Genomic DNA, 72,089 nt, shown 5'->3' with positions numbered 1-72,089 from the left:
AGGTGGGCTAGGATCAGGGTCAAGAAGAGAACGAGGCTGGACTAGATAGCGTGGAGATCCGGGCTTTGAAGCAACTTAGGATTCAGTACTGATGTGTAATTGAACCTAGTTGAATTATTGTAGATAACATCAGATTTGTATGTTTATGTTTAATATGTAATTTGAGTTAAATTACATTACGTTTCCGCTTTGTATTTTAAAAAAAAAATTAGACCCTGTTTATTATAATTGTTTGAATTATTCCTAAAGATGATTAAGGAATTAATTAGCGAGATGATTAAGGAATGAATTAGCGTCCGGGTCCCCACAATTGTGATCATTGATCGGTCTAGTGATTTTAAATGTAGCGATGACTGCTTTGGTTCAATATTGGTATAATTGATAGATCAGATTGTTAAGGAATATTTTGGTTTAGATAGCAAGATCTCAATCCAGTTTTTGCATGTACAATATCCAGATAACTTATGTGGCCCAAGTGGGAGATTGTTGGAATTATTTGTGGGCTCACATAATTTATTTAATTGTACTTGGACAAGATATCTAATAAATGACTTAATAAAGTGATCTAATTAATTATGGATTTCCAAAGTATTAAATAAATTGGTATGGTCCATCTTATGTGTAGAAACCCAGCTCAATTAGGGCTTCTATGATGGGTTGAAGATTGCTAAGGTTATATATGGTTATGGTTCCCGAGGCACAGAGAACATAACACAGAATATATACGGCACACGTATTCTAGATCTCTCTCCTTCTCCCATCAAAGGCAAAAATAAGGTGGTCGATTCTCTGTTGCCTTAGAAAATCCATAACTCTGATGCTAGATCAATCAATAGATTCTGGTACGTGTATACTCTTATTTATATTTTCTGATAATTCGACATGAATTCCTCGCGTGTTGTGATATATGGATTTAATCACATGATTTATAGACTTATTTTATTAAATCTCTAACATTTGAATCGACAACTGACTTTAACATAGAAAATTCAGAAAAAAATGTTATCTATGTCAGTTGGTTTGGATACAGTTTTGGTCTTTCAGTTAATCAGCGACTTGGCATTTGATTTTCGTATAATAATTGTCAGAGACTTGTAAGAGACGGTCTCACGGGTCGTATTTTGTGAGACGGGTCTCTTATTTGGGTTGTCTATGAAAAAACATTACTTTTTATGCTAATAGTATTACTTTTTATTGTGAACATATCTAATAGAGAAAGATTCGTGAGACCGTCTCACAAGAGACATATTCATAATAATTTTTTCCGTATATAGTATGATTTTCGTTAGAGCACTGACATGATATTATATATGATTGATATGAAATCTGACATTGATAATATGTTGGACTTCATTTCAACGGTTCAACAAAAATCATATTAAATTTATCTGAAGAACTAATTTATCAGTATTGTTGGAACATTTCATGTTCGCAATCTTGATTTTGATGTTAACAAAACTTGTTATTGTGTTTCTAACATATTTACTCAAGTGTGAAGTTGCAAACACAAGAAGCAAGCTGAAACTGAATTCTGCACAAACTGAATTTCTGGCGAGCTTCGGTGTTTTGATGATATCTCTCAGCTGGATGATTCAAATGATATTACGCTAATTGTATTGATCAGAAAACTCAATTTGGAACAAGTCGTATTTCACGTCAGTTGGGCAGAGTCGGAAGTTATCATGGTCTAACGGATCGCTCAATTACCAAACTGATCACACGAAAACAACAATCAGTTGTGTTTGAGCAGCTGCCGTATTTTGGTCATATCTCTCAGCTCGGTTATCGAAACGAAGCGATTCAGTATGCGTTGGAAAGATAAGACAAAGATCTACAAATCATTCTTATAAGTCAAAGTCTGAATCGAATCTTACGATGCTGATAAATGACGATGAAGCTACAGGTTCTGCACAAACTGTAATCAGCTAGACTGATTTCAGCACACCAGCTGAAACTGAACCAATTGCTGACCAGCTGAACTGAAACTGAACCAGCTGCTGACCAACTGAACTGAACCAGCTGTTGACCAGTTGAACTGAACGACCAGTTGAGTTGACCAAAGTTGACCAGTTGACCAGAGTTGACCAGTCGGGAAAATGCCCAGCAAGCTGAATTTGACCGTTGCAATCTCGGAAACAGTACAAAAACTTTTCTAACGGTCATATTCTTGTGTCTAAAGTATATATCAGTGTTGAAGCCTATAAATACAACATATTGAAGATCAAACAAGAGCTTTTGGAAGAGGATTAAAAGCATGGGCAGTTTAGCAAGAAAATATCAGCTAGTTGAGAGTACAAGCCCTTGTGTGAGGATACATTTGAGATGTACACTGTAAAGGATAAATTCCTCACACACAATCACTCACACATATACAGAGAGTTGAAGTTCAAAGATTAGTTGAGTGAGTCTTGCACAAAGACGTAAAACTTGTGTATGTAGTCTTTGCATATGAGACATTAAACAATATGCTGATTGTGAGGTGTTGCCTACAATCTTGAGTGCTAGGAGTTCAGTTTAGGCAGTGGTGTGAGTCCTAGCGGAATGGGTTTGTACAAGGTGTTGTATAAATCAAAGTCTTCTAGTGAATCCTTCCTAAGGGGAAGAAGGGGTGACGTAGGAGTGTTGAAATCTCCGAACATCCATAAACAAATTTGTGTCTATTTGTTTATTGCAATTATTTATCATTTTCACTGTTTTTATAGATGCATTGTTGAAGCATTTTATGTCTTCTTCAAATACCAAAATACTACATACCAAGTGTTTGATAAAATGCTTCAACCGAAAATCTTTTTACTCATTCAACTTGCATATATCTTAAATGGTTTACAAAATATTTATTCGGTTTCTACGAAGGATTATTTCGAGTGTTTTCCGCTTGGTTTCAAACTAAACTCGATTTAATTCATCGGTGTTCAATATTTCAAGAACCGAGCTATTATAGCTCAACGATGATCCCCCTAATCGATCCTAACAAGTATATATATATTTGTCGAACCGTTGAAATGAAGCCCGACATATTATCAATGTCAGATATCATATCAATCATATATAATATCATGTCAGTACTCTAACGAAAAGCATACTATATATGGAAAAAATTATTATGATATATATATATATATATATATATATATATATATATATATATATATAATCTCATATATATATGAGATTCTCAAACACCCTTTCAAAATTCCTTAAATCTTTTTAAAGCCCAATATGCCCCGACTGCAGAAGAAAAACGATTCCATCCTCTTCCCTTTTTGCATGAAATTTATCTTCCTTGGGTCCTTTCTGGACTGTTGAATTTTCAGACGAAAAATTTTTACAAATTAAGAGAAGATTTAAGGTCAAATGGTAGGACGAATTTAAAATTCCTCCAAGCCTTACAAGCCACCAATGTCCAAACTTGGATTACCAATAATAAAAATTCAAGAATCTCAACTCAAAAACCGCTTTATAGGATTCCACCACGACAACAGACATAATTCATGGCACAAAAATCCCAAATGACGGCAATGCTTGCAGCTGCCAAAACTCCTGAAGAAATGCAAGCTATACTAATGAAATTCTCACCAGGACCTTCAAGAAAGTCAGAATCCTCTGATGACTCGCTTAACCTGGAAGAAGATGACCTCCTTGGACCAGACGACCAATGACCAATATTTAGAAATAGTGGTGTATAAATGTTTGTATTAGATTGTATGGCATTGTATTCGTATTTGTATTGTTACGTACATTTTCATATGTTAAAAAAATTCCGAAAATACCCCCAAAAAAGTATATAAATGGGATAAAACCTCAGTATAGAGGCACCAAAAATTTTACCACCCTCTACCCATATCTCTCTCTCTCTCTCTCTCTCTATCTCTAACCACTCATTCCCAGATCCAAATCGCTTTAGCCATTACCCAGAAATCCGAAACCCTTTTTGATTTGTATATTCCATTTATATAAAGTTATTTGATTCCAAAGGTTAGTAATGAAATCTTGTTTTAAAATTATATAATTTTTAGATATACATATATATGTTTAATATATATGGCTGGTTAAACCGCCTACTTCTTTAAGATTTGTGGAGTTCTTTGCAAAAGTATTCTCTGTATATAGATCCCTTAAAACGCCTACTTCTGTAAGATATACATATATATATGTGTTTAATATCTATGGCTGTTTAATATCTATGCAGAATTTTGAATAATCATTATATATTTCATTAATAGTTCTTTGGAATTCAGAAGGGGCATTTTTAAGTCCAAAGGACAGTACATTTCATTCATATTGTCCAAAAGGGACTGTAAAAGCAGTTTTATATTGTATTGCCAAAATCCAGATTTCATATCAAATTTGGAAAATATATAAGCATTATGGAGTTTTTGTAATAAGTCTTTTTTATTTGGTATTGGATATCTGATCTATTTTAATGCTTTATTTCATGGTTTGTAATTAATTACTAATCTGAGTGTTCCTCTTTCAATTTATGAATATTTATTAACGTAAAAGGCATCACAACTCCAAGGGAATCTAGATTTAGAAATTGACCTTTTTTTTTCTAAATCTTGAATTTCTTTTTTACAATGTTCTTCTAATTCAAAATTCATTTGGATTGGTCTAGCTTTAGTTGATATTTGACTATCACTGAAATCTTCTTCATAGGGAATATCAACAATTTGTTGTTTTCTATTCCATAAAGCATTAGGAATTTCAGAACAGACTTCTGTTTCTAGTACTTTTTGGAATTTTTAATTTTATTTTGAATTTCTTTTGTTTCTATTTTGTTTTGTATTCTTTTTAAAAAAACATCTTTTTTAAGATTTTCTAATTGAAAAGTCTTTCCTTGAATTATGGTATTAATATTATTTTCATAAATTGAACATGTTTTTATTAAGTGAAGGTTTCTAGTTCGAGGTTTTTCCAAAAATTCAAATTTTAATTTTTTATGATTGAATTTAAAAAAAAAAAATAGAGTCATTGTTTACCTTATATGGGATAATTAAACTTATAAAAGGAGTTCCTAATATTACAGTGTGATGAATATCATTTACTAAAACAAAAGTGGTTTTTATGAAAATACCATTATTTATTATTGATGCGTCTGTTTTTGAATTAACATTTAGTCTTAAATTATTAGCAGCTGAAAGTTTTTCTTATGTTTTTTGTTGGAATTCAGTAGGTACTATTCCTAATTTGATACAGTTTAAGTCTACACCAGTCTCAAATAAGGCTATCGTATCCATTTTGAAATTTTCTGAAAATACTATATTTATTTTTAAGATGTATTTTCTAGAAGTTATTTCTCTTAAAACGAAAAGAAAATCTTCGGGAATTTTTTCAATATTTTCAACCTTTTGGGTTTCATCATTTTCTGTTTCTGAAGAACTCTCAATGTTTATATTTTGTATGATTAGTTTTATTGCTTCACAATTTTGAATCTTTTTTCTTTTAATTCTCTTATTTTCAATTTTATTTCTTTTATATCTTTTTGTAAGTCTTGGATTGTGATCCCCTATTCTTTTTTTGTTTTTTCTAATATTTCAGTTAAGTCATAAGTATTTTTTGAAGTACTTGGGAATTTTTTATTTTCTTCTTTTTTATTTAGAGATTTTAGAATTTTCTCTAGATATTCTTTTTGGATTGTTGGATCATTAATATTTTTCAATAAATCTAAAAGAAGTGATTGATCTTTGGTGAGCATATTAATTTGTTTTTCAGATTCACTACTAGTTATGATTTGTTCTTCTACTAATGATCGTCAGTCTTGGTAGAGTTTTCAGTTTCTGAATTTCTTTCAGAAGAATCAATCAAGAGATTAGAAATTTTATTTAATATTTCTTCTTCTAATTCTAATTCATTTAATTTCTTATTTAACCTACAATAATTTGCCGTATACCCTTTCTTATACCATCTATAACATTCAATATCTTTGAAAGATTTTTAAATTCTTGCTTGTTATTTTTAAATTTCCTAAATGGTTTTCTTCTTGGTTTTTTTGTAAAATTCTTTTTTCGGGTTAAAATGATCTTTTGATTTCTTCTAAAGTTTTTCTTATAGGGTTTTTATGTGTTTTTCGACAATTTTTTGAGCATTTTGATGAGGATGGTTTATTAGTATTTATATCAAATTTATTTCAAAAAGTTCTCGATTCTTGTTTTGTTTTTTCATTTTCCCTTTTAGGTGTTTTTGCAACTTTAAATCTTGGCATATTTTTAACACTTCTTATTGGGTTAGATTAATTAATTGACCATAAGTGCATTCATTATAGGCTATAATTTGTTTACCACTGTTTTCTCTAATTTTATTTCTTACCTTATCTCCTAAAAGAGTTGGTAATCCTGCAAGGAATTTTTCTTTCCAAAAAGGTTCATTTGAATCCTCTCTAATCATTATTCTAGTTAAAAAAAGTATTTTTATAGCATTGAAAATTACTTAATTTTTTTTACATTTTAGATTTGATAGGAGTTCTGCATTTTTATCTTTTAGATGTGAAGGATTTCCAATAAAATGTAAGGAAATTGTTCATATTAAGGTTGCTACCGCATCTTGTTGAGGATTACCATTTTCATCTAGAATTGGTATTCATTCTTCATCTGTTTTTATAGAGTTTAAAATATCTTCTTGTTGTTGATTTGTGAGATAGTAATCTCACCACCTTTTATTTGACCTGAGAATCCTGCTATGAGGAGTTCGGCAATAGTTTTATCATGAGTCCCAATTTGGGTTTTATACGCATTTGCAGCCATAGTCATTTGTTGTAATAAATTCAGGATATTATATTCTGTCATTCCGTCTATATTCCAATTGTAGATTGAAGATGCCTTAAAACTTGGTTGGGTCAATGGTTTTACTACTCCGGAATCAGGAGCAAGGATAATTTGTAGGGATTGGTCCCAAATTTTTTTGTTGATATTTGTAGAATTTTGGAATTGTTCTAAGGTTTCACTAATATTAGAATCTTGACTTAAAGTATTTATTCTAGGGATAGATGAAGGTGTATAAGGAGCAGTCTGATTCATTGTTTCATTAGAACTACTAGTTGTTTTCATTATTCTACTTAATTGATCTTGAATGTTTTTTATAATTTCAGATTTATTATCTTGAATATTTTTTATACTAGGTATAGATATTTGGTAAGGCTTAAAAACGGGATTTTTAAGCTTAATATCAATGTTTTCAAGGTTTATTATTGGTTGTTTTTGTAAATCTTTTTCTAATTTATCTAATTGTTTTCCTATGGTTTTTAAATTAATATTCATGAAATTATTTTGTGTTATAATATTTTTTATGTTGACCTTATCATTTTATCCTGGATTTTTTATTGGAATAGCTTCTATTTGTTGATTTTGTATATTTATTTTAATTCCTTGTAAAGGAGGATGATTAGATTGGATTATCCTAGTATCAGTAATTGTTTGTCATTCTTGTGTTTTATGTCTTATTGTAACAAGATTTATACTTTTAGAAAAGTGATATTCCAATGCATTTTGAGAATCATATATTTCAAACCAGTCAAAAAATAGAATATGTATTTTATTTGTATCTACAAATTCATAGAATTTTTCTTGAATAGATTTTCTAGAATCTATAAAATGTTGGAAAAACCATAATCTTTTTCCAGGTTATGTTTGGCATAAAAATCATCATGCAAATTTTTTTTATTAATTTGAAAGTCTTTTTCTATAACATTTAATTCATTAGTAATGTTTTCTGTGATTGCAGAGAATTTTGGACTAGTTGGTTCTTGATATGATTCTGAAGTATGAATTGTTTTTGAGAGCTTTCTTCTTTTATTTTCGTATAGACTGGTCTAGGAATTTCAGAGGCGTAGTCTACATTTCTTAGAACTGAATTGGGTAAATCTGAGATAGAATATCTAGGTTGTGTTTTATAGGGAATGTTTATGACAGAAAGAATTTGTGATATTCTTCCTAAATCTATGATATCTGTAATAGAAGAATTATCATATCTATCAGTAATAGAAGAATCATCATATCTATTGCTACTACCCGATTTTCTATTAAATGAGACTTTGACTTTTCCATTTGCATATTGAGTTATTTAATTTAATTTGGTGTTTGTTTCTATGTGTCCTATATGTTCTGGGTTAACAGCACCCTCTAAGATCCATTCTTCAGGTAGTGTTATATCTTTCCATTGAATTGGTCTTGGAATTACAGCATTGAAATCTTTTTGTATTAAAAGGGTTTCAACTTTCTTACTATGATATTTTACTTTTGTAGCAAAGGCAGAATTCATAGCCTTGCAATGAATTCTAAAAATAACAGCAACCGGTATTGATCCTTTAAGCATATTATAATTATGAGTTTTTATTTGTAAAACTAAGGATTTTAAAATGTTTTTATCGTTTAGGGATACTGAGAAGTTTGGATAATAATAAAAAAAGATTGGTCCAGTACACATACTGAATTCATCAAAACTTAATAATGAATCTTCGAAATTTGTGAATCTGGCATCTCTTAAAATAGTAAGAATGGAGGTATTCAAGCTTTCTTTAGTTAGGGGTTTTATTCCTACTTGAACCAATCCTATTCGAATGTATTTATAATTTTTATCCATGTGTTTTCGTAATGAATTTTGAGATAATAAATTGATTGTTTCAAAAGACTTTGTAAGTTGTATGTTTTTTTCTTCTATTTTAATTGTGAAATCAGATTTAAATATTTGTAATCCGGAGTATTTGTAAATCTTATCCTTATTTATCTTAGGAATTTCCCAGTTATTACCGGATTTATCAAAATCTTCTATAATTATTTCTTCGGTTTTAATTATTTTATTATTATCATAAGAAGATGTAGCAGCAGAGTTTAGAGAGATTGATCTAGAGAAAATTGAATCCGTAATTAAAAATTTTATTCTTAAAATTTATTTTCTCTCTACAATCTTAAGCAATTCTTAGGGGTTACGGCCTTGAAAGACTTACTACCCAGACTTTCTTAGGCAAAAACACTCAAGAGAACCTAAATTTATAGACTTAAAAATTTTTACTTACAGATTTTTATTTTCTATAAACATATACCCCTGGCTCTGATACCATAGAACAGAAAAACATACAGAAATTGTAAAAAAACATCAAAAAGCAAGTGTTAGACAACTCTCTGACTCTGTTATATTAATAATAATAAAAAAGGTAATAATATATACATAAAATTTTATTTTATGAACATTTTCTCTCTACAATCCTAAGCAATTCTTAGGGGTTACGACTTTGAAGGACTTACTACCCAAACTTTCTTAGGCAAAAACACTCAAGAGAACCTAAATTTCTAGGCTTAAAAATTTTTACTTACAGATTTTATTTTCTATAAACACATACCCCCTAGCTCTGATACCATAGAACAGTAAAGGTAATTAAAACAAGAAAAATCATAGGACAGAAAAGGAAATTAAAACCAGAAAAATATTTCAGAAAGCAAAATAACTTTAAAAAACAATGGTTCCATAGTGAAGGAAACCACAAATATAGGAATTTAAATATGTAATAAAGTAAACTAAGATGGTTCCTCTATTGAGGAGATCCACAAGTTGCAGAAAGTAAATTGCAGAGATTAAAATTCTTTAAGGCCGTGGTTCCTCCAGTTTTTTATGCATATATACCTTTAAGGGATCTGTGTACATATCATACTTTTGCAAAGAACTCCACAAATCTTAAAGAAATAGACGGTTTAACCAGCCATATATATTAAACATATATACGTATATCTAAGAGATCCAGAATTTAAAACAAAATTTCATTACTAACCTTTGGAATCAAATAACTTTACATAAATGGAAGATACAAATCAAAAAAGGTTTCGGATTTCTGGATAATGGTTAAAGGGATTTGGATCTGGGAATAAGTGGTTGGAAAGAGAGAGAGACAGAGAGAGAGAGAGACAGAGACAGAGAGATATGGGTAGAGGGTGGTAAAATTTTTGGTGCCTCTATAATGAGGTTTTATCCCCTTTTACATACTTTTTTGGGGGTATTTTCGGATTTTTTTTTAACATATGAAAATGTACATAACAATACAAATACGAATACAATGCTATACAATCTAATACAAACATTTATACACAACTATTTCCAAATATTGGTCCTTGGTCTTCTGGTCCAAGGAGGTCATCTTCTTCCAGGTTAAGCGAGTTATCAGAGGATTCTGACTTTCTTGAAGGTCTTGGTGAGAATTTCATTAATATAGTTTGCATTTCTTCAGGAGTTTTGATAGCTGAAAGCATTGCCGTCATTTGGGATTTTTGCGCCAGGAATTCTGTCTGTTGTCGTGGTGGAATCCTATAAAGCGGTTTTTGAGTTGGGACTCTTGTATTTTTAATATTGGTAGCTTGGACATTGGTGGCTGTTGTAAGGCTTTGAGGAATTTTAAATTTGTCCCACCATTTGACCTTAAATCTTCTCTTAATTTGTAAAAAAAATTCGTCTGAAAATTCAATAGTTCAGGAAAGGACACAAGGAATATAAAATTTCATGCAAAAAAGGGCAAGAGGATAAATTCTTTTTTCTTCTGCAGTCGGGGCATATTGGGCTCTAAAAAGATTAAAAGATTTTGGACATGGTGTTTGAGGATCTCATAGGTGGAGCCAAAATATTCCCACCATGTGTACCACCAGGTTGGGAATTTTTTGGGATTGCAAATCTTGGTATCAAAATAGAATAACCAGGTGTGCTTGTATTTCTGGTTTTGAATTAAGAAGGAATTGTACCAGGCCTGTTGATAGTCCCAGTAATTAAAAGATATTTCAAAAAAGATGCTTCTTTATATTTTTCTGAAAATAGTATAGGTTTTGAAAAGTCATAGCCCCAGTCAATTGGAGCAATGACTTTTAGGATTTTGCATGTGGAATAAGTAGGATCATCATGGCTTTGGTCCAAGAAGAAGTTTTTAAACAATGCGGAGTCAGTAGTTTCCAGAATTGCTTGGTAGAAATAAGGGGTCTTATTTTCGTTCCAAGTTTTATAACATCGTCCTTTTCCAAAGTATTTTTGAAGTGTTTCAAAGGGATCTTTTTCATGGAATCCTATTTCAACATGTATTATATTTTTCCAATTATTTTTCTCAAAGTAATCAGAAGAAGGTTTTAATGGTGGTTGTGTGAGAACAAGCTGAGAATTTGTAGCGTGATAAGAGGTTTTTGAGGAATTGTCGGAAAACGAAACAGTTTGGAAGGAATCTTTGGTAAGAGTTTCTTTAGAGGGTTTCTTGTCAGAGCTTTCTCTTGCTTGGGTTTGGCAATGACATTTTATTTTCAAGTGTTTGAAGAAAGGATTCAAGGAATTTGAGTCTTTTCTCCAAATCATCAATTACCTGAGGTTTTGATCGTGCCAAAAATCAAATATACTAAGAATAGCTTGCCATCTTGCAAAAATTTGTTTTGAGACAAAATTTTGGACATCTTTTTGTAAAATTTCTTTTGCACTCTTAAAATCTATTCTTAATAAAAAAAAATTGGTTCAAAAGGTCACTCTGGAATTTTGGACGCATAAAACAATACTCAAAATTTCTTTCTTTATAGCTAAATAATTTTTCTGGGTATCATTCCAATGGGCAGATGTGTACTGTACTATGCACTCTTTGTTTTCTTGTATTTGTTTTAATATACCTCCATATCTTAAATCTGACGCATCTGTTTCTAAAATTTTTTGTAGGTTGGGATCTGCGATATGAAGACATGGAATTTCTAACACTTGTTTTTAATATTTTTTTACAATTTCCGTATGTTTTTATGTCCATGGTTTTGGGTATTTTCGGAGTCTATCATGTAAGGATTTTGCTATTCTATTGATATTTGGACAAAAATCTAGAACACAATTTAAACTTCTTAAGAATCTTTGTAATTGTGTTTTATCAAGTATTTTATCTGGAAATTTATTTGTGTATTCTAAAGATCTCTCAATGGGAGTTATGGTACCACGAGATATGTAAGGACCTAAAAATCTTATCTTAGATTGAAAACAACTTATTTTTGATTTTGATACAACTAGACCATTTCGTTTTGTGATGTAAAGAAATGTTTTTAGATGTTTAAAATGATCATCGACGTTATTAGAGAATATTAATACATCATCAATGTAAACAATGCATAATTTTGAATAATCATTATATATTTCATTCATAATTCTTTGGAATTCGGAAGGGGAATTTTTAAGCCCAAAGGGCATTATATTCCATTCATATTGTCCAAATGAGACTGTAGCAGTTTTATATTTATCCTTTTGAGAAATTTGTATTTGCCAAAATCCAGATTTCATATCAAATTTAGAAAATATATAAGCATTATGGAGTTTTTGTAATAAGTCTTTTTTATTTGGTATTGGATATTTGATCCATTTTAATGCTTTATTTAATGGTTTGTAATTAATTACTAATCTGGTGTTCCTCTTTCAATTTCTTAATTTTTATTAACATAAAAAGCATCACAACTCCAAGGGGATCTAGATTTAGAAATTAACCCTTTTTTTTTTTCTAAATCTTGAATTTCTTTTTTACAATGTTCTTCTAATTCAAAATTTATTTGGATTGGTCTAGCTTTAGTTGGTATTTTTCTATCATTGAAATCTTCTTCATAGGAAAGATCAACAATATGTTGTTTCCTATTCCAAATAGCATTAGTAATTTCTGAACAGACTTCTGTTTCTAGTATTTTTGGGAATTTTTGAATTTCATTTTGAATTTCTTTTGTTTCTATTAGTAGCTGAAAGTTTTTCTTGTGTTTTTTTCTTGGAATTCAGTAGGTACTATCCCTAATTTGATACAGTTTAAGTCTGCACCAGTATCAAATAAGGCTATCGTATCCATTTTGAAATTTTCTGAAAATACTATATTTATTTTTAAGATGCATTTTCTAGAAGTTATTTCTCTTAAAACGAAAAGAAAATCTTCAAGAATTTTGATAGACTTAATTTAATTGTGGTGATGATAGTCAAAACCAGTAGATCATATTAGTTAAACCAGAAAACCGTATAAAAGCAGAAGTTCCCTTATTGCCTTCACAAAGCAGTACTCTTCGAGTACTTATCGGCTTAGAAAAACAGAAGCAGAACTTGGCTTCACTAGTTCAGTACTTAACGGTTTTTACTCGATCGTTTCAATCTTAAATGTTACCGATACTTTACCAAGTACGAGTATTAAATGCTTCATTAATGTTGAACAAAGTCATTTAATACGCATTACCTATTTTGGTATGAAACAAGACTGATTGTTTTGTAGCCTTTTTACAGGAACCTTTTTAAGCAATAAAGTTGTTTCTATCAGAAGTCAAAGAATCCGTGTTTGATAGGATCGATTAACGTATCAAGAGTGTTTAGAAAGGGGGGTTGAATAAACACTCTCAATTAAAACTGATCTTTCCGAATTTTGAGTTCAGTTTGGTGACAAACCGATCCTCGGAATCTTGCTGGTCAACGACAATCAGTTAAACTAAAGTAGTTGCGGAAAGTAACTGACTGAAAGATAGAATACGAACTGAAATAAAATACACAAGGATTGTTTCTGGATGTTCGGAGATTTCAATTACTCCTACGTCACCCCTTCTATCTCAAGGATAGGATTTCCACTAAAAGACTTTGATCGAATACAAGGTTTGTACTGACCCGCTTCAGTTTGGACTTATCACTGACAAAAGCTGAAACTCTTAGTATTACAAAGTGTTCTCAGTGCGTAACTGATCTTAGCACTATCGAATTCAAAGAATATTTCAAAGTGCTAGTGAGCTCAAATTGTAGCCTTAACTACTACGAATAAATCAAGTACGAGTGAGCTAAGATTTTGGCAGAATAACAGCAAGCTTTGAATAGAGTAATCTTCGTATTATTCAGCTGTTCTTCTGTCATATTTATAAGCTCCCTTCCAACGGTAACTTGAGATATATTTGAATCTTTGTATCCGTTGATTGCCACTTCATTATTCCTTGGTAATTGTTTGCTTCATTTATTGTAATGCGGCGTCTTAACTACTTTAGCCGAAGTATTGATTGAAGTGCGGCGTTTCACATTCAGTTGCAGTCTTCTATGTATCTTTGTCGGTTGAATGTTCTTTCCCGAGACATGTTTAGTTGAGATATGCTTAGCTTAAAAGCATACGGCTGAATGTATTATCTGTCAGTTGACGTGTTCCAGATTTGCTGGTGAGGAGAATAACTGAATTGCGTTTCAGTTGCGTAGATTAGTTTACTAGATTCAGTTGTTGAGTTTAGTTTACTCGATCAGTTGCTGAGTTCATTTTACTCGATCAGTTGGTTCGTATTTTCAGTTGGTTCGTATTTTGTCAAATGCCGGAATTTAGTTTCCAACAATTTCCCCCTTTATGATGTTAGAAAAAACTAAGTAAATAATAACTGAACGTCTGAACTCGTTGTAGATAAAATAAGAGATTGATCAACTGAATAATGGACTACACGAATCTGTAGAGATTTTTCTTCAACGAGAAGATTTCTTTTGTTGTTCTAGAATCTCTTTGATCTCTTCCCCCTTTTTGTCAAACAACTCCATCTTCATAGATAATTTTCGAACGTCAGTGGAAAGAAGTTCGACATCTGAGGAGATACTTGAGACAGTAGATTGTAAAGACGTCTGCAACAATTCCATTTTATTAGAAATAGAAGTTTCCAATCGCTCAACTCGTTTATTGATCATATCCTGAGTTGTAAAGAGACTTTGAGCTAGACCTTTGTTATTCTTCATCTCATCCACAGTTCGGGTAAGAGACTCTATGTTTGCTTGAATGGCTTTCAGTTTTGCTGAATCAAATTCAATTGAAGAATCCAATTTGACAGTATGAGAAAATTGTGTGGATTGAATTTTCTTGATTTCAGTAATCATCTGCTGCATATTGTGCTGCATATTCTGGATTTCTTCAAGGACAAATCCATTTCTGTGGATTGAAGAGGAGGTGACTGATCAGATGTTCTTGGTTCATGTGAGACTTGATCAAAGACCACCATGGTCCTATCAGATAGTATCGTTTCAGAAACAGTCTGTGCTGGAACATCTGTTTGAGTTACTGCTACTTGGACTGGAGAAGATGAGGATTGATGTTGATCAGCAATTGGGCTTTCCTGTTGAATAAGATCTTCAGTGAGAGGGTCATGAACTAATACATCTATTTGATAGTCCTCTGATATTCGTGCTGGTTCATCAGTTGGAAGTTTTTCAGAAGAAATCAACAATGTCTCCATATTCTCAGCAATCTGTTGATTTGGTGATTGAGTAGGCGCCACTGTTTGCTCCTTTAGTTCAGAAACAGAAGGCTGAACTGGTGTTTCTGTTGAGATAGGAACCTCTTGAGTGATTTGATCAGTTGAGTGATCAACTTCTTCAGAAATAGATTATGTCACCACTGCTTGAATAATTTCGTCGATGTTGGCAAAATTCAACTCGGCTTCAGAATACAGCTGATGTTCCACAGCAGATGATTGTGGCACATCCTGAACTAGTTTCTTCAGTTGTAACAATAGTTTGTTCTGCGGGTGGTTCTTTCTGCTGAGAGGAGGGTTCTTCTTCTTCTTCTTCTTCAGAGGCTTCCTCAGGAAGAACTAACTCCTGATCCATTTCCCACACTTTTATCTGAGCTTGCAAGCTAGTAAGATCTGTATCTAGCTGAGTGATCACAGCTCGATCATTATAAGCAGTTGGATTGGTGGGACTGTAGTTTGCCTTCAACTTCTGAAGCAGTTGAGATAGCTTCTTAGCTCGAATATGGTCAAAAAAATAGGTTTTCCTCTCCAAAGCCTGAACAATTGTGGCAGCTTTGACCATCTTGAGGACAATTGCTTCCAGTTTGATAAACGTGCTCAGTTGGGATTTCTTTTTCAGCTGCTTAGCAAAAATCTGAGTTCTGTAAACGGTCCAGGCATCATAGGATTGAAGTTTTGATGCTGAAAAATTATTAACTTGTTCCCAAACAAGTTCAATATGAGTTTGAATGGAATTGGATGGCCTGGTCTCTTCAATCAATTTGCCCTTGCCCTTTTCGGTACTAAGGATGTGTGGAATTTCAAATTCAGTACGAGTAGTATCCACCAGTTCTGTAATCTTTATACCTTTGGGTCTGGCAGGTGCTAGAACAGCAAGACGATTGATATGGATTAGAGGAGCTTTGATCCTAACAGCTTCCTTTGTTGCATCAGTTGAGATTTCTGGTGGGATGATCTTCAGAGGAACTGCTTTGATAGGCTGTTGGGCATTCAAAGATTTCAGCCTTTCAGTAGGAATAGATTCTACTGTGGTTGGTAATTTTGTCCTTTGTGTTCTTGGTTTCTTGTCTACTTTTGGAGATGGCGTCTTCTCGGAATCGGATTCACTGATAATCAGTTTTCTTTTAACTGTCTTCAGTTGAGCCAATGTCTTGGCCTGTTTAACTGATTTGGGAGCAGCTTGTTGCGTCCCAATCTCTTTCTTGATCTTCACGAACTGATCAGGAGATATATCTAATTTAGTCTTGGGTGGCAGAACATTTTCCCATTGAAAATTTTGAATTTAGATAATCGCTCAGAATCATCAGCCACCAACCCTTTGACTTTCATCAAATAGCTCAGCGGCACTGCAAATCCTTTGGATTGCTTGGTGGAGGAAAACATATTCTTCAAGATACCGAAAATAAGTTGCTTCCAGTTGAATTTTCTTCCAGTCATAATAACTATAATAGCTTGAAACTTTTCCAAAGTCAGGGCAGCAAACGATCCTGACTTAGCCAATAGCCCTTTGGCTACGATATCAGCCAGCAACTGAACCTCAGTGCTTCAGTTCCTTCTTAGGATCGAAACCTTGATTTTCCGTCCATCAGCAGAGAGTGCAGTTTGTATTTCTTCAATATATGATGCTTTAACATCAGCAAGGTGTACCAGTCTATCAGAGGGTAATGTAAAGATTTCTCCGAAAGAATCTTCAGAAATGGTCACCGACTGACCATTTATAGTGGAAATGATGCTTCCATCAGCAGTTGATATATCCATTTGAGTAGAGGTCCTGGAGTTCGTTTGGGTAAATTTCCTGCGAGTATTGCCCTAAGAAATCCTCAACCCAGCTGATTCAAGCTTTAGAAATACATTTTTCACATCGACTTCTTCGACTGATAAAACTGATTCAAAGTTCATAGCCATAGCGTTCAATATATGAGCAGGGATCTGATTTGCCATTGCTGAGAGTAAGGAAACCTGAAATTTTGCGAAATACAAGCTCTGAGTGTATGGTTTGCTCTGAGAGATGATGTACGCGTAAGAAAGAAAACTGAATTGAAGCAGAGAATTATTTATTTGTATGTGACTATTTAAATTCTGGACAAGTGTCAGTCCATGAAAAAAATTGAATAAAAAACATGTGTACGTGTGTTGTAAGCGTGTGTACAATTTAAACGGTTCAAATGCTTCCACGTTTTGAAAATAAGATACATCATTAGATAGCAGACAGTCACGTCACTTGATTTGGAATATAATATGGTTAATTAGTTAACTTATATGAGAAGATTAGTGAAATACCCAACTGAACGATCAGTTGTAAGACTGTGTCCTTTCAGTTGAGAGTTTACAAACATTTGTCTTCTCAGTTAACCTCTTAAAACCATTATTCCCGCTTAAATATGCATATGATAATTAAAGTGACGATATAAAATAAATTTAAATGTCAGAAAGATTATCGTTTGCTGAAACATTGACGGCCCTTCAGCTGCCATGTATTTCGGCTATAAATAGAAGTAACACGGTTAGTTTCAGTCATATTGGTGAAAATATTCAATACAAAAAGAATGGCAGATACGAGTAGCTCGAGTGCTTCGCCGTTTGTCCTGGAGACCAGGAAGGCTGTTATAGAATATGAAGTCTTCTATAAGAGTCTTCACTACTAGGAAAAGTTACAGAAGCTTGAGTTTCTGTATAATACTGGAGAGGCTACCACTCCCGATGTAGAACCCGTAAATCAGTCTACGTATAAGCCATGCATAATTCTAGATTTTTAAAATTTAATTGACTTCATAGCATGATTATTTTAAATGCATTTCTTTGAAGTTAATTATTTTATTATTTCAGTTCAGTAGTTTGATTTTTAGCATTTCAGTTATTTCAGCGAGGCCGGACTGGAGTTGGAGTTTTAAGATAGAATTCAAGATTCGAGAAATATTTCCGGGAGTTAATTTAGCTAGCAAGTAGTCTATTTAAGTTAAAAAGGGAGGTTTGAGGATTTAATTTAATTATTTGAGGTGATTAAGAAATGAACTCATTTAAGTTATTTAATTAAGGGGTTAGCTCACTAAATTAATTAAAGGATTAGTAAGGCTTTTAAGGGTTATTAAATTACTAGATAATAAATTTCCCCCTACCATTTATCATGCATGTTTCGGCCACCTCCCCCTTGCCTAGCCTATCCTTTGCCAACTCATCAACTTTGACCTTTTCTTTGCATGTAAATTGTAGGATAATTCTATGATTTTTGGGAGCACAATTTAATTAATTAATGGGCATATCCTAGACTAGAAAACAAGGGAAGAAATCGGCCATCACCCTCTAGAAACATCCCCCAACTCATTTGATATCAAACCATAATTCAAAATTCAAAACTTAGGAGACTTGGTCTTGATATGATCCTTATTTTGTGCACCCTTCTCCCCACCTTCATAACCACTCCCTTACACTCCCTCACCACCGAATTCAGAAGCATTTCATAGGTAAAAATCGTGAGGCATAGCTGGAAATAATATAGAGAAAATCGAGAGCTAGTGAGCAAACAAGAGAAACGTTCCACTCCTCCGTGCCGTCTCGTCTCTTCTTTTCGTTTCTATTTCAAACGAAAATTCTGCATAGATTTTTATCGACTTTCATGCTTCACGACGTGAAGTTCACGTGTGGGTATGTTTTGTTTCGATTTCAGGGATGTATCATTCCAGGGGCTCAAAGCTGCATATGGACATGTACTAGGACATGTTAGGGTCATGATAGAACGTTGGTTCCAGCCCCATACACAATAGAATTCGTCAATGACAGAACATCCCCCATGAGTGTCATATTGAGCTTCAAAAATTCAGATTTTTGTCCAAGGAGAAGGGATCTGATCTTGGTTGCCCAAGGGCCTATAGCCATGGTTGGGCCTATAGCCATGGTTGGATCACTCCCCTAGCAAGTCTAAGACGTGACCAAGTTGCCCTTTTGGTGGCTTGGTCCATGGCTCATCGGTGTTTAAATAAACAACACGAACAGCCCCTCCCCCTCTCGGTTTCCCTTCTTTTGACAGCATATGAGTTTCGAAATTGTGGGGTTTGATGTGAATCTTGGTTGGCCTAGGGCCCTTAGCCACGGTTTACACCTTGCCCCTAGATGTCTAGATCGTGCCATGGTCAATCAAATGGCCACTGGAACGACACGAGACATCCATCGAAGTAACACACTAAACACGCATACAAAAGCATTCTCGGTTGGAGTTTCGGTTTTGTTTCTGGTATTGTTCGAATTGTGGCTGGCCAAAAGCCCTTAGCCATGGTGAAAATCATTCCTTAGGACGTTAGTAAGGGTCTCTGGTCGGTGGTTCACGCCCCAATGGCCGATAGACTCGAAACCAACACAAGACGAACAAGTGCGCAGCTGCTGTATTTTTTACAGCAAGTATGCTGCTGTTCAGAGGCGTCGTTTGAGTTCTTGTTTGGCTTTTAGCCCATGGCCTTGGACTGGACAATGCCTCATTGAGTTAGGAAGGTCATGTTTTTGACCGTTCGTCATTTGGATCATTTTTGTGGTCGTACGAGAATTTACGGTGCGATGTGCCAAATTGACTCTCGAAAGAGCGTTTCGTGTTTTGGCCTTCATTCCACCTAGATTTCGACCCTATCATTTTAGGAGCATTATTTTATGATATTTCAGCGTATTTTAATCATGACTTTATGTCGGTTCAGTGTCGGTTCAGATTGGCTCGGAGTCATGATTAAATACGAAGTCATTAGGCGTCATAGTCGCATCCTTTGAACTAAATTGCATAGTTGGTCAAGGTTTAGCATTTGCATATTTTTCATAGCACAGTTAGGTTGCAGCGAGCCTGGGGGACGATCCAATCCAATCCAGTTGGTAAAATTACAGGATTTTTCATTATGCCAGTTAAATTATATTACATGCATGAAAACAGAAAATGATTATTTTTTAGATTTATGCGATATGGCTTGTGGTTCATTCACTATGTGAGAGTGTTATTTTATACGGTCGCTAGTGACCGATCAGTTCAGTATGGTACCACCCGGTCGCCAGTGACCGGCCAGATCAGTTCAGTTTCAGCCTCCCCGGTAGCCAGTTACCAATCAGTTTCAGCTTAGTGCAGTGGCCACAGGCGTAAAACATAATCTCAACAGAAAATTTTACCAGTTATTTCAGTACAGGCTCCAAGGAGCAAACATTTTTACTGTGATTATCAGTTCATTTATGCACGTATTATAATTGCTCAGTCATTGCATGATTATTTTAAATGCATTTCTTTGAAGTTAATTATTTTATTATTTCAGTTCAGTAGTTTGATTTTTAGCATTTCAGTTATTTCAGCGAGGCCGGGCTGGAGTTGGAGTTTTGAGATAGAATTTAAGATTCGAGAAATATTTCCGGGAGTTAATTTAGCTAGCAAGTAAGTCCATTTAAGTTAAAAAGGGAGGTTTGAGGATTTAATTTAATTATTTGAGGTGATTAAGAAATGAACTCATTTAAGTTATTTAATTAAGGGGTTAGCTCACTAAATTAATTAAACGATTAGTAAGGCTTTTAAGGGTTATTAAATTACTAGATAATCAATTTCCCCCTACCATTTATCATGCATGTTTCGGCCACCTCCCCCTTGCCTAGCCTATCCTTTGCCAACTCATCAACTTTGACCTTTTCTTTGCATGTAAATTGTAGGATAATTCTATGAGTTTTGGGAGCACAATTTAATTAATTAATGGGCATATCCTAGACTAGAAAACAAGGGAAGAAATCGACCATCACCCTCTAGAAACATCCCCCAACTCATTTGATATCAAACCATAATTCAAAATTCAAAACTTAGGAGACTTGGTCTTGATATGATCCTTATTTTGTGCACCCTTCTCCCCACCTTCATAACCACTCCCTTACACTCCCTCACCACCGAATTCAGAAGCATTTCATAGGTAAAAATCGTGAGGCATAGCTGAAATAATAGAGAGAAAATCGAGAGCTAGTGAGCAAACAAGAGAAGCGCTTCACTCCTCCGCGTCGCGTCGTCGTTGTTTATTTTCGTTTCTATTTCAAACGAATCCAAGGCATGTATATACTTTTTCTAAACCTCAATCAAGTCATATTAGCAAGTATTTTTCACTACATGATCAGATTTTATCATTTCAAAAACCGAAATTTTCAGCAAAACAAGAAAGAAAATTCTGCACAGATTTTATCGACTTTCATGCTTCACGATTGGTATGTTTTGTTTCGATTTCAGGGATGGATCGTTCCAGGGGCTCAAAGCTGATTATGGACATGTACTAGGACATGTTAGGGCCATGTTAGAACGTTTGTTTCAGTCCCATGCTTGCTGGAAAAACCGAAATGACAGCAAGTCCCATAGGTGCAGGAAATGGTGTTCGAAAATTCAGTTTCTTGTCTTGAGGGTTTGATCTGATCTTGGCTGTCCCAAGGGCTCTTATCCATGGTTGGATCACTCCCCTAGCATGTCTAAGACGTGACTAAGTCGCCCTTTTGGTGGCTTGGTCCATGGCTCCTCGGTTTTTAATAAAAACATCAAGAACAGCCCCATGTTCCTTCGGCCCCCTTCAAATTTCAGCATATGCATTTCGGTTGTGGTTGCTTGGTATGGATCTTGGTTGGCCTATGGCCCTTATCCACGGTTCTTACCATGCCCTAGATGTTTAGATCGCGCCATGGTCAATCAAATGGCCACTGGAACGACGCAAGACATTGATCCAAGCTAAACACTACACATGAATGCACGTTGGTTCTCGGTTGGAGTTTCGGTTTTGTTTCTGGTATGGTTCGAATTGTGGCTGGCCAAAAGCCCTTAGCCATGGTTCAAATCACTCCTTGGGATGTTGGTAAGAGTCTCTGATCGGTGGTTCACGCCCCTAATGGCTGATAGGCTCGAAACCAAAGCAAGTCTTGTAGTTGCGCAGCTGCTGGAAATTACAGCAGGTTGCTGTGTCATTTAGAAGGCTCGTTTGAGTTCTTGGTTGGCTTTTAGCCCATGGCCTTGGACTGGACAATGCCTTATTGAGTTAGGAAGGTCATGTTTTTGACCGTTCGTCATTCGGATAATTTTTGAGGTCGTACGAGAATTTACGGTGCGATGTGCCAAATTGACTCTCGAAAGAGCGTTTCGTGTTTTGGCCTCCATTTCACCTAGATTTCGACCCTAATCATTCTAGGAGCATTATTTCAGTATTTTTAGCGTATTTTAATCCTGACTAAATGACGGTTCAGTGTTGGTTCGGGTTTGGTTCAGAGTCATGATTAAATACGAAGTCATTAGGCGTCATAGTCGCATCTTTTGTACGTAAATTGCATAGTTGGGCAAGTTTTAGCATTTGCATGTTTTTCATGGCACAGTTAAGTTGCAGCGAGCCTGGGGACGATCCAATCCAATCCAATCCAATCCAATCCAGTTGGTAAAATTACAGGATTTTTCATTATGCCAGTTAAATTATATTACGTGCATGAAAACAGAAAATGATTATTTTTGAGATTTATGCGATATGGCTTGTGGTTCATTCACTATGTGGGAGTGTTATTTTATACGGTCGCCAGTGACCGATCAGTTCAGTATGGTACCACCCGGTCGCCAGTGACCGACCAGATCAGTTCAGTTTCAGCCTCCCCGGTAGCCAGTTACCGATCAGTTTCAGCTTAGTGCAGTGGCCACAGGCGTAAAACATTATCTCAACAGAAAATTTTACCAGTTATTTCAGTACAGGCTCCAAGGAGCAAAAATTTTTACTGTGATTATCAGTTCAGTTATGCACGTATTATAATTGTTCAGTACAGACTATTTTCAGCATGAGTACAGATTATTTTCAGCATGCCTCATGACATGATATTTTATCCCATGCATATTTTACTTCAGATTTTACTCGTTACCTGCGATATATGCATGCTGAGTCTTTAGGCTCACTAGACTTGATTGTTGTAGGTACTGATGAGGCCAGGGCCGAGGGCGGGGACCAGTGAGCCAGCTTGGGTCGGCAGTAGTGGCACCCGAGGACCTCAGTGCAGCAGTTGTTATTTTATTCCGCAAACATTTTATCAGTCGTTGGATATTTTTAAATTGTGATTTTTGGCAAACTTTATTTTCTTCCGCTGCGATATTTTAAACTTTGAACTGGATTTATCAGTTGATTTTATGAATGAGGCCATTTAAGTTCTTTTAAAAATAAAATTTTTAATTTTCCGCAAATTTTCAAGCAAGAAGTTTTTAGGGCCTTTACACCCGAACTGGTGGCAGAGTTGAAAAAAGTGCGGGAGCACTTGAAAAAAGCTGTGTGGATGGACATCATTAAGGATGGTCATATCTATCAGCTAATGCTTCGAAAAAAACTGAAAATCCTTAAGCGCATAGCTGTTTCTCAGAGCTTTTTCAAGACATCTACCGCGCCTTTATCCACTTGGTTGAAAATGATGTAATCCGTGCAAACGTTTATGGTTGAATGAAGTATTTATATGAGCTTAACTTTGTTATTCTCTTTCCTGCAAATGATAAATTTCATCAGTTGTTATATATGAATTGCGAACTTAAACAGATGAACTGATGAAAGACTAACTAATATAAGTTGACTATGAACTGAAATCAGTTAAGCATTAAGTAATAAATGACAAACCGATATCAGTTGATAATGAACAACTGATAAATAAGAAGGCTGAGTAAATGAGAAAAACGCTTCGGTTGACTTGAGACTCTTTGGTTTCTTCAACATTTAGTGTCATCTGTCTATAAATAAGACGAGAGAGATAAAATGTGAGACAATAGCAGTTCAATATGTCAGATTCAAGTAATTCTGATGCATGCAGTAGTACGCATATTCAAGTTACTAAACAATTAAGTCCTTATTTAGAAGAGTTGAAGAAAACGATGGAGGAATATATCTTGAAGAATGTGCTATCAATATGGTACAAAATTCATGATTTGCAGAGGTTAACTAGTAGTGGTGCTTCTCTTTCTCGTGCTCAAGCAACAACAGCAAGAAAATACATTAATCATTTTCAACTCAGGCATGTTACATACCTGGTTGAAGACAATGTTCTGTTACATGCAATGCTATGGAAAGAATGGCATGTGATTGAGAAGATTTCCACAACTGAATCATTTTCTAGAATATGAATTTATGAGTTGAATAATTGGATTACAGAATGGCAAGATTCAGTTGGTTCTAAGATATCTTCTGTAAGATGGAATCGATTTTATTCTTAATAAAGTATCATTTCCAATAGGTTGTTGTGTTCATTTTCTGCAAATAATTTTAATAGTAAAACATCATCAATAATAATTTTAAGACAAGTCAATTAAACCAAGAATATTGCGAAAGTAAGAAAACTTAGTCTCGGGAAATGGTTTGGAAAAGATGTCAGCTGCTTGTTGCTCAGTTGAAATATACTCCAGTCTAATGTTTTTCTTCAAAGCATGATCTCTAATGAAGTGGTGCCTGACATCTATATGCTTGGTACTTGAGTGAAAAACTGGATTATAGGTGATGACAATTATGCTCGTATTGTCACAGAATATGGGCGATTCATTTGTAATTACTCCATAATCTCTCAGTTGTTGCTGGATCCAGATCAGTTGTGCACAGCAACTGCCAGCAGCAAGGTATTCTGCTTCAGTTGTTGAGGAAGCTATGGATGTCTGCTTTTTGCTGAACCAAGGGATCAGTCTGTCTCCTAGAAACTGACAAGATCCACTTGTACTTTTACGATCAAGCTTACATCCTGCATAATCTGCATCTGAATATACAACTAAATTGAAAGTAGAGTCTTTAGAATACCATAACCCAACATTTTGTGTACCCTTAAGATATTTCAAAATTCTTTTAGCAGCTGAGAAATGTTATTGCTTAGGATTTGCTTGAAATCTAGCACACATACAGACAGCAAATACAATATCAGGATGACTGGCAGTTAAGTACAACAATGAACCTATTAAACCTCGATATAATGTCGCCTCAACTGATATTCCCCCTTGATCAGTGTCCAATTTTACTGATGAGCTCATGGGAGTATTTGCAGCTGAACATGATTCCATGCCAAATTTCTTCAGCAGCTCCTTTGTATATTTAGTTTGACTGATGAATATACCAGTCTCCAGTTGCTTCATTTGCATTCCAAGAAAGAATGTCAGTTCACCCATCATGCTCATTTCAAACTTATCCTGCATTAGCTTAGCAAACTTTTCGCATAATTTGGGGTTAGTTGACCCAAATATGATATCATCAACATAAATTTGTACTAATAAAATGTGATCATTCTTAGCAAATTTGAACAAGGTCTTATCAACTGATCCAACAGAAAAATCATGATCAGTTAGAAATTTTGAAAGAGTTTCGTACCAAGCTCTAGGAGCTTATTTAAGACCATATAAGGCTTTGTTCAAATGAAATACATGATCAGGAAAGTTGTGATTTACAAAACCTGGGGGTTGTTCAACATATACTTCCTCTTGTAGTTTACCGTTCAGGAATGCACTCTTTACATCCATCTGATAGACCTTGAAGTTCTTGTGTGATGCATAAGCAAAGAAACTTCTTATTGCTTCCAGTCTTGCAACTGGAGCATATGTCTCATCATAGTCAATTCATTCTTCTTGCCTATATCCTTGTGCCACTAATCTTGCTTTGTTGCTTCCAACTAAACCATCCTCGTTCAGTTTATTTTTATGTACCCATTTTGTACCTATAATAGTTTTTGAAATTGGTCTTGGAACTAAGTTCCAGACATTGTTATAAGTGAACTGATTTAGCTCTTCTTGCATTGCATTTACCCAGTTACGATCAGCAAGAGCTTCATCAGTTTTCTTTGGTTCTAGTTGTGAAACAAAAGCTGAATAGATAAATAAATTTAGCATTTGATTGCGAGTTCTTACTGGATCAGATGGATTTCCTATTACCAGTTCAGGTGGATGTGATTTTCTCCATCTGTACTCAGTATTTGTTGTATCAGCAATTTCTTCAGTTGGTAACTGAACACAGTTTTCAGTCTCAGTTGGTGCTTCGTCGACTGGTATTTGAATGTTATCATTATTCTCTATCAACTGATCATCAGCAACGACTTCCTGCACATCTGATTGGTCCAGTACTTCTGGTTCAGGTGTTTGAAGTATGTTTTGATTGCCATGATTTTCATTTTTGTCATCATCCTCCAAACTGATATCTGTAAATTGATCAACTAGCTCAACTTGATCAGTTGGCTTATCAGTTTGTTCAGTTTCATCGAAATCAACATGAGCAGATTCTTCAATATTTAGGGTTTTCTTGTTGAAGACTCTATAAGCTATGATAACTGATGAGTATCCAAGAAATATTCCTTCTGCAGATTTAGCATCAAACGCTTTTAAATAATTTTTACCATTATCAAGAATAAAACATCTGCAGCCGAATATTTTGAAATAAGTAATTATACGTTTTCTTCCATGCCAGATCTCATATGGTGTTTTCATATGATTCTTATTAATCATTGATCTGTTCTGAGTGTAACACGCAGTGTTTACTGCCTCTGCCCAAAATCTTTGAGAAATACCAGAATCAGCAAGCATTGTTCTAGCAGCTTCTTTAAGAGTCCGATTTCTTCTCTCAGCTACACCATTTTTCTGAGGAGTTCTGGCTGCTGAGAGCTCATGCTTAATTCCAGCATTTTCTAGGAAATTTGAAAGAGTTTGATTGATGAATTCAGTTCCTCGATCAGATCTGATTCGATCAATTCCAACTTATTTTTCATTTAAAAGTCTTTTGAAGAGCTTTATTAGTTGCGAAGCAGTATGGTCTTTAGATTTGAGAAAAATAACCCAAGTAAATATTGAAAAATCATCTACGAATACCAAGGTGTATTTCATTCCTCCTAAGCTCATGACTGGTATAGGACCAAAGAGATCCATGTGCAACAGTTCTAAGCATCGGGATGAAGATTTACCGCCCTTGTTTTTAAAAGAGGATCGTATTTGTTTACCATACTGACATGCTGATCAAAGTTTTTCTTTTGAAAAGTTTATTTTGGGCAAAACAGTTACAAGTTCATGTTTACTCAGATATGCAATGGATTTGAAGTTTAAATGATTTAGTCTCTTATGTCACAATCAGTTTTTAGATGATTTGGAAGCAATAAAACAAACGGGTGCATAATTTTGATCATTCCAACTGACTTTATATGTGTTTCCACAAAGTTTGCCAGTTAGTATGATTTCATCAGTTGAAGTTTTGACAGAACATGAGTTTTTGTCAAATTGTACTAAGAATCCACTGTCTCATAACTGACTGATGTTAATCAAGTTATACTTAAGGTTTTCTACTAATATAACATCTTTAAAAGTAAAGTTACCATGGATAAGCTTACCCTTACCCACAGTTCTGCCTTTGGAATTGTCCCCCAAAAATGATGTTTGGACCACTGTATTTGATCAGTTGAGATAACACCTTGCATCTCCTATCATATTTCGCGAACATCCACTGTCCAAATACCATATTGAGTTCTTGTTTGTACCTGTTACCTGCAATCACACACACAATATAACTTGATACCCATATCTATTTGGGTCCTGAGCTGATTAGTCCCTTAGGAACCCACACTTGGATTAGTCTAACAGACTTTCCAGTAGTTGTATTCCAAATGGTTTTTCTCGGCTTTTGTGTGCTTGGTGTGTAGTGTACAGATGATACATTATGTATTTTAGCTTTATTCAACTGATTGTTCAGTCTATATCTCTTCTGAACTGGCTTGCAGTTATAGTAATTGAAATTGCTATTTGAATAGTTCTTGTGAAACCTCTTTGATGACTGACTTTGTGAATCAGTTGAGAATTTTTGACTATAACCAATCCCATATCTTATAGCCTTGCTCATATTCTTAGTAGGTTGCTCAATCAGTTTACTGGGCTCAATTTGTTCTTGTACCACTGTTGCTTTGACAAAGTGAATGTATTTCTCTTTGTCTATTTTTAGATTTGGTTGAATATCATTTGATACATTTCTCCTGGAGTGTTGAACCCTAAACCAGTTTTATCAGAAACTGATTTTTGTAAATTCTGTATCTCGTTCAGTGCAGTAGATGACTTGTTCCAATACTGAATGAGCTCAGTCTGTTTTGAGTTTTCAAAAATCAACTTCTGGATTAATGACTGATGTTCGTACTCTCTCTGCTTTTAGCTCAGCAATTTCCCTTTTTAGACTCAACCCATCAACTGATTCATCAGTTTTGGTTTTATTGTATGTGGGATCAGTTTGCTTTGCTTTGATTTTTTCAAATGATGATGCAAGCTTTTGATACTCATTTACCATGTCATGTAGTGTTAGAATGAGTTCTTCTCGTGTGAAATCAGTTGAGCTGAAATCAAATACATGTTGGCTAGATGATTCTTCTTCTGTATTATTAGCCATCAAGCACTTGACTTCCTCATAATCACTAGAGCTGCATGAGCTTTCTGGTTCTGACTCCTCACTGTCAGTTTCTGCCAATTTAGATTTGTTTTCTTCAGCTAAGAGTACCTCATGTTTCTTTCTGAAGGACTTCTTATCTTCCTTGGGTCTTCTTTTGTGCTCATATGATTTCTTTCTTCTATCAATTGAGCCTTGACTGTCCTTCTTGGGTTTAGGACAATCAGCAATAAAGTGACCTGATTTGCCACAGTTGTAGCAGGCATTTGATTCATCTTTGGAGTTGTTTCTATGGTATGGCTTCTGGAAGTTTCCTTGATTCTTCTCATGAACCTTCCAAATTTTTTGATGAACAATGACATAGCATCACTGCTCAAATGATCAGCAGATTTCTCGACTGAACTGATTGGCTCTGTTCTGACAGCAGCTAGAACAGTTGTGGCAGCAGGGGTAGATGTTTCTCCTTCTCTGGTCTGCAGCTCAAATTCATAAGCCTTTAAATCAGCAAACAAATCATGAAGTTCAATCTGGTTCAGATCTTTGATCCCCTCATTGCCATGGTCTTGACATCCCATTCTTTGGGAAGACCTCTCATTACCTTTAGTGCAATCTCTTTGTTGGTATACACTTTTCCAAGTGCATTTAACTCATTGATGATACTGCTTACTCTTTCATCATACTCGTGCATTGATTCTCCTGCTTTCATTTTGATGTTATCAAACTTTTGAACATCAACAGAGAGTTTATTTTCTTTGGTTTGATCATTTCCTTCACACAGCTGAATCAGCTTTTCCCAAATTTCTTTGGCTACTTACACATCTTTATTTTGCTGAAGGTTACTTTGTCCAGCGTTTTGTACATAATGTCTTTAGCCACATTATCAAGATTTGCTTTTCTCTTATCTTCAGTTGTCCATTCATCTCTGGGCTTTTCTATTCTTGTTGTGCCCCTTCTGTTATGGCAACTGCTATATTTGCTTTTAGAATCTTCATGGGTCCATCAGTGATGACATACCACATGTCATCATCTTGTGCAGCTAAATGAGACATGCATTCTGATTTTCCAATCATCGAATTATTCTCTGGAGAACATAGGAATTTTGTTGAATGAAGTCATGCTAGCAAGTTTATAGATCAAAAGTATTCAAGAACAAGATTCAACCGCTCTGATAACACTTGATAGGATCGATTAACGTATCAAGAGTGTTTAGAAGGGGGGTTGAATAAACACTCTCAATTAAAACTGATCTTTTTGAATTTTGAGTTCAGTTTTGTGACAAACTGATCCTCAGAATCTTGTTGGTCAATGACAATCAGTTAAACTAAAGTAGTTGCGGAAAGTAACTGACTGAAAGATAGAATACGAAACTGAAATAACATACACAAGGATTGTTTCTAGATGTCTCGGAGATTTCAATTACTCCTACGTCACCCCTTCTATCTCAAGGATAGGATTTCCACTAAAAGACTTTGATCGAATACAAGGTTTGTACTGATCCACTTCAGTTTGGACTTATCACTGCCAAAAGCTGAAACTCTTAGTATTACAAAGTGTTCTCAGTGCGTAACTGATCTTAGCACTATCGAATTCCACGATTATTTCAAAGTGCTAGTGAGCTCAAATTGTAGCCTTAACAGCTAGAATAAATCAAGTAAAAGTGAGCTAAGATTTTGGCAGAATAACAACAAGCTTTGAAAAGAGTAATCTTCGTATTATTCAGCTGTTCTTCTTTCATATTTATAACCTCCTTTCCAACGGTAACTTGAGATATATTTGAATCTTTGTATCCGTTGATTGCCACTTCATTATTCCTTGGTAATTGTTTGCTTCATTTATTGTAATGCGGCGTCTTAACTGCTTTAGCCGAAGTATTGATTGAAGTGCGGCGTTTCACATTCAGTTGCAGTCTTCTATGTCTCTTTGTCGGTTGAATGTTCTTTCCCGAGACATGTTTAGTTGAGGGATGCTTAGCTTAAAAGCATACGGCTGAATGTATTATCTGTCAGTTGACGTGTTACAGATTTGCTGGTGAGGAGAATAACCGAATTGCGTTTCAGTTGCGTAGATTAGTTTACAAGATTCAGTTGCTGAGTTCAGTTTACTCGATCAGTTGCTGAGTTCAGTTTACTCGATCAGTTGGTTCGTATTTTTAGTTGGTTCATATATTGTCAAACGCCGGAATTTAGTTTCCAACAGTTTTGTTTATAGACGTTGGATTCAAGACTCCTATAAATACACGAGATCAACGACGTTTATACATTACCAATAACTACGAGCTTATTCTCTAACATACTAACATTGATTTGAGCACTCGGAACTTCTTATTATCTTCAAGTTCAATATACAGAAAAGTATCACATGCTTCATAAGAGTTATCTGATCTTTTGAGATCATATTGTGCTGACTGTTTCTTACTCTCTCTATAATAATTATCTCGTTATTACTTATTTGAGAAGATTTTGTAAACTGGAAAAGAGTCTTTTCCAGAACCTTGTTGTATTGAATCATATTTTTGTTGAGTGACTAAGAGTTTCAGCAGGCAAAAGATAAGTCTTGGTGAAGTGGGTGTGTATTAGTGAGTACTGCAAAATCCAAAGTCTCTTAGTGATACCTTCTGGAAACAGAAGAAGGGGAGACGTAGAATATTTTATCTTCGAACTTCCAGAAACAACTACTGTTCTACTGCCTATTGTTATTATTGTTTTCACCTTACTCCATTGGATCGTTTCCGCACTTATTATTGTGATCTGTTGGACTTACGCTTGAACAAGAACAACTACAATCTCTAACATTATTCTAGCACTCTTTGCAAAAACTATCGTCAAAGGAAAGAGTTTATTCGTCTCCTCCTCTAAACTTCACATCGATCCACAACAAGTGGTATCAGAGCATATTTCTCTTGTTCTGAAATATTTACAACATTTATGGCATATTTTAGCAAGGTTCCCATGTTCTCAAAAGAAGACTTTGATGACTGGAAGATCCGGATGCAAGCTCACCTTGCAGCTCAAGATGATGACATGTGGTATGTCATCACAGATGGTCCATTAAAGATTTTAAAGCCTAATACAGCTGTTGTTGTTTCTGTTATTGATAGTGTGCCGCAAATGGTTGAAAAACCAAGAAGCGAATGGACTGGCGAAGATAAAAAGAAAGCCAATCTCGACAACGTCGCGAAGGACATTCTTTATAAAACTCTTGATAAGAACACCTTCAACAAGATTAAGATGTGCTTTACCGCGAAATAAATTTGGGAAAAGCTCATTCAAATATGTGAAGGAAATGAGCAGACGAAGGAAAATAAACTTTCTGTAGCAATGCAGAAGTTTGAAATCTAAAAATGAAAGCTGGTGAAACTCTGAATGAGTTTGATGAACGTTTTAGCAGCGTGGTTAATGAGCTAGAAGCTCTGGGTAAAGAGCATAGCAACAGAGAGATAGCACTCAAAGTAATGAGAGCTTTGCCCAGGGAATGGGACATTAAAACAATGGCCATGAGAGTCTTTAAAGATCTAAACAAGTTGGAGCTACATAACTTGTTTGCTGACTTGAAAGCCTATGAGTTCGAGCTAGAAATGAGAAGCGGAGAAGAGCCCTCCACAAATCTACCAACCAACGCTCTTGCTGCTACTACTACTACTGTTGTTGTTGTTGTTGCTGCTGCTACAGCTGTTCCACTAGCATCACCTTCTTCCATTATTGAGAGCAATTCTGAAAAGACTGCTGAAAAGATCAACAATGATGCTATATCTCTCTTTATGAAAAAGTTCTCCAGATTCATGAAGAAGAATCACCGAGCTTACCAAAGCCTTAATCAGAACTTCAAGAAGGATTCACCACCTGGTGACATGGCGTGCTTTAACTGTGGAAAGATTGGTCACTTTATTGCTGATTGTCCAAAGCCCAAGAAAGATGACCAGAATAAGAAGGAATACAAAAGGAATGACAAGAAATTCAGAGGAGACCGCAAAGCGATGATTACTGAGGAAAGAAAGTCTAAATAGGCGGATTCTAGTTCTGAGTCCTCTGACTCAGAAAGTCATTCTAGCGAAAGTGATGCAGAAGAGATCAAATGTCTTATGGCGGATATTGAACCAACCTCGACATCTGGAGAGGTACTAGACTTTGACTCTGACGAATTTACGCGAACTGATTTAATTGAAGCACTGCATGACATGGTGGGAGAGTACTCAAGACTTTCTCAATCATTCGAGGAAGTTAAGATTGAAAATCAAGACTTAAGAAATCAAGTTAGTGAGTTCACTTGCCTGCAAGAGAATGACTGCAATGATTTAAAAGTCGAGATGAGTAAGTTAAGAACTGAGAATGAAAGATTGAATGCATATTACAAATCAATAAGATCTGAAAACCAGAAGCTAGCTGTTTTGGTAAATGCATAGAACAAATCTTCTGTTTCTTTAGAGAAAATGCAAGAATTGCAAAAGCAATCCGGTGACAGCAGTGGTCTCGGATTCGACAATAATGAAAGTACTTCTGAAACAAGTACTAAGCCAGACCTGGATAAAGGCAAAGGGAAATTCATTCACTTTGTCAAATCCAGTGTGGTATTTGAACCTGAAGTACCAATTGTTCAAGTTGAAAGGACTGTAAATCAGACGAACAGAAGGAAGCATTATGGTCTGGGTTATGTTGAACCTAAGGGAAGAATTCACCAGAGCTCTGGACCCAGCAGATGATTCAACTTAGGAGGACAACCCTCTATGAAGGTTAAAAACTACCAGTACTATAATTCTAGACCAGTTCAGAAGATATACAGGCCAAACAACAAAAACAGAAGGGAATAACAACATTCTAAGATGCATACTGTTAGAAATAACATGACCTTCTGTTGCACACACCGCTTTGGATAGCCGAAGTACAAGGTCACCAATAATTGTACAAATGTGGGTTCCTAAAAGATTGATAAGGCTTGGACCCAAATAGATTTGGGTACTTGATACTAAAGTTTGTGTTTGCAGGAACAACAGAAGAAAGTCAAAATCAGCAACTCCACATGGTATCTGGACAGTGGATGCTCCAGACACATGACTAGACAGAAAAATCTACTATCAGAAGTAATGAGTTTTAGTGGACCAAAGATAACATTTGGGGACAACTCAAAAGGTAAGACCGTGGGTAAAGGTAAGATTATGCATGGTAACATTACTATCAATGTTGTTCTATTAGTTGAAAATATTTGTTACAATTTGATTAGCATTAGTCAACTGTGTGATAATGGTTATTTTGTAGCTTTTCAGAAGCATACTTGCACAGTTAAAGATTCTGCTGAGTTTATTGTATTAACTGGAAAGAGAGAAGGCAACACCTAAAAAGTTGTATGGAACTTAGATCATGTTAATGTTCCTACATGTTTAGTTGCCTCTCTTACTGATAAGCATTGGCTCTGGTACAAGAGATTGAATCACCTGAAGTTCAAGTCAATCAACAATCTCAAGAAGCAGAATATAGTTGACGGTTTGCCTGATATTAACTTTGTTAATAATCATGTTTGTTCTGTATGTCGACTTGGCAAGCAGGTGAGATCTAGCTTCAAGAACAAATGTAGTAAATCAACTTCAAGGTGTTTGGAATTATTGCATATGGACTTGTTTGGTCCAATCCCTATCATGAGCTTAGGGGGAATGAAGTATACACTTCTTGTTGTTGATGACTTTTCTAGATTTTCATGGGTAATATTTCTTACTAGAAAAGATCAAACCAGTAGCCTCCTGATCAAGCTTCTGAAAAAAATTCAAAATGAAAAATCAATTTCCATCATTAAAATCAGAAGTGATGGGGGTACTGAGTTTACTAACAAGATTCTTGAGTTGTATTTAGATGAACAGGGCATTTATCATGAATATTCAGCTACCAGAACGCCTCAACAAAATGGAGTAGCGGAGAGGAGAAACAGAACTCTTAAAGAAGCTGCTAGAACAATGCTAGCAGATGCAGACATCTCTCAACGCTTCTCGGCAGAAGCAATCAACACCGCATGCAATACACAAAACAGAACCATGGTCAACAAGAGGCACAATCAGACTCCATATGAAATATGGAAAGGGAGTAAGCCTAGTGTATCTTATTTTCACGTATTTGGTTGCAAATGCTTTGTGCACAATCATGGTAAAAACTATTTGACTGCATTTGATTCAAAATCAGATGCTGGACTTTTCTTGGTTATTCTGCAGTAAGCAAAGCTTTCAGAAGCTTCAATAATAGAACTCTCAATGTTGAAGAATCTGTTCATGATGTCTTCGATGAAGACAGTAGTGCTCCTGAAATTTCTAATATGTCAAATTTGAGTAACAGATTAGACAGGATTCATCTGGAACTGGATAGTGAAGACGATGCAGAACCAAAAATCAAAGATGTCAAAAATCCAGAACCAGACATTCCTCTGGTAGAACCAATTGTTCAGACACAAGATTTACCAGAACTAGAAGTGAACATTCCTGAACCTGGTACTGCTTTGGCTGAGCCTATTTCGAATACATCAAACCAGAAGTAAATTTCTTTAAACTCTTTTGTTTGGAGAAAATCACATCCTCCATCTTTGGTTATTGGAAATACATCTACTCTTTTCAGAACCAGAAGGCGAATGATTAATGAATATATGCATGTTGCCTTTATTTCTCAAGACGAACCAAAGAAAATTGAAGAAGATCTTCTAGATCCAAGCTAGATCGAAGCCATGCAGGAAGAACTGAACCAATTTAAAAGGAATGAAGTTTGGTTTCTAGTACCTAGATCATTTCACCAAGCTGTAATTGGAAACCGGTGGGTATTTAGAAACAAGCTGAATGAATAAGGAACTGTGATCAGAAATATAGCAAGACTGGTGGCCCAAGGTTTCAGACAAGAAGAAGGAATATACTATGATGAAACATATGCACCAGTAGCAAGGCTTGAAGCTATCAAAATATTTTTAGCATTTGTTGCTTTTAAGAACTTCAAAGTTTATCAAATGGATGTGAAGAGTGTCTTCCTAAATGAACTACAACAATAAAAGGTCTACGTCAAACAATCTCCAGTTTTTATTGATCATTTCTCACCACATCATGTATTCAGATTACACAAAGCTCTGTATGGTTTAAAACAGGCACCTAGAGCGTGGTATGACACCCTCTCACAATTTCTTGTCAATCGTGATTTTACAATTGGCACAGTAGACAAGACTTTGTTCACTTTAGTCAAGAATAAGCACATTCTATTAGTGCAGATTTATGTTGATGACATTATCTTTGGGTCAACTAACCCCAAACTGTGTGCAAAGTTTGTCAAATTGATGCAGGAACAATTAGAAATGAGTATGATGGGGGAATTAACATTCTTCCTAGGACTACAGATCAAACAACTTGATACTGAAATTTTCATAAATCAAGTCAAGTAGACTAAGGAGCTACTGAAAAAGTTTGGCATGGAAGCATCCTTTGCTGCTCCCACTCCTATGAGCTCATTTACTAAACTTGACAAGGATGATAGTGGAATTCCAGTAGAGGTAATTCAGTATCGTGGTCTAATTGGCTCACTATTATATTTTATTGCCAGTAGACCTGATATCATGTTTGCTATTTGCATTTGTGCAAGATTTCATTCTAACTCTAAGCAGTCACATTTTATTGCTTCTAAACGTATTTTGAATTACTTAAAGGGAACTCAAAATGTCGGCCTATGGTATCCTAATGATTCATCTTTTAATCTTATTGGATATTCAGATGCTGAATATGCAGGTTGCAAATTAGACAGGAAAAACACAAGTGTTTTTTGTCAATTTCTTGGTGATAGGCTGATCTCCTGGTTTAGTAAAAAGCAGACTTCCATAGCTACATCTACTGCAGAAGCAGAATACCTCGCTGCTGGAAGCTAATGTTCTCAAATACTGTGGATGCAACCAAAACTCAAAGACTATGGAGTTCATGCCTCTGAATCATCTATCTTCTGTGACAATACTAGTGCTATTGCAATCACGCAAAATCCAGTACTTCATTCTAGAACAAAGCACATTGACATCAGACATCATTTTATTAGAGATCATATGCAGAAGAAGGACTTTCGTCTGGAATACGTTTCTACTGATTTACAGGCAGCAGACATCTTTACAAAACCTCTGGCTGAGAATAAGTTTTCTTTTTTTCGAAATATACTTGGTTTAATTGATCTAACTTGATTATATTGGTGTTAGCATCCTGTTAAATATTATCAGTTATATTTTATTCGACTAACATTGATTTATTTGCAGAAGAGTAAGTAGACAACATCGTGTAACTACTGAAATTTCTTGAATCAGACATATCGAATCGGTGTTATTTAACACTTGTTGTTATCTAATAGACATGTCACATTTAATATTGAAGAAGTTGAAGAATCGCTAGTCAACTGAAACGTCTTCTGATTTATTTAGACTGAGTTTTTCTTATCTCTTATTTATATTTACATCTCAATAAAAGCAGTAGATAAACAAAGACATGACAAAATGAGCTTTTCATTCATAAAACCATATGCGCTACAATATGTTTATCTACTACATTTGTTGATATTAGCAGAATGAAGTACTTCAATGCAAGTACTTCAACAGAAATCTAACTAAGGACTGCTGGGATCCCCTCTCTTCGAATGATTGTGGTTGTGGAAGAGATGATTCCACAGCTTAGTTCTAATAATTTTGAACAATCTAACTTATTGTTCATATTATAAACCGAGGTATTTTTTTCAAGTCTTCATATCTTAAAAAAGGATGTCTTCGAACATCTTCTTACGAGACGCTAGAAATTGCCTCTGGATCTTCTCTGCTTATTCAGACTCTGAAGAAGACTCCGAGAGATTACTTGTTCTACCCATTTTATTTGATAAAAGTATAAATGATTTAGTTTGTGAACTTTCAGGCACTTAAATAGAGTCTCGGGAAAGCTGAAGAGACGGCTATCTGATTACGCGAATACCAAGAATCATCTGTCATTCCCTCATATTTTGTATCTTCGCATTTATTAGTTGCATTAATTTAGGGGGAACAGTATCGTTTTCAGACTTATATTTTCATGATTTGGCAGAAGCAGAAAGGATGTTTTTCTTTTCGATAAATCAATGTGTCTACTGGTTTTTATCCAAGTGCTGGAAATATTTCAGCACCTTATGACTTCCAGCAGATATTATCATAAAACGACAAACCCTCTTCTGGATATTTTCAGTAACCAATTGGACAACCAGATCTTTTAATTACTTTTCAAATTTTGAAATCATTAGTCTTTCTGACACTCTGTTTAACTTTTCAAAAACTCAACTGCAAATATATTGACACGTGTCCTTATGTTTCACTGAAGGCTGTACATTCTTGAATCTTAACTGCTTCTCTCATTTCATTTCACCTTTATGCTTTCAGACTTTTGCTTACCATCTACTGCTTTCTCTTGCACTCATCTCACTTGCAGATTCTACTTCATACTTTCTCTAAAGTGAAGAAATGGCCAGAGCATATGCACTGAACGCCTATCAAGTTAACTTTGCATCAGTCCTAACAATCAAGGATGAAAATCTTGTGAAAATGTTTCAAGCCATCGAGAAATCTGGTTTAAGAAAATTCTTAGAAGCACCTGCTATTATTTACAAAACTGCTCTTTTGGACTTCTATGCCAAGGCAACTGTACAAGAAGGAAAAATCGTATATTCTCAAGGGAACGCGTCTATTTCCATCGACAGTGCCTTATTGGGATCAACTTTCTTTCTTCCATGTTCTGGTTTCTCTGAATTTTCATGCATTTATAAGGATGAGATGTCCACTTCCATCCTCAACTTTTCAGCTTCTGGAGAGGAACTATCTCCCTTCGGTTTCAAGAAGCTCTTGAAAATGGAATATCAAGTGCTTGCTGATATTGTTGCAAAAGCACTTCTGGTCAAAGCGAGAACGTTTGATCGGCTGACCAAGGAGAAAGTTCAAGTGATGATTGCTATCACTTCCAATTTCAAGGTGGATTGGAGTCGATTCTTGTTTAAAATCATGACGGAGATGATTGTTCGGAAAAGTTCTGGTTTTGTTATGCAGATCAGCCAAATGCTAAAGGATGTTGGTTTTCCTTATACTTTTGAACAGGACGTCTCTTACGTCACCATGGCTGATGCTGACAATGTGCTTGCCTTAAGACCAAAGCCAATTGTGGCTGAATTTATTTCTATGAAGAAGGAGGTTGGATATGCACAAACTGAGGCTCAAGAATCTCAGAAGAAAATCAAAAGAAAGAGAGTGTTTATCTCCACGGACTCTGATAAAACAGTGTCTAAAGAGTCTGCTGCTCCTATCCAGCCATCTCTGCCAACCACTCCTAGCAAGAAGAAGACTCGCACTCTCCTTCGCATCAAGAAAACGACATCAATTGTTGATTTAGACAATGTCCCATTGCGACAGGTGTTTCCAGTTACCACCTCCTCAAAACCAGAATCTGTCACTAAACCGGCTGCTGCTTCTGTTACCACAACCTCTACTGCTCCGACTCTCAGACCTTTGTCTGGAGTTTTTATTCGTGAATCTACTGCAGGGTCTTCTGCTTTTAGACCTGTGTTGCCTACTTTATCTTCGGGTAAAGGCAAAGAAAAACTCATTGAAGAACCACCATTTCACGCCGCCAAATCATCTGTCTTATCTGGTATTGATCTTCATTTGGAAGAGATTGAGAAATCTGTCAATGAAGAAATGACTTTCTTTGATGATTGGAGCAAGGTTTGAGTATTCCATCCTCTCACATTCTTCAGAAAACCAAGTGCATTTGGTAAAATGGTAAAGAATGAAGAGAAAGTATTTGCTCTTTCCAAGACTAAAAATGTGATTGAAGCAATGAGCGCGAATGTTAAGTAAGATTTTCCTTTCTCTTTCTCGAAAGTTTAGAAAAGGGAATGAAGAAAGAAATTATCAGAAGCTTAGTCTTATCCTCACCGCCTTCGCGCTCGGGCGGTAGTTCTGCCCCCGAGTTATTTTTGTACCGCGCTCAGGCGGTCACAAATAACCGCTCGGGCGTGGCATATTCTATCCGAGAACAATTTCATATACCCTGGCGCTCGGGCGGTCATTCTCTACCGCCCGGGTGCCACACTTTCTGTCCAAAACATTGGTTTTGGTATTATATTGGCGTCCGGTTTTTCCACTCGAGCTCCTACAACGTCAATTCAGATTCCATACTTATTTTCTTATTTTCAGTGTCAAGATTTACCTCAAATACATAATCACATATCAAATTCATAAATTATCGATAATCACATAAGATTTACGATAATACGATACACGGTCCTTACAGATTTCATCACATCCAAGATAGATATTATCTTTTCAAATCTTTCATCACATCTCATATTAATCAAGATGATAAATTTCTATTCTCCATAATATCTTCAACAATCATAAGATATATACACCAAAATATTTCATTCAATTATCTCATTCTCTCCAAAATGTTCAAATCAATATTTTAAATTTTTTGTCAAAATAATTTCAAAAACTAATCAACCAAAAATAACATTTAAAGATCTTCACATTTAGCTTATTTTTTGAAAATCATAAAGTAGTCAAGAAATTAAAAATATCATGACTTTATCTCTTTTGGACAAATATAAACCAATGTTCATAAATCAAACCAAGAGTTTTTTAAAATCAATATTCTCCTATCTTCGTGAGGGATACAATGCTACTCCATAATGTTAGCTTGTGTATTTTCAAACATGCATCATATCATTACCTTCAAAAACCAAACTCCAAATCAACATCATAAAAATAATGCACCGGCTCTGATATCACTTGTTGATCTGATTTTCTCTTGTTAACCTTAGTTTTCATAATTAGAATAATTAAAAAAAATAAAACTGAAAGCAAAATAAGAACATGAGCGATTTTAATAGGATTCACTCCAACTGACCTACATCTACCACGCCGAGCTATCAAGCGATTCCATTAAATATAAACGGTTACAATCATACAAAGACTTGTTCAAATAAAAGACTTTATATTTTTTTAATACTGTCTCTGAGTAGAACACATTCAGTATAGCTCACTTGAAGAGCGTCACTCGTCTTTAACTCCACCTTGATCAAAGTACCTTCAAATTGTGGATTGTTCTCTCCTGAGAACTTTACCGAGCTATCAAGCGATTCCATTAAATATAAACGGTTACAATCATACAAAGACTTGTTCAAATAAAAGACTTTATATTTTTTTAATACTGTCTCTGAGTAGAACACATTCAGTATAGTTCACTTGAAGAGCGTCACTCGTCTTTAACTCCACCTTGATCAAACTACCTTCAAATTGTGGATTGTTCTCTCCTGAGAACTTTACTTTCCTCTCCCGAGGAATGAATCATGAAGCTCAAAATATGTATATGCTACTATCAATTGAAAAGCTTTCAAAACATAATGCTGATGTGGAATTATCAGTAGTTTGTCTCAACAGATGTCACGATATAGAATAGACAATTTCAATTTGGTTTGTTAATTTCGCACCCAACCAACCTCACAAGTTTACAACATAAAATATGTTCTATGCAAGAAATATCGCTCTCTCTCAAGAACTCATGTTTTTCTCCCGAAATTTGTTTGAATGAATATAGTGTATAAAAACAACAAGAAACAATCAACAAACCGCTCTGAAGATTAACAATGGCAGCACATCGGCCTACCTTAGCACAAATGGTCATCCTCGACAATCTTCATAATGAATTAACACTACTTTATATAAAAGAAATCATCATATCAAAGATAGGCATTATATTTTCAGAGCTTGCACTATATCTTCTCATATTAATCAAAATAATATTTTTCTATATCTTCATAATATCTTCAACAGTTACAAGATATATACAACAAAATATTTCTTTCAGTTATGTCCAAAATCTTTAAATCAATATTATAAATTTCCTTTCAAAATAATCGCAAAAATTCAACCAAATGAGTAGGTCTCTCGTGAGACAGTTTCACATATCTTTATTCGTGAGGCAAGTCAACTCTACTCATACTGTTCATATTTAACATAAAAAGTAATATTTTTGGCATAAAAAATAATTTTTTTCATGGGTTACCCAAATAGAATATACGTCTCAAAAATTGATCCGTGAAACCGTCTCACAAGAGTTTTTAAAATAACACCTAAAAGTGATAATGATATCAGAGGTTGGTGGAGAGATCGACCATAGCTATCTACTGGTCGGTCCTTGAAGTTGCCTTTCTTTATCTGGGAAATTTATTTCAATTGCTTAATTAGCTTTGGTTCGTTAAATTTCACGTGTTATTTAATCTAATACAAAGATGTCGATTTCCACCGTATATTTCAGTAGTTTCATTTTCGTTTGGCAATCAAGAAAATTAGGGAGGTTAGAACCAACAACCGAAGATTATTAATTCCCTAATCTTCCAACAACTGCTTTATTTTTAAGTAAACAAAAAGATTTGCAAATATTTGACTCGAATGATATTTATCTAGTTAAACAAAATGCTTCCTTAAAAACATATAATATATAAATACACATTTTTTTCTAGCTACTTTTACAAAACAAGAGATAAGACATGACTTTGCATAGAATAGAATAGAGTACATGAATGCCCCATCCATCTAGTAAATAATGTAGTATCTAAAAATCTATGAACCTAACTAATCCAACTTTAAGCTTTTCTTATTTTTCAAACTTTACAACACAAACATCACTATCAATATTTCCAATAATAATCATTCCTCATCATCAAGCAACACTGATGATTCTATGTCCACCACTTCCATTAAAGCGAAAGCCGCCACACGTCGTCCAGATTGCGGTGGCGGGGGATGCGGCGGAGATTGTCTGTTGGATGGAGCCAGAGAGATAAATTAAGTGACAATGATGGAGGGGTGGTCAAGGGGGGTGGTGGCTTTATTTAGGTCTAATTTCGCCATTTTCGAAGATGGTGGGAGGGGTAAAATGGGGATTGGCATGAGGGGCCTTGGCGAATTGTTGAGCTGTAGCAGTGAGAAATTTTCAATCGAACTTTTCTCAATCGGTACAATCAAATTAGGTTTTATCGACAATGGGAAAGAGGGTGAAACTGGGAATTTCTCAAGATGTTTGGTTACATTTTCTTGAGGCAGGATTGGTGGGGTTTCGAGATGAATTTGATCTTCAATTGTTGAACTCAAAACCTGTTAGAAAGTGATAATAAACGTCAACATTTTCGATAGAAACTGAAAAAAATACTGTACAAACACGTAATGGATAGACAAAGAAGTCCACCAATGTTATGCTTTCCTGACTGGAACAAGCCCTACATTAGACGTCAGTACTTGATGTGTTTGGTTTCCCGATTCTTCTAATTTTGAGGACCATTACAAAATGTGGTCGATTTTCCTAAATATATATTTAATCAAATAATTTGTGACTGACTAGACGATATCGAGTGGAATAATGATAATAATAACACGAGTAAGTCTCCAGTGAGACGGTCTCACGAATCTTTATATGTGAGACGGGTCAACCCTATCAATATTCACAATAAAAAGTAATACTCTTAACATAAAAAATAATTTTTTTTATGGATAACCCAAATAAGAGATCCGTCACACAAAATACGACCTGTGAGACCGTCTCAAACAAGTTTTTGCCTAATAACACACCGACTCGAGTGAGAACATAAAAATTTGAATAGATGGTACAACTGAAAACACGATTGCTATATCAGGAGAAACGCTTTTTTATTCTATGGTCGGATCGTTTTGAATGTTAGTAGGTGGTGATTTTATTAATGAAACATATATTTTAATCGATAAAAAAAATTTATAATCGATAAATAGAATAAGGTAACGTCATACTGCGTCGGTGGTGATGTCAAAGAGGCTCGATCTCCGGCGGCGCCTGTTGTGGTTGTTCCGGCGGAGGAAGTACTTCTGTGCGTGGCTGGCAACCTGTGTGGGCGTTCGTGTCTTCACAAAGTTCCTTGAAATCCCTCTCCAATCACCTTTCCCTACTTTCTGCAGTCCTAGTAGGAATAGCTTGTGCTCTTCCTCACTCCAAGCCACACCTGATTCGGAATGAACCAAGAAAAACTAAAACATTATTTATTTCATGATCATCTCATGCTTGCAAGAAATTCAATCACCAAAGTTTTTAAACTCGAGATTCCTACTATGATAAAGCATTAACAATCGGAAAAGACAAAACATGATCGTCGGGAAGTTAACGTGCTACGATCGACTTGCCTCTCTTACGGTGGTGGCTCCGGTGGACGATGTCGTCGGAAACATAACCGTCGGCGATGACATCATGAGCACTGTTGGAGTCCTGCGCATGCTCATATTGAGCTAAGTTATTGGTGCTGGCGCTCTTCCTAAACGATCCTTCCACAACCCTCACGCCGAATAGCATGAACCCTTTACCGCCGTCGCCGCTGAGCTCTGAACATGTTCTTGAGTTTTGGTCATCGTTCCCCACCGACTGGGATGCCATAGCTGCGAGCTTTTGGCCGGGAAGGAATAAAAGGAGATTTAATGAAGTTACGGGAGCTTTAGTTTATGCACGTAGGGACGAGGGGTTTGTGTTCTTTAATTTTTTTAGTGTCCAATGAGATTTTGCTATTTTGTCAAAACAATTTGGTAAATGATTGGGAAATACTCGAGTGTTATACATCCATGGAGGACTTTCGTTAGAAATAATGGCCGCCCACATACATAATCATTCCCTATTTTTTTATTATATGTATTTTATCAATTTTAATTCTTGGTATTGATATTTTGTGTTTTTAGACTATTAATTTATATTTTTTATTTTAGATATTTTTCGACGAAATGGTGACAGTCCATGTCAAAATAAAAAAATTAGTACACCACTTTATTTCGTGGAATCATTCAACAATCCGACAAAAATGACTAAAATTGAAACAAAAATACATTTTTTTACGGTGAAAAATTCTTGTAATTTATTGAATAAAAGTCAGATCCTTGATTACAAGATTAATCGGCCAAAAAAGAAAATCTCCACACTTCCAAACAAATGGGGAAGGGGAGGAACATGCAAAAAAAGCAATAGAATGTGCAACATGATTTGCAGTCCGACGAACATGCCTAAGAGAAGGGCTCCCTAGAAGAGACAGTAGACCACGGATTTCAGACGCTAGGGCCCCAGTGTAACTACGATTCTCTTCTACACCAATGACTGCTTGCACGGCGAGGAGAGAATCAGAGGTAATAAGATGAATCCTGATTGTTAATTGTCCCACATCGGTAGGATAAATAACCTGGGAGTTGCATATATTGGCTTGGACAATCCTCCCCCCTTGAGCTAGCTTTTGGGGTTGAGTTAGGTCCAAGTTCCAATCTTAACATGGTATCAGAGCCTGGGTTACACCGTTATGTGTTGTTGGACTGCCTAATTAGGCCACCCGTTCTGCCCATAATTGGGTCATTTGTAAACTCCACGCTCCAGATGTTCATTTCTGGGCGTGATAAGGGTGTTTTAATTGTCTCACATCGGTAGGATAAATAACCTGGGAGTTGCATATATTGGCTTGGACAATCCTCTCCCTTGAGCTAGCTTTTGGGGTTGATCAGTTAGGTCCAAGTTCCGATCTTAACACTGATGTTATGATCCCTTGAAATGTTAACACCAACTAGAATAGCTAGTAGTTCAGCAAAAGTAATCGAGGAAGGCTTCTCAATCTTCTGACCAAAGACAAGAATCGGTTGTCCCTCATGGTTCCTGATAATCCCACCAAGAGCATATCTATTGGTACCTTCATTAAAAGCTACATCAACATCTAGGCGTAGAGTATTCACCAGGGCAGCACTCCAGGATCTAGGAGAGCAAATTGAATACTGCGATGAGGCAAGCCTTAGGGCTTGGCATGCCGATTGAAAGTGTGCCAGACGGCAAAAAATACATATTAATAGACTACAATTGTAAATCGAGGAGAATATGAACGTTCTTTAATGTTAAAAAGTTGTATAGTATTTATATTCATATACATTTTAGGGCAAAAACTTGTGTGAGACGTTCTCACGGGTCGTAATTTTTTAGATGAATCTCTTAATTATTTGGTTCTTTCATGAAAAACTATTACTTTTTATGCTAAGAGTATTACATTTTATTGTGAATATCGGTAGGATTGATCTGTCTTAAAGATAAATATTTGTGAAATCCTCTCACAAGAGATCTACTCACATTTTAGTGAGCGGTGATGAATAAAGTGCCAACATGAATAATAAGTCAAGTAACATATATTAAAAATTATATCATTGAAGTTCCTAATTAAGAAATTACGCATTAGGATGAATTTGGTTTGACAAAAACAATTATATAGATTTGGGATATAAATCTCCCATAAGAAAGAAAATAAATTATTATTAATTCTTTGTGGAGGCATTTAGAGAAAAATCATAATATTCCCTTTGTATCAACAAAATATTTTTTTTTAAAAAAAAGGTCCAATTAACAATAAAGTAGCAAAGCATTATCAATTCATTACCCAATTCTGGATTTTGACACGTATTTAAGAAAGGCGCAATTGCTTACATGCAGTGTTTTAAAACAGGTAGCGGCCATCCACCCCTAGAATCTAAGCGTTTTGGTGGGTTTTTTTTTTTTTTACTTTAATGTTAAATTTTTAATTTATCTTAATATGTATCTAATAAAATTTTTATTTGATTTAAACTCAAAATCAATGACATATTTTTCCTTTTTATCTGATACAAAGTGATTGAAAAACAAGATAAACTTTTTTGAAAAAAAAAATTAGAAATTCTATATACTAAATTAAGTAGTAGTCTACGCGGCCGATTTTTTGATAGTGCTCAGAAACATCGATTTTCTTAAAATATAGGCAATGGATGATTGTATAGCGCCTAGATGTCGTCTAGACAACGCTTTTTAGAACTTGCTTATATTAATTTGTTCGTAGAGTATGAATCAAGAATTGGATATTTGCATAATAGATGTGATATAGACATTTTGTTCATATAAAAATAAAATAAAGGGATATGTGCACTATAAATGTGGACAAAAACTTGTGTGAGACAGTCTCACGGGTCATATTTGTGAGACGGATCTCTTATTTGGATCACCCATGAAAAGATATTATTTTTTATACTAAAAATACTATTTTTTTATTGTGAAAATGAGTAGGGTTGACCCGTCTCACGGATTATGACCCGTGAGACGGTCTCACATTAGACTTACTCATAAATGTGATTTGAGGTGTAATTTTTTAAAATACAGTTTTAAAATATATATATATATATATAGAGGGTGGTTACCCTGCACCCAAGGGTGCAGGGTAACCGTGGGCGACAGCTGAGCTGGCGCCCACATGTGCATTTTCTTTTTCTTTAAACAACGTTTGGCGACGGTTTTCCCGATTCCGTCGCTACTAGCGACGGAATATGAAAAACCGTCGCTAAACGTCTAATTTTTTTAAAAAAAGTCGGACAGAGGGGAACAGAGGGACATTCACAAAATCGATTCTCCCGTCCAACCTACCGCCCACAACACAGAAAAGTTTGGAGAAACACAACACAGAAAAGTGAGGTTCAACTGAAGGCAAATCTGGAGATCTCGTGCAAGGTTTTTCCGTACACCTCAAATCCGAAGATAACTCGATGTTGTCAGAAAATTTCTCACTGCCGGTAGAATTTGTGCGAGAATGTGTTAGAAAACCTCGGGTATAAAAATATGTGCGTGAATATAAATCGAAGTTGTTAGAAATAAAAATTTGGTTCGATGTATGTGTGAACGTAAGTGCGGCTCAAATAAAAATTTTTCCGTGCGCCTCAAAAGCACAGTTTGCTTGAAACCTCACAATTTTATGAATTAAAAGGAATTTAAAAGCTCGAGTTTCTCTCAAACTTTTCTGTGTTGTGGGGCGGTAGGTTGGACGGGAGAATCGATTTTGTGAACGTCCCTCTGTCCCCCTCTGTCCGGTTTTTTTTAAAAAAATTAGACGTTTAGCGACGGTTTGTTACATTCCATCGCTATTGGCGACGGAGGCTTAAAAACCGTCGTTGAACGTTGTTTTTTTTAAAAAAAGAAAATGCACATGTGGGCGACAGCTGTGCATTTTCTTATATATATATATATATATATATATATATATATATATATATATATTTTGATATCCTGCACATCTACCGTGCACATCTTTGTAGGCACCGATGAGGTGTCACTCACCCATTGGATGCACAATTTTTCTATATTTCATCACATCCAATAGGTGAGGGCCACCTCATCGATGCTCACAAAGATGTGCACGGTAGATGTGCAGGATATCAAAATTATATATATACATATATATATGTGAGGGTTGTTACCCTGCACCCAAGGGTGCAGGGTAACCGTGGGCGACAGCTGAGCTGGCGCACAGCTGTCGCCCACATGTGCATTTTCTTTTTTTAAAAAAAAACAACGTTTAGCGACGGTTTTTAAGCCTCCGTCGCCAATAGCGACGGCTTATAACAAACCGTCGCTAAACGTCTAATTTTTTTAAAAAAAACCGGACAGAGGGGGACAGAGCGGTGTTCACAAAATCGATTCTCCCGTCCAACCTACCGCCCCACAACACAGAAAAGTTTGAGAGAAACTCGAGCTTTTAAATTCCTTTTTATTCATAAAATTGTGAGGTTTCAAGCAAACTGTGCTTTTGAGGCGCACGTAAAAAATTTTATTTGAGCCGCACTTACATTCACACATACATCGAACCAAATTTTTATTTTTAACAACTTCGATTTACATTCACGCACATATTTTTATACCCGAGGTTTTCTAACACATTCACGCACAAATTCTACCGGCAGTGAGAAATTTTCCGACAACATCGAGTTACCTTCGGATTTGAGGCGCACGGAAAAACCTTGCACCAGATCTCCAGATTTGCCTTCAGTTGAACCTCACTTTTCTGTGTTGTGTTTCTCTCAAACTTTTCTGTGTTGTGGGCGGTAGGTTGGACGGGAGAATCGATTTTGTGAATGTCCCTCTGTTCCCCTCTGTCCGACTTTTTTTAAAAAAATTAGACGTTTAGCGACGGTTTTTCATATTCCGTCGCTAGTAGCGACGGAATCGACGGTGCAGGGTAACAACCCTCTATATATAAAAGAAATGGATGGTGGAGAAGAAGGAGGTTCTCCATCGTCGAAATGGCATATTCTTGCAATGTATTTCGAGAACCTTTTGTCTGTATTGCTTTGTTTATTCACGATTAGTGGTGGGTGGGATGTGTGAGGATAATAGCTACTACGACCCCACTCATCACTCTTCCACTCAATTCTTCTTCTTTCCTCTTCTTAACTTCGAAAATTATTTTTTATTTTATTTTTGGTTTTTTTAGGTCTATTTTCTTTTAATTATTTTCTAACAATATAAATAAAACCTAAAATATATAATTTTTTCTTTTATCTCAAAAAAAAATTACTATAGTTATTTGACTAAACAAATCTTATCTGATAATTGATTTTGACGCACCTATATGCATGGTTCCGTATATATATAAATTATATTAAAAATAAAAACTTTGGAGATGATTTTTGAAAAGAATATTTTATTCTTTTATTGATTTTTGCTGAATTGAAAATATCAATTTAGAATTTTTTCTTATGAAATCTTGTTTGATTTATTTGTAGATAATAAGATCTTAGTTGATTTATATCTAGATATTATAGGATTTATTTTTAATATGATTTTTATCTCCAAGATAGTTTATCCTTATTAAAAAGAATTTTATATCTAATGAAAATCTTATTTTCATATTTTATAGGATTTTTTTTATGGAAATATTTTTAGGTCAAACATTGGATATATATACATAGAGAATGGACGGCCACAATGGGGTGGAAGAGAGAGAGAGTTGGACGACAGAGCTTTTCACAGAGAATAAATTACAAGAGTCCAACATATATTTGCTCTACAGTTTTTATGTAATCGGGTGATCACTTTATTGTGTAGATGCTAAAGTTTTCTGTGATCGGGTGATCACTTTTGCAAAGGCACAGTTGCTGGAGGTTTTTGGGAGTACACGTAAAGGTCGGTAGAAAAGTTCTTGCTTAGAAGAAAAATACGAGAGCCGAGCCTATTTTGATGAGACGTTTTAGTGTGATCGGGTGATCACTTTGCAGCACAGGAGAGCTGCTAGAGTTTTCTCTGAACACACTCATAGTTCATAGTTGAAGATTTTCGTGTTAATAGATTGTGTGATTGATTCACATATTTACCGTGTTGCTGATTGGTGTCGACAACACTCAAGAACACTGACGCAGAGTGTTGATCGAGTGTTCTTTTATTTGCTTTGCTCATTGGTGTTGACTACACTCATAAACAACACTGACGCAGAGTGTTGATCAAATAGTGTTCTTTTATTTGCTTTAAGCAACTTCGGTTTATGCATCTTTTATTTGTTTTAAGCAACTTCGGTTTATGCATCTAGTTTTTATGTGGTTTATTTTGATGTATTTTTAGTTACTTGGAGTGTCAAGGAATTTGGTTTTGTTATTCTCAATAGTATTGTTTTGTGTAAACGATTTATATATTTTCTAGTGAATTTTTGTCATAAAGCATCGCACAAATATTCGTACTTGTGCATAATTTAAATTTGGTGTTTATTTATTAAAAGTTTACATGCATGTTAAATAATTAATTTCTGCTACATTTTATGTGCTGGTGTTGCCGACACCCGAACATAACACTAAGATACATACAATAAGATTAACGTATTATTTTAAAATCTATAATTAATGTACATAAACATGAATTTGCATTAAAAAAATATTGATAATGATGTGCGATGTAAACATATAGAAAAAGTAAAAAAAAAAAAGGTGAGATAGCGATATGGTCTTTGTTTCAAGGATGAGAAAGAGTCGTCGGAGGAAAGAAACAAATGCTACCGGACCTATTCTCTATAATTTAATTCAGAAGGATAATACGAGTATTTTATAAATTTAAATTTATATTTTTATTATTAATAAATTTAAAATAAGTCAGAGAAATATTTCATTTCTTAAATGAAACAAAATGTAAAATAACACATGTTTATGAAATATGATATCTTTATTTGGTAGCACCATATATAGAAAATGACAAAAACTTATGTGAGACGATCTCACAAGTCGTATTTTGTGAGACAGATCTCTTATTTGGGTAATCTATGAAAAAATATTACTTTTTTAAGTTAAGAATATTAATTTTTATTGTGAATATCGGTATGATTGACTCATCTTACAGATAAAAATTCATGAGACCGTCTCACAAGATACGTACTCATAAAAATTTTAATTCTTCTTTAACTAAGAAATTTACATGAAAAACCAATCATAAAAAATATTGTTTCGCCATTTAATTTCCTACATAATTGGTTTTTTTATATAAATAATTAAAAAAAAAAATTCAAAATTAATGTGTGTGGTGGAGTTTTGCCCATTATGAGTGGGGCACTACAAATTAATTTGCAGTGTCCGCCAAAATAGGTAGAGGACGCTGCGGTGTCCTCTGCTGCTAGCAGGTATCCGCTGGTAGCTTTTTAAATTTTTTTTAATTATTATTTTTTATTTAAAACTTTGACATATATCTTTTTTAAGAAAATGAGACTTAAGACAACAAGTCAAAAATGAGAGACGGAAATTTCAATAATTTAAAAGATATATCACCTTAAAACGGTGAACCGATCATTTTTTTAAAAAATATTTATGTGTAAAATTTTGGGTAATTTTTCTTTCTGAAAAGGAAGTGTTTGGGCTAAAAATAATTAATTATGAAGCCCATATTAATCACAAGCCCAATTAAATTATATAGGCCCGTTAAGTGGGGCGGATTGATTTCTATCGGTTCAAAAGCTGGTCACAGAGCACCAAAAGAGAGAAGAACGTGGGAGATGGAGATCGTGGGATGAAAATAAAAGGACGTGAATCATGGGGGAGTGAGAAAACTGCACAACAGTCGGAAGAAAAAGACATTGGCAAACGCAACAACGACACACACACAATTCAACTCTACAGACAAATCTACAAAATACTCTCTGCTAAAAATTCAATATTCAAGCATTAGTTTTTAAGCGTTCCAGCATATTTCTAGCATTCTCTCGTTTCACATTTCAATGACTTTATATTTATATGTTTCTGTCTTGTAAATTCCTACGGTTTATTGAAAATATAAACAATGTCAGGCGTTTATTTCTCAAATTCCAATATTTTTCTTCATTTTAGCGTTATAGTTGTTTTAGGAGATTAGAATCGACGGTCAAATTTAGAATTCACTTTCGTTTGTTTTTAGAAGTTAGATTTTTATCATTTCACACAAATCGGTGCATTTTCGCACCTGGCACGCCCGCAACACCTAATATTGTGCAAACATATTTTTGGCACGCCCAGTGGGACCATCACTATGCCGCCAAGAAGGAAAGAAAACGTCAATCAGGACAGTGGGGAGTCTCTGGCTAATCAAGAGGGAACTCAGGTTCCACAGCCAGAGCAACCTACTGTTGAACCACAGGCTGAAGAAGTAGATCTGCTGCAGATTCCTATTACATATGATCAAGTTTCAGACAGAGTGGTGGAAGAGTTGACCGCCATAAAGATTGAAGAGATCTCAGTGGCATTATCTAAAGTCATGTCTGATTGTTAAAGACTCTACTGAGTAAACCGAACCAGACTACCCGAGGGGAGCAAAATATCACTGTCAAAGAGACTGGTCAGGGAAGTAACCAAGTCCATGAGTTCAACCAGGGAGTTGGAAACTCAAGGGCTGGCGATCCTCGCCGCCCGGAATTTACTCTCCCAAATCAACCAGAAAAAAGGTATACACCACCTCACAAGAGAGAAGAAAGCCTAGGAGGGAGGGCTCAGCCATATCCACGTGCTCATGGAGTGGGGAGCTCGAAACAACCAAGTACTCAAGTGTACAGCGTGACCAATCCTCTATACCAACCGGGAGCGTATGAAGATATGTCACACATGGATTATCAATGTGGCACCCTATCTTGAAACTAGACCTCAAGGAATGCCACACTCTCTAATAATACCTCATAAGAGATTTATGTCTCTTTAGAAGTATCACAGGCAGTAATAAGAACTATCAAAGAACTTTATTAGCGGAAGCGAGACGTAAAATACTAGTAAATTACGATAAAGTTTTACATGTCCAAACAACATAGATGGTAATAGTGATAATGACATAAACATTTCAAACAAACTGACTCATAGACTAAATGACTTATTATGCTTTCCAGCAATTTATTCCAGACAACAACTGGCGGATCATACATCGACATTTCTTTCTTTATCCAAATCCTGGTTACCTGGCTCTGGAAATTACAATAGATAAAGAAAAATAGAGAGGTTAAGTCTTTAAGGACTTAGTGAGAATTAAATGAAGGTAAATATGATACTCAAATTTGAAAGAATGATACAATAGACAAAAGAATCAACATTCGGTTATATGAATACACCAAAATAATGGTAGTAAAGAATAACGAGCCAAGTGAACTAATATACCCGGATCAAAGTCACGTTGTTCAATGGACTCAATCTCCAGACCAAAGTCCGTTGTCCAAGGCTCTGTTTTGGTCAATCACCTTATCATTCAGTCATTCATTCATTTATTCGATGATTAACCAAAACCTCATTCAGTAGAAGCTTGATAAGAATCACATTTAGTATGATATTACACTGAGAATGTTACAATGAAGCATTCACTCATTTCAGAAAGGTAGTACCGTCATGAATAAGCAGTCAGTAAGATAAAAAAAAAGGACATTCAGAATGGGACATATTTCATATGCATCAACGCGATTCAAAGATACAAAATTTATGCATATGCGTAAGAAATCAATAATCAGAGTGAATATCGTTAAAGAATATAAATCATATCATAATTTCCAGGTCAAATGCCAAAGGCTATATAGGAAGAACGATAAAGAATTTCCTCACCTTGAGACTTACTATAGATGAGAGGGAGAGTTCCAAGTTCAAGTCAATCCTATTGACCAATGTGATTATCATTAGTATAGTAAACACTTTTGGATATAGATTATCCCTAAATAATAAAGAATCTAACTTTATAAAATTTATTTATTGACTAAAAGTTCATAAAAATTATTTTATTTATTTATTTAATTATTTTCTAATAGTCAAAACTATCTTTAAAATTTACAATAATTAATATTTGACTCCAAAAATTAAAATATTTCCTATAACAACTCTAAATATAATAATAACTGAAAAATTCAAAATAGGCGATATTTGAAATTATTTTATCATTAATCGATATATATAACATTTAATATATAACTCACAAAAATCATAATAATTAACTTGTGAGTCGAAAAATTATAAAACTTCATAGCTACTTCTAATGATATATTTTTCAAGTATTGAAAGCTATGAACTTTTATACAAAGGTTTATATGATCATATAGATAGTATATCATATCCGAAAATCATAGTATTTCTCTTAGTAAATGCAATACTCATCCAAAAATTACGAAACTTGTACAGTAGCCTAGAATCATACAGATCATGCTTCGAAAAATATAATTTTTGTTTTTCGCCGGCGCGTGGGGTACACGCGCCGGTTCCGGCGGCGCGTGGCCGTCTTCCGGCCACCACGCGGGGCCACCCTTTTTCCAGAAGACGTAAAATTTGATTTCCTACAACTCTTATGTTATAAGTTTCCTGAAATTCTTAGCCGAAACGTGCCAGAAAAGGAAAAACTAGTAAAACTCACACCCCGACTTCGGCTGCCGGAACACACTATTTCCGAGGCCGATTCCGGGAAACCAAAGACATGAATGAGAAGTATGACATGCAATGAACAACTTTCGTATTTAAACTAAGGTGAAATATGGTCAAGAAAAGTACGAAATATGGGAGCGAAAACAGTACCTGAAAAACGAGTTTTCTGACACTATTCCCTTCCCGGACAGTAGCGATTTATGAATTTTAACGAAAAATCGGTTGATGATTTTTCGACACCTCCTTTTGTGAAATGTTTCTGGGTATTGTGAGAGTGTTGTGGAATTTTTATAGAATATTTGGAAGGGTTTTGGGTATGTAAAGATATTTTTGGCCCATTTTCTCTATTTTTTGAGCTATAAACTCTCACCACTCCACCCTATACTAGACCCACTCCTTAAACTCGAAAATTCAGGCTGAGAACTCTTGAAATTCCTGAAGTGAAGGGTTCATTTTATAGGCAATGATCAAGCCTTATCTCCAATCTATGATGAACAAATCTTGATCACCGGTTGGGCAAGAAGGGAGGTGGTGTGTTGGTTAAGCAACTATGATGATGGTATGTAGGTATGTATGCATGTGTGAATGTATATAAATAATATATTAGTTATTCATTTTATTTTATTATATATAAATATTTAATTATATAATAATTAATAAATTTTAGTAATAAAATATAATATATCATATACCATTTAAGTTATGGGGTGCTACAATCTCCCCACCTTCAAGGAATCTGGTCTCCAGATTCGAATAGCTCTGGGTATTGTTGCCTAATATCCTCTTCTTTCTCCCAAGTGGCTTCCTCAATGTTTTGGTTCCTCCAGAGTACTTTGACGAGTTGAACTTGTTTATTGCGAAGTTCTTTGATTCTTTGGTCGAGTATCCGAACAGGTTGTTCTTCGTATGTCAAATCTCCTTCTAGGGTTAACTGTGCAGGGTCCTCTATGGGTGTTGAGTCAGCGAAGCATTTTCTTAATTGGGATACATGAAACACATTATGTATTCCAGACAGTGTCTTAGGTAGCTGGAGTTGGTAGGCTGCAGGTCCTATTCTTTTCAGAATTTCAAAGGGACCTACGAATCGAGGTTGTAACTTTCCCTTTTTTCCTGCCCTTCGGATTCCTTTCCTGGGAGATATTTTGAGGAGTACTTGATCTCCCACAGCAAATACTAAGTCCTTTCTTCTTTTGTCGGCATAGCTCTTTTGTCGACTTTGAGCTGATTGTATCCTTTGCTTGATGACTTGTACTTTATCAATTGCCTCTTGTATAATATCTGGCGATATGGAACGAGTTTTCCCATCTTTGGTGCACCGCCATTCTTCAAGATCCCAGTTCAGAGGGGAACGACATTTTCGTCCATATAAAGCTTCATAAGGAGCCATTTGAATTGTAGCCTGGTAGCTATTATTATATGCAAATTCTATAAGGGGTAGATGGTTTCCCCAGCGGTCTCCAAAATCTAAAATACAGGTGCGGAGCATATCTTCCAAGGTCTGGATAGTTCTTTCAGATTGTCCGTCTGTCTCAGGGTGTGATGATGTGCTGAAATTCAACTTTGTCCCAAGGCATTCCTGAAGCTTCTTCCACAATCTGGAGGTAAATTTTGGATCTCGGTCTGAAACAATTGTTGAGGGTATCCCATGCAAACGAATGATTTCTTTTTGGTATAGACCAGCTAGTTTTTCCACTCCATATTTACTACTCACTGGAATGAAGTGAGCGGATTTTGTTAACCGGTCCACCACAACCCAGATACTATCAAAGCCTCCTTTCATAAGAGGTAACCCTAACACAAAATCCATGGTTACATGATCCCATTTCCACTCAGGAATGGGGAGAGGTTGTAAAAGTCCTGATGGTCTTTGATGTTCTGCCTTCACCAATTGACATGTAAGGCATTTCTTTACGAAATCTGCAACATCTCGTTTCATGCCTTTCCACCAAAAGTTTTGTTTCAAGTCTTGGTACATTTTGGCTCCTCCGGGATGGTTGGTGAATCGAGATCTATGAGCTTCTTCCAAAACTTCCTCTTTTAATGAGACGGGCACACAAATTCGTTTACGATAGCAAAATATACCCTGAGGGTTGGTGATGAAATCAGAATTCCTTTGATCTCTTTCAGCATAATTACATCGGGATCAATGTCCTGACTTTGCTTGATTCTGGTGTTGAATTCTGGTTCGACTCTTAGTCCTGCTAGATGACCACGTGAAAGTATGTGTAACAAGTTTTTTGACTTGACTTGGTTAGTTTCTCTTCCTCTAAGATGGGCTATACTGGCTCTACTCAAAGCATCTGCCACCACGTTGGCCTTCCCTGGATGGTATAGTATAGAGCAATCATAATCTTCTAGGAATTCCATCCACCGACGTTGCCTCATATTTAACTCCTTTTGAGTAAATAAATACTTCAAACTCTTGTGGTCAGTATAGATGTCAAAGGTCGCACCGTATAAATAGTGCCGCCATTTTGCTAGGGCAAAAACTATTGCACCCAACTCCAAATCATGAGTCGGATAGTTATTCTCATGAATCTTTAACTTCCTTGAAGCATAGGCAACGACCTTCCCATTTTGCATCAATACACAGCCCAATCCTTCTTTGGAAGCATCTGTGAAAACCGTGAACCCTTCTGTTCCTTCTGGTAGGGTTAAGACTGGGGCGCTAGTAAGCATCTTTTTTAATTCCTAAAAGCTTTCTTCACACCTTTGGTTCCATTGGAACAAATTATCTTTGCGAGTAAGTTGGGTTAGTGGAGCTGAAATTTTTGCAAAGTCTTGGATGAATCTTCGATAATATCCTGCTAGGCCAAGAAAGCTTCGAACTTCAGTTACATTGCATGGTTGCTTCCACTGCATTATTGCATCTATCTTAGTAGGATCTACTTCAAGACCATTCCCGGAAATTATATGGCCCAAGAATGTCACCTTATCCAACCAGAACTCACATTTGCTGAGCTTAGCATACAACTGATTTTCCTTTAGTGTTTGGAGAACTGTCCTAAGATGATGTGCATGCTCTTCCTTGCTTTTGGAGTAAACAAGGATGTCGTCAATGAAAATGACTACGAATTTGTCTAAATAGGGTTGGAAGACTCGGTGCATCAAATCCATGAAAGCAGCTGGGGCATTTGTCAATCCGAACGGCATCACTAAAAATTCGTAGTGACCATACCGAGTGTTAAAAGCAGTCTTGGGTATATCCTCTTGTCGGATCCGCAGTTGATAGTATCCTTGCCTTAGGTCCAACTTCGAATAAACTTTGGATCCTTGAAGAGCATCGAATAGTTCGTCAATACGCGGTAGTGGATATTTGTTCTTTACAGTGACATTATTTAGATCTCGATAATCGATGCATAGTCTTAAGGTGCCATCTTTCTTTTTCACAAATAACACCGGGGCTCCCCAAGGTGATGTGCTGGGTTGTATGTATTTTCTGTCAACAAGCTCTTGTAATTGGATCTTCAATTCTTTTAATTCTGCAGGTGCCATTCGGTATGGGGTCTTGGACTTGGGCATAGCTCCGGGTGATAGCTCGATGGAGAACTCAACCTCTCTTTGCGGGGGCAAGGAATTTATTTCTTCCGGAAAAACTTCGAGAAAGTTGTGAACAACAGAGATTTCAGATACCTTAAGTTGATCATGTGGCTTGTTGATTAAATATGCTAGAAATCCTTTCCCTCCTTTTTTTAATTATAGTCTGGGCTTCTTTGGCAGATATTGATGTTATGGGGAAAGACTCCTCCTTGTGGTTTCCAAATTTTCTGTTTCCCAAATTTGAGAGTTTTACCTTTTTGGAGTAACAATCTAATTGTGCCTGATGTCTAAACAACCAATCCATCCCTAATATGACATCATAACCTTGAATAGGGAGCTCAATTAAATCGGCCATATATGTTTCCCCATCAATTTCTAGAGGACAGTCTTTGTAAAGAACTTCACTAATTAACTTATCTCCCATTGGTGAACTAACTTCCAGGATATATGGTAGCTTTACAGATGGTGTCTCTAGATGGTGAACAAAAGTGCTAGAAACAAAGGAGTGTGTCGCTCCAGGATCAAATAAAACTTTTCCAGTTTTTGAAAGAAGAAGAATTGTACCTTCAACTACAGCAGTGGGATCGATATCGTCTTCATTTCCTGTGAGGGCAAAAACTCTGGCTGGAATCTTCCGCTTTTGAGCAGTTGGAGCTGGTAAAGGCCGAGATTTTTGTGGACATTCTTGAATACGGTGTTGATCACTTCCACAAACCAAGCATTTCCCATTCTTTCTCCAGCATTTGTCTTCGTTGTGATTAGCTAACCCACAGTATCCACATCTTTGCTTGTTAGTTCCTCCTTGAAAATTTTGTTTTGATGGTCCTTCTTTCTTGCCTTGCTGAATCTCGTTTCCATATCTCCTCTTCTTTTGGTTATTTTCAGGGAAATTGGGGTTACGCGATCTTTTTTCTTCTTCTTCTCTCTTAAGGAGTGTTTTGATTTCCGATTCCACTCGTAGATCTTGGTTGACTGCGATATTATAATCGGTTACTTCAGAGGATAGCGTTGACCAACGGATCTCTAATTTTAACCCTTCAACGAACTTTCTCGTCTTCCTTGGCTCGTCTTCCATGAATTAAGGGGCATAGTGGATTAAGCGGTGAAACTCAGCCTCGTACTGAGCTACTGTCATAGATCCTTGAACCAGGTCCATAAACTCCCTTTCTCGAGCGTTTCGTACAACTTGGGTAATATATTTTCCTTCGAATTCTTTTGTGAAGTTCTCCCATGTTCTGGGGGTATTGTTTCGGTTCCACTGATGATCTGTGACTCTCCACCAATTGTATGCAGCATCCTCGAATTGGTAGGTAGATAGATTTATTTTTTGTTCATTGGAGAAGTTATGAACGGAAAATATCTTTTTGATCTTGGTCAGCCAAGACTCAGCTTGGGTTGCATCTGGGGTCCCTTGGAACCTTGGAGGATTGAATCGAAGGAAACGTTCAAAGGTCCGATCGCCCGTATCCTGGTTCCTTGGTGGATTCTGGCAATACTGAAAGAATTGTTGCATCATTTCGAGTATATGGTGAGGATTAGGTTCTTCTTGTGGTATGCGCTCCTCTCTACGCTGATGATTTTGCTCTTCTTGGCTCCTTGCTTGGTTGCTTCCATTCGAAGATGCCATGAAGTTGCTATAGTAGGAATTTTCTTTCATAAATAAGAATTTGTGCCATAACAGTTTAAGCTAATCAATAACACATACCATGATATAATTATCATACCACAAAAGCAGTCATCATATATAGAGAAAATCGATAACTACTAAAGAGTTTACCATCCAGTCAGAAAAGCTATCACGTCAAGTAATTTTCTAGACCTACCGATATGAGATATCATTAATTGATAAAAACAAAAGGTGATGATTTTTTTTTTTTTAAAACATTTCTAGGTAACCTATCCTAGCCTGATGCGGCTCTGATACCACCTCTGTGGCACCTATCTTGAAACTAGACCTCAAGGAATGCCACACTCCCTAATAATACCTCATAAGAGATTTATGTCTCTTTAGAAGTATCACAGGCAGTAATAAGAACTATCAAAGAACTTTATTAGCGGAAGCGAGACGTAAAATACTAGTAAATTACGATAAAGTTTTACATGTCCAAACAACATAGATGGTAATAGTGATAATGACATAAACATTTCAAACAAACTGACTCATAGACTAAATGACTTATTATGCTTTCCAGCAATTTATTCCAGACAACAACTGGCGGATCATACATCGACATTTCTTTCTTTATCCAAATCCTGGTTACCTGGCTCTGGAAATTACAATAGATAAAGAAAAATAGAGAGGTTAAGTCTTTAAGGACTTAGTGAGAATTAAATGAAGGTAAATATGATACTCAAATTTGAAAGAATGATACAATAGACAAAAGAATCAACATTCGGTTATATGAATACACCAAAATAATGGTAGTAAAGAATAACGAGCCAAGTGAATTAATATACCCGGACCAAAGTCACGTTGTTCAATGGACTCAATCTCCAGACCAAAGTCCGTTGTCCAAGGCTCTGTTTTGGTCAATCACCTTATCATTCAGTCATTCATTCATTTATTCGATGATTAACCAAAACCTCATTCAGTAGAAGCTTGATAAGAATCACATTTAGTATGATATTACACTGAGAATGTTACAATGAAGCATTCACTCATTTCAGAAAGGTAGTACCGTCATGAATAAGCAGTCAGTAAGATAAAAAAAAAGGACATTCAGAATGGGACATATTTCATATGCATCAACGCGATTCAAAGATACAAAATTTATGCATATGCGTAAGAAATCAATAATCAGAGTGAATATCGTTAAAGAATATAAATCATATCATAATTTCCAGGCCAAATGCCAAAGGCTATATAGGAAGAACGATAAAGAATTTCCTCACCTTGAGACTTACTATAGATGAGAGGGAGAGTTCCAAGTTCAAGTCAATCCTATTGACCAATGTGATTATCATTAGTATAGTAAACACTTTTGGATATAGATTATCCCTAAATAATAAAGAATCTAACTTTATAAAATTTATTTATTGACTAAAAGTTCATAAAAATTATTTTATTTATTTATTTAATTATTTTCTAATAGTCAAAACTATCTTTAAAATTTACAATAATTAATATTTGACTCCAAAAATTAAAATATTTCCTATAACAACTCTAAATATAATAATAACTGAAAAATTCAAAATAGGCGATATTTGAAATTATTTTATCATTAATCGATATATATAACATTTAATATATAACTCACAAAAATCATAATAATTAACTTGTGAGTCGAAAAATTATAAAACTTCATAGCTACTTCTAATGATATATTTTTCAAGTATTGAAAGCTATGAACTTTTATACAAAGGTTTATATGATCATATAGATAGTATATCATATCCGAAAATCATAGTATTTCTCTTTAAAAATTCACAGTAAATGCAATACTCATCCAAAAATTACGAAACTTGTACAGTAGCCTAGAATCATACAGATCATGCTTCGAAAAATATAATTTTCGTTTTTCGCCGGCGCGTGGGGTACACGCGCCGGTTCCGGCGGCGCGTGGCCGTCTTCCGGCCACCACGCGCGGCCACCCTTTTTCCAGAAGACGTAAAATTTGATTTCCTACAACTCTTATGTTATAAGTTTCCTGAAATTCTTAGCCGAAACGTGCCAGAAAAGGAAAAACTAGTAAAACTCACACCCCGACTTCGGCTGCCGGAACACACTATTTCCGAGGCCGATTCCGGGAAACCAAAGACATGAATGAGAAGTATGACATGCAATGAACAACTTTCGTATTTAAACTAAGGTGAAATATGGTCAAGAAAAGTACGAAATATGGGAGCGAAAACAGTACCTGAAAAACGAGTTTTCTGGCACTATTCCCTTCCCGGACAGTAGCGATTTATGAATTTTAACGAAAAATCGGTTGATGATTTTTCGACACCTCCTTTTGTGAAATGTTTCTGGATATTGTGAGAGTGTTGTGGAATTTTTATAGAATATTTGGAAGGGTTTTGGGTATGTAAAGATATTTTTGGCCCATTTTCTCTACTTTTTGAGCTATAAACTCTCACCACTCCACCCTATACTAGACCCACTCCTTAAACTCGAAAATTCAGGCTGAGAACTCTTGAAATTCCTGAAGTGAAGGGTTCATTTTATAGGCAATGATCAAGCCTTATCTCCAATCTATGATGAACAAATCTTGATCACCGGTTGGGCAAGAAGGGAGGTGGTGTGTTGGTTAAGCAACTATGATGATGGTATGTAGGTATGTATGCATGTGTGAATGTATATAAATAATATATTAGTTATTCATTTTATTTTATTATATATAAATATTTAATTATATAATAATTAATAAATTTTAGTAATAAAATATAATATATCATATACCATTTAAGTTATGGGGTGCTACAATCAAGGAGTAGACGTGGGCTTCCAAGGAGGTAATTTTGGTTTAAATGCAGGGTTCCAGGCTCGGGGGGCAAATTACTACCATCACCAACTCCCCGCTCGGAACATGCACGGGATTGATCCAGAAATGGTGAAAGAAGCTGTTCAAGAGCTGTATGGGCCGGCCTTGAAACAAATTGGCCGCCCAGAGTTCCACAAACCCTATCCAGACTACATTGACGTGAATAACCCGTACCCAAGGGGTTATAGAGTTCATGATTTCAGTTTATTCTCCGGGGAGGATGGGCAGTCCAGCATGGAACACATAGCCAGATTCACCATCCAGTGCGGGGAATTAGCCAACTTGGAGAACTTCAACAATCTAAAGTTGCGGCTATTCCCGAATTCCCTCACTGGGACTGCATTCGCCTGGTATGCCTCACTCCCCAGAAATTCAGTAATGAGTTGGCAAGAGATGGAAAGGCAATTTCACATTCAATTCTATAGAACAGAGCCTGAAGTGTGCATTGAGGACTTATCCAGAGTCACTCAAAAGAAAGGAGAGTCTGTGGAATATTTCATAGACAGGTTCAAGAAGATGAAGAATAGGTGCAAGGTGTTCCTACCGGAGACCGAGTTCGTGAAGATGGCACAAAAGGGGCTAGATTTTGAATTGAGGAAGAAATTCCAGGGAATGGAGTTCAGGGATTTCTTCGAGCTAGCTGCCAAAGTGGCTGAATATGAAGAACTATTGCGGGAAGAGTCGTACAAGAAGAAAACTACTATGGGGTCTTATTATCAGGAGGTGGAAGAGGTGGCATTGGCAGAGATGCAATCGGCCGGGTCTTGCACAGTTCCGCTGCAAAAAAAGAAGCCAACAGAGAAGAACAACTCTCAACTCCCCAAAGACATGCAGTATACATTCGATGTATCAAAGACCGAAGAAGTTTTCGACTTTTTGGTGAAAGAAAAGTTCATCACATTCCCGCCTGATCACAAGATGCCACCTACAGAAGAGCTGAAGGGACGAGAGTATTGTAAATACCACAACTCCTATAATCATGCCACCAAATCTTGTTGGGCGTTCAAGAACATTTTGCAAGATAGAATTAATAAGGGAGTTGTGAAATTCCCCAACAAACAAGAGTCTATGGCGGTGGATGATGATCCTTTTCCTCCGGTAGCTTTGGTTCATGTGAATGTGACAGATTTGAGGGATCTTCTCAATGAGAAAAGAAGCCGATCCTTTGCAGTGAAAGACCGGGTAATCAAGAAATACTGGATTCCAAAGGGTCAATTGTTTGAAGCTCATGGAAGACATAGTGCCGATCAAATACGAACAGTTCAACCGCGTTTTCCCAGAAATGTTGGTGAATCCGCGGCCTTTAGGCCGAGGAATCAACATTTCCTTGAAAGACCGATGGTGGAAAAACAAAGGTTTAGAGGGGAGTCATCTTGCAATCATCGCCAAAGGTATTCGGACAGGAGAAATGCTTATGAATTTGAGTCACGAAGGGTGGAAACTAGAAAATTATCAGCCGATCAAGGCAGAGAACGGCGTTCATATGAAATCACAAAAGGAAAAATGATTGAGAACAGTGGAGTAAAGCCGAGATACGTTCTTCCAGCCAGAGGGGAGTTCAGTGAGTCTTGGAGGGTGTCCCAACACAAAAAGTTCCCTAGGCCACCGACTAGGACACAAAAGAGACGATTACTGAGAGAAAGAGCTCTTGCAAGAAGAGAGGAGTCCGCTAAGTTAAAAAATGAATCCACAATTGATGTTCCAGTTTCCAGGGAGCCAGTGGGGAGTAAATCCAAGTTTGGAAGATCGGCTACCGAAGATAAGTTTGTTGAAGATGATGATGATTTGTTAAGCGAAGAGGATGATCAAGCAAGAAAAACAATTAATTTTTGCATTGGAGAATTTCACATCACTGTGGATTGTGCCACAGGAGTAGTGATACTACCCGAGAGATTCAAAATGATGGAAGAAGAATGGGGAGTTGATGCCCCATGAATCATCGCAAGAAGAAAATCAGGCAAATACACTCCCTGAAGGGAGTTCAAGAGTGATTATCAAGGAAGATCGCCCGAATAAGCCTAAACAAGTGATACTTGAAAAGCCTACACCGGCCATGACCAAGCACATAAGGCCGTTGTACATCAAAGCCCACTTGAATGGGAAGCCAGTGTCCAGGGTGTTGATTGACAATGGTTCAGCTGTGAATGTTCTTCCCGTAAGAATGTTGAAAGGTTTGGGCAAAAATGAAGAAGACTTGATTCCTTCAGAAGTTTCGGTTGCTGCATTTACAGGGAAAACTACCAAGACCATTGGGGTACTCCCCGCTGATGTTACTGTGGGGAGTATGTCATCTTTATGTGCATTCTTTGTGGTAAACTCCTCCGCCAACTTCCAAGCGTTGTTAGGCAGAGATTGGATCCATGCAAACCAGTGCATACCATCCTCAATGCACCAACTGTTATTATTTTGGAAAGGGGATGATGTGGAGGTTGTAGAAGCTGATGGACAGCCGTTTCAAACAAGTGCAAGTGCAGTTGAGGCTAGATATTACAATGGAGATTTTGGGCCCATCAAAATCCGTGGCAATAGCAAGAGAGAAAATCCACTGTACATGCAAACACCAACTCCAAGCTCGGTGTTGGAAAGGATCATCAAACCTACTGTTATCGTGCCGTCTAGGCCGATAATTCAGCCGCTGATTGAGGAGATTGATGATTGATTCGAACCAAAAAGAAAAAGAGGTAGCTGCAACCTCTATATGGAAGGCACATGTGCAGCAAGTACTGGATAAACTAAAGGAAGAGGAAGCATGGGACACTTATGGAACCGAAGTTGTCCAAGAAGAAGAATACGAAGATGATGAGCTCCAAGTCGATGAGTTGTTGATGGCGCCATCTCAAATGGAAGATGGCCAACATGAAGTTCAAGACCCATTGGAAGAGATTAACTTGGGGGAGCTTGAGAATCCAAAAGTGGTATATGTGAGTAAGCTACTGGAAGAGCAAAGCAAAACTTGATCAGCATGTTGAAGGAATACAGAGATTGTTTTGCATGGAGCTATGATGACATGCCAGGGTTGGACCGAAAATTGGTCGAACACCGACTTCCACTTAAAGAAGGTTTCAAACCGTTTCAACAGCCATCTCGTCGTATGTCAAAAGAAGTTGAATTGAAAGTGAAAGAGGAAGCTGAGAAATTGTTAAAGGCCAAGTTTATAAAGCCAATCCGATATACCGAATGGCTTTCAAACATTGTGCCAGTAATGAAAAAGAATGGCAAGGTCAGAATATGCATCGACTTCCGAGACTTGAACTGTGCAACTCCCAAGGATGTGTATGTAATGCATATACCTGATATGTTGATTGATTCAGTGGCTAGACATGAGCTGTTATCTTTCATGGATGGGTTCTCTGGCTACAACCAAATCAAAATAGCAGAAAGTGATACTCACAAAACTACATTCAGATGCCCAGGAGCTGTTGGTACGTTTGAATGGCTTGTTATGCCATTTGGGCTAAAAAACGCAGGAGCCACGTATCAAAGGGCTATGAACTCGATCTTTCATGATATGATAGGAAATCATATTGAAGTGTATATAGACGATATTGTGGTGAAATCTAAACAAGCTGCTGATCACATTGAACACTTGAGGAAAAGCTTCCAAAGAATGAGGAAACATGAGTTGAAGTTAAATCCATTGAAATGTGCCTTTGGTGTGAAAGCAGGAAACTTTCTGGGATTTCTTGTACATCAGAGGGGAGTTGAAGTGGATAAGAACAAAGCCAAAGCTATTATGGAAGCAAATCCACCTAGAAACAAGAAAGAATTGCAACGCTTCCTTGGGCAAGTGAATTACTTGAGGCGTTTTATCTCTATCCTTGCAGGGAAGACAAAGGAGTTTTCACAGCTGTTGAAGCTCAAAGACAGCGGAGAGTTCAAATGGGAGAAGTCGCATCAGAAATCTTTTGATGTGATCAAGAGATATCTATCTAACCCACCTGTTCTTATGCCTCCCAGGTATGGAATGCCCCTTAAATTATACATCTCTGCTGCTCATGAATCAATTGGGTGTCTACTAGTTCAAAATAATCATGAAGGAAATGAACAAGCTATCTATTATTTGAGTAGATTCCTTACTCCAGTAGAGGTGAAATACTCTGTGATTGAAAAGCTATGCTTAACACTGTATTATGCATGTACTAAGTTAAGACATTATTTGATTCAATCAAGAGTGTTTGTGGTGGCTAAAACCGATTTGATTAAATACATGCTTAATAGACCCATCCTCTCTGGGAGAATTGGCAAATGGTCTTTAGCATTGGCCGAGTTTACATTGATATATTATCCCCAAAAATCAATAAAAGGCCAAGCTATCGCCGATTTTTTAGCTGATCATCCTTCACTTGATGAGTTTATTGGAGAACAGGTTGGGTTTCCAGTTTGTGGAGTGGGAGTTCAACCCTGGGAGTTGAAGTTCGATGGATCAAGTACAGAAACAGCAGCTGGAGCTGGTATTGTGATCACCTCCCCAAGAGGTGTGAAAACCGCTCTATCCTTTAATTTGGATTTCCCATGCACCAACAATCAAGCAGAATACGAAGCACTGGTCATTGGATTGGAGATTCTGAAAGATTTTGGGACAAGAGAATTATTGATATCAGGGGATTCTCAGCTGGTACTCAAACAGCTGTCAGGGGAGTTCAAATGCACAAGTTTGTCCTTGGCACCTTACTATACCGCCGCATCCCAACTTCTAGATGATTTCGAGGAAGTGTCGTTAGTCCACGTCCCGAGACAAGAAAATTGGGAGGCAGACGAGTTGGCACAGGTTGCTTCGGGATTGAAGATGTCTCCAGAACTCACACACAGGCTAGTGTTGATTCAGAAGAAAAATCACCCTTCAATTCAGCAAAGAGGGATTCAGGTAGACACGCTCAACTTGGATGTAAACTTAGCTGGGGACTGGAGGGATGACATGAAAATGGTGCTAGAATCAACCGGGAAAGATATTCCACATGGTTTAAAAATGAGAGCTCTTAATTATGTTTTAGTGGAGGGTGATTTGTACAGGAAAGGGTTAGATGGTCTGCTCCTCAGATGCATAGGCTTCCTAGAGGCTTTGGAGATCATGAAGCAAGTTCATGAGGGAGTGTGTGGAGCGCATCAATCTGGAATAAAGATGAGATGGTTGATAAGGAGGTATGGCTACTATTGGCCATCCATCCAGAAAGATTGCATCAAGTATGCTAGGGGTTGCCAGCCATGTCAGAAACACGGGAACATCCAAAGAATTCCAGCGGATGAACTTCACAGCGTTGTCAAACCATGGCCATTCAAAGGCTGGGCCATGGACTTAATAGGGAAAATCTACCCTTCATCATCTAAAGGCCACTCGTTCATCCTTGTGGCTACAGATTTTTTCACTAAATGGGTAGAAGCAGTGCCTTTGAAGAAAGCGGAGCAAGGGGATGTCATTAACTTTGTGAAAGAGAATATTATGCATAGATTTGGAACTCCAGAGTCATTGACCACGGATCAGGGAACTATGTTCACTGGCTCAGATATGAGGGAGTTTGCAGAAGACTATGGAATTAAATTGATAAACTCATCCCCTCATTACCCACAGTCAAACGGGCAAGCCGAAGCGTCAAATAAAGTGTTGATAAAGATTCTACAAAAGATGATGGAAGAGAATCCTAGGGATTGGCCAAGGCTATTATCAGAAACTTTGTGGGCATACAGAACATCCAAGAGGACTGCCACTGGAGTGAGTCCGTTTTCCCTTACCTTTGGCCATGATGCAGTGCTCCCATTGGAGATTATGGTGCCATCAATGCGAGTGGCAAAGCAAAATGAACTTTCCCTTGAGCATTATAATGAAGCAATGATCATGGAGCTAGAAGAACTAGATGAGTTGAGAATCCAAGCGTACAATGCTTTGCTGTTACAGAAACAGAAAGTGGCGAGGATCTACAATAAAAGAGTTAACAAGAAAAGTTTCCATGAAGGAGAGATAGTGTGGAAGACCATACTACCACTAGGAACAAAGGATAGGGAGCTGGGCAAATGGTCTCCCAACTAGGAGGGACCGTTCAAGGTACATAAGGTGTTAGACGGAAATGCATATTGGCTATCAAGCATAGATGGCCATCCACACAAAAGATGCATAAACGGCAAGTATCTCAAGCTGTATTTTCCAAGTATGAGAGAAGAAGTAGAAAAAACTTGCGAGTGAAGCAAACACGAAGGCTAATATTCAGTGGGGAGTTGGCATTCTTCAGTGGGGAGTTGGCCTTCATGGCCACTTTTGTATATATTAAGTTCCTTATTTCAAGATATCACGTGATGTAGGCCTTAGGGCCACTGAAATAAATATCTGTTTATGATTCAACAATAAAATTGATAAGAGAGAGTGGGACAGTAAGCCACTTTCATTCATCATTTTGAAGGCCATTTGTTTCACTAGGGAGTCGGCCTTATGGCCACTTATTTCCAATGTTTTTATGGTATGAAAAATCATGGTAAAGTAGACCGTACCGCCATTAGATGAATTGGTTGTTTGCATGTACAGTGACAGACCATATAGTAGGCCTTCAGGCCACTTAGAAGATGGCAGGAAAGAAATATACTGAGCGGGGAGTTGAGCTCACCGATCGGAAAAGCAAGTAATAAAGAAAGAACAGAAGAGAACAAGGGCGTTATACAAACCCCAAAAGGACTCAGAAGTTGACTTTGGCAGAAAAATAGGCTATCTAGCCATTTTGTATTGTTTTTTAGCTTCATGTTGCAAAATTGTATTTTAAGTAGGCCGTTAGGCCACTAATGTAAATATTTGTTGGTTATGATTCAAAAAACGAGAAAGATCAATGAAAGTTGGCCAGTAGGCTACTTTTATCATATTGGATTCATTGTGTTTCGATAGGGAATCAATGAAGAGAATAATCTCGAGTGGGGAGTTTTAAGCCAATTTATGGTTTTGATTGAAATTGTTGGAATAAATTGGGTTGAGTGGATTAAGAATGACTAGAAACTCCTTCCTAACATCCAGTACACAACATCACATTAAACCCATCCTCATTCCATATCCAACACCCAACAACCGCAACATGAAACCAACAATCAACCGATAAGAAGCGGAGCCACCGCATGCAAGAACAGTAAGTGAACGTGTATGCGGGAAAGGGGTCCAACTGAAGTGCAAATACGTGTATGCGGGAAAGGGGTCCGACTGAAGTGCAAATGAATATACGTGTATGCGGGAAAGGGATCCGACTAAAGTGCAATGCATAATGTAAAGGTCAAGGGAGTTTTCTTGAGTGGATGCAACACGTAAGAGCACGTAAGGGCACATTAGAGTTGAGAATTACCTGTGTTTCAAGAAGCTCCAAATGACACCAAAGCTTAATTGTCGAACACACTGGAGAACTGAGGCCAATCTATGGCCAACTCTCAGTCAATGTTACCTGCCATCAATGAACTTACCAACACCAACATATAGAAGCAGGAAATAGACAAGTTAATGATGATACATACAAGGATATGCAATTGGGGAACATTCAACTAACAAGGCAAGACAACAGAAAAATAGATAGCCATGAAGGAATGGGAATCTCTACCGATCTTCGGCAATAACCATTGACCTTGGAGAAGTTCTGGACCTAATTGGTGGTTGGCTGGAAAATCTACACACCTACAGCAAAGATAATGACATATCTGACTCTCCTATCAGACACGATGCGGGAAAGCCAAAAATGGCTTATGAAGCTCGCATACATTGTTTCCACGAGAAAAATGCATCAAAATGGCCAATGTCATATCCAATTTTAGTGGGTGCAAGAGATGAAGACAAGGGAGTGGCTGAGACCGAGATAGGAATAAACTTGGAAATAATATGTTTACGAGGGTCAAAAACCACTGCACACATATATTATGCAAGACGTCCGTCTCCGCTGATGCACACAATATAGCCAAGCAATGGTAACCCCAGCACACCCACAAGAAAAAGGCTAATGTATGGCCAAGAAGCCCCCAAATTCGTAACTCCCCCAAATGTACCACATAAAAGAGTAAAGAAGGACAAATCAAATGGGCCGTACAAATAAGCACAATTATTTATCTTACAGTTCTCAGAGAAGAGTCAAGGCAAGACAAGACCATCAAGAATTCACGCTCAATCCTCGCATACCTCAAGACTTTGCACATCTCAAGATGGGAAGAATGAAATGAAACTCCCACCAAGGCAATAAGTAATTATCAGGTAATTTTTGCTGCTGAAATTTGCGCATAGATACGAATAGCGTGGCAACCAAATTTGCAAATAAACAAGGAGCCAAGATATACGGAGTAACAATTCAAGAAAGGAAATGAGGGAATACCCATGGCAGTAGAGGTTGATGTGATCCCTGGTGAGATTGTCGTGGGAGCAGATTGAGTGGAAGGACCAACGGCCGCCAGGAAAGCGTCTGAAATCGCCATGGCTGTCGCTAGTCGCTGACCCGAGCCAAGGAGAGCAGTCGTCCTTGCCAAGGGAGGCTGACTAGAACTCGAAGTCCCGCCTGTTGAAGACCAAGAGGTGACGGAGAAATAGTTGGGGCCGATAGTAGAACCGGCAAACGCCACAGGCGGCAGGGTAGCAGCGGCAACTTGGACAAAAAGGGGATCCACAACGCTCGATTCAGATGAGCGCACCAGGAGAGAACCTTGAACCATTGGTGAATCTTCACGCAGAAACAACGATGGCGGCGGAAAATGAGCGGAGGGAATTGCAGGGCAAGCAAGCACCCGAGGGAAGGAGCAAATCAATTTAAGATCCACCGCTGTCGAGGTGTAGGGATAGCGAAGTGTCTTGTTTCCACAATAGCAGCGATGAGCGATCAGACGAAGGGGCGGAAGAAGTGAAGAGAAGAAGCGGGCTGTAGAATTTGAATGGAAGGGGGAAGAAAGGGAACTAGTGATTTCAAGCCCAAATTGGAATTGGGCTTGGGTAAGTGGCCCAATACTAGAAATCAAATTCACAGATAAATGATTATGGGCCACTGCAAATAAATTGGTCGGACCGGGCTTATATACAAGCATTTTGGCCCAATGGGCCAATGCTTGCGGGGGGCAATTGTTTGGGCTAAAAATAATTAATTATGAAGCCCACATTAATCACAAGCCCAATTAAATTATATAGGCCCGTTAAGTGGGGCGGATTGATTTCTATCGGTTCAAAAGCTGGTCACAGAGCACCAAAAGAGAGAAGAACGTGGGAGATGGAGATCATGGGATGAAAATAAAAGGACGTGAATCATGGGGGAGTGAGAAAACTGCACAGCAGTAGGAAGAAAAAGACATCGGCAAACGCAACAACGACACACACACAACTCAACTCAACAGACAAATCTGCAAAATACTCTCTGCTAAAAATTCAATATTCAAGCATTAGTTTTTAAGCGTTCCAGCATATTTCTAGCATTCTCTCGTTTCACATTTCAATGACTTTATATTTATATGTTTCTGTCTTGTAAATTCCTACGGTTTATTGAAAATATAAACAATGTCAGGCGTTTATTTCTCAAATTCCAATAGTTTTCTTCATTTTGGCGTTATAGTTGTTTTAGAAGATTAGAACCGACGGTCAAATTTAGAATTCACTTTCGTTTGTTTTTAGAAGTTAGATTTTTATCATTTCACACAAATCGGTGCATTTTCGCACCTGGCACGCCCGCAACACCAAATATTGTGCAAACAGGAAGGTATGTACGTAGGGGTGAGCAAGATTTCGGTTAAACAGAATTAACCGACCGAATCGATCCAATTCGGAAATTCGGTTCGGTTATTTCAAAAATTCGGTTTTCAAATTAAAAAAATTCGGTTAAATC

The 72,089-nt window shown here is 36.4% G+C and overlaps 1 protein-coding gene and 1 pseudogene across 1 annotated transcript; one reads left to right on the top strand and one right to left on the bottom strand.

The window, feature by feature from the left end:
* Positions 1 to 42,008: 42,008 nt before the first annotated feature.
* LOC140833811 (transcription factor MYB1R1-like) lies at positions 42,009 to 44,147 on the bottom strand (annotated as a pseudogene).
* Positions 44,148 to 52,208: 8,061 nt separating this feature from the next.
* Positions 52,209 to 64,243, top strand: LOC140833334 (uncharacterized). The gene is made up of 2 exons (XM_073197708.1): positions 52,209 to 52,499; positions 62,234 to 64,243. Exon 2 carries the CDS (start codon positions 62,332 to 62,334, stop codon positions 64,219 to 64,221), a length of 1,890 nt encoding a protein of 629 aa, XP_073053809.1. The 5' UTR covers positions 52,209 to 52,499; positions 62,234 to 62,331; the 3' UTR covers positions 64,222 to 64,243.
* The last annotated feature ends 7,846 nt before the right edge of the window (positions 64,244 to 72,089 follow it).

This window comes from Primulina eburnea, chromosome 6, assembly GCF_022965805.1.
Source record: "Primulina eburnea isolate SZY01 chromosome 6, ASM2296580v1, whole genome shotgun sequence".
In the NCBI taxonomy this organism is placed as follows: domain Eukaryota; kingdom Viridiplantae; phylum Streptophyta; class Magnoliopsida; order Lamiales; family Gesneriaceae; genus Primulina; species Primulina eburnea.
The sequence above is the reverse complement of the archived record's forward strand: the minus strand, read 5'-3'. Positions and strand labels throughout refer to the sequence as shown.

Coding starts and splice junctions, on each gene's coding strand:
- LOC140833334 (XM_073197708.1), top strand. CDS start 62,332: ATGCACGGGATTGATCCAGAAATGGTGAAAGAAGCTGTTCAAGAGCTG.